Source organism: Pinus tabuliformis, chromosome 1_2 (genome assembly GCF_031772625.1).
Source record: "Pinus tabuliformis cultivar Carrire ecotype Pingquan chromosome 1_2, CPIR1, whole genome shotgun sequence".
NCBI classification, from domain to species: Eukaryota; Viridiplantae; Streptophyta; class Pinopsida; order Pinales; family Pinaceae; genus Pinus; species Pinus tabuliformis.
Window position 1 is genome coordinate 1154995966 of NC_142298.1, and position 72089 is coordinate 1155068054.

At 39.2% G+C, this 72089-nt stretch overlaps 1 protein-coding gene and 2 pseudogenes across 1 annotated transcript; all 3 read right to left on the reverse strand.

The window, feature by feature from the left end:
- Nucleotides 1-4211: 4211 nt before the first annotated feature.
- LOC149210325 (rhomboid-like protein 20 pseudogene) lies at nucleotides 4212-4849 on the reverse strand (annotated as a pseudogene).
- A 1515-nt stretch (nucleotides 4850-6364) lies between these two features.
- On the reverse strand, nucleotides 6365-8511 carry LOC149210326 (uncharacterized). Its single transcript, XM_089398933.1, has 2 exons — nucleotides 8273-8511; nucleotides 6365-8126 (listed from the first exon to the last, which is right to left on the reverse strand). Exons 1-2 carry the CDS (start codon nucleotides 8509-8511, stop codon nucleotides 6365-6367), a joined length of 2001 nt encoding a protein of 666 aa, XP_089255059.1.
- A 3942-nt stretch (nucleotides 8512-12453) lies between these two features.
- LOC149210327 (uncharacterized) lies at nucleotides 12454-36475 on the reverse strand (annotated as a pseudogene).
- Between the last annotated feature and the right edge of the window lie 35614 nt (nucleotides 36476-72089).

The following is a 72089-nucleotide window of genomic DNA, read 5'->3' on the forward strand; positions in this document are numbered from 1 at the left end:
TATATTGTATTAATCCAGAAAATCAAGATGAAATTACAATGCTTGTTCTCTCAAGAACAATCCCAACACTCAGTAAATTCAATTTCCAACTCATAAGCAAGCTCAAGGCCAAAGCTTAGCCTCTTCACAAGCTCTCCAAGTCTCTATTCCAATGTGTAATTCCTATGGAGGATAGCTTGTATTTAAAGGGAAATAAAGCCTCTAAAAACTGCACAATCCCTTAAGGATCATCTCTTGAATGCATGCACTATCAGTGAAACTCAGAAAAATCTAAACAAATAGTACAATGTCCCCACACTCTAGTCTCAACTAGGTCTTTCTCAGAATCGAAATGCATGAGTTTCTGATGAGTAAATATTTAGTTAACTAGAGTAGCACTAGCTGAGTGCACTAATGCATTAACTGAGTATTAACTCACTATTAGTTCCTCAAATAGTTTGGAACTAATTTAACTAGACTTAAATCAGTAAACTGAGTTAACTAATTACCACTCATACTTAACTCATCTTGGACCCCTATAATATAGGGAGAACATATACATGAATTCAGAAAGACTTCCAACACGAAATTCCTAAGTTAACTAAGTCAACTCACTGTAGTTAACTATTACAAGTTGCTATGAGAATAAAATTCAATTTTAATTCTTAGTTTAACTCAAGGACAAATTAAATTGGAATTTTTGGATTCTATTTTTATCATTTCTTGTTGCTATTTTCAACAATATATGTCATTCTCTGACAGGTTGTCAGGGATCATTCTTGTGGAAGAATGATTGATTTATGTAGGTGAATGACATGAAGAGGTTCTTGTTTTATGAGGAATCAAGTGGGCATAGTAGCCTGTTGGGTGAAACTATGTTCGTTTAATTCCGTTGTAGTACTTACCCAACTATTTAATTTGTCAATCCGAGGTCCGTAGACTTACGAGACACATGCACTATATATGCAGGACTGAAGTGGAACTAATCTAATCTAATCTAATCTAAATTACTGAAATCAAATTAATCTAAGAAGGCATTGAAACATTAACTATGAAAGCAGGAAGTTGCATAAAAGAAAAGCAATACAACATGTGAAGAAGTGAATGACAAACAACATATGTGAGCTCACAAAAATAAAACTATGTCAAATTATATTACAAGAACTAAATTACAAATCATGAAAGCATAACAATAAAAGAATATGAATCAAAGTTAATCTCCATTCTCTATTATTCATTATTCATCATTTCAATGAAGAGAGAGCACTCTCTTATATACATGAGGAAGATAACCTTTCCATAATTACATATCCAATATTCTCTCAAGCACTCTCAACTAGTTTCCCATTATTACAAGATATGATCGCACAAATCTCTCAAACATGATCCCATAAATCTCTCACATATCTTGGATAAGATATGCCAACCAAATCCTCCATGCTTTTCTCCTAATTATCTCCTTAGGAATTGGATAAGATATGTCTCCATGATTTTCTCCTTAGGATAAGATATGCCTCCATGATTTTCTCCTTAGGAATTGGATAAGATATGCCTCCATGATTTTCTCCTTAGAAAAAGGCTTGCATAATTATCTCCTTGATATGGTGGAGGAGATATTAATTCTTCACATATTTCCTACACATCACAAAACTCACATATTCTTGAGATATATAAAAATATGTACATTTTCTAATAATTAATCATAAATTCACTTATAATACAAAAATGAATAAAATGGAAAATAAGAAGGTGAAACCCAAATGTATGTATGAAAATGATATGATAAAAGGTTAATGGGATGATGAAATGTAAGGAATAGTGAAGAAAAAGGTGGATGAAAATATGACATTTCTGAGTCCCAACATCCTCCCCAACTGAACTTGTTGCATGTCCTCATGCAACCATGCATGGGTATCTTTTAAGAACATTTGGCATCTTGAACTTTGGCTTTACATGATGATATCTTTTAATAATGAATGTTTCCAGGATATGTGAGAGACATTAGTAACAATTTACATTTTCTTATGGTTGGTTCTTGTGTGACAACCATGAATATGGTTGGTTCTTGTGTGACAACCATGAATACAAAGAATGTTGGTTCTTGTGTTAACAACATTAATTTCATTTTCTGTTCTCGTTTCTTCAATATTGTAAACACTCACTGGAAATCATAATGTGCATAAGAAAGCCCTTTTGTAATATTAATGAAGCATGCCAACATTACGTATGAAGCAAAGTGCAACAAAGTATCATTGGAAAATAAATGTTGGTGAATGGTAAATGGAGTGATAGTGGTGAAGAAATGGAATCATGGTAGTGAATATGTAGTGAATATAGTTCTCCCCCCCCCTCAACTGAATGGGTTGCATGTCCGCATGCAACTTAACATGGCTCATGAAAGGAAATGTAGCATGGTGAGGGAATTTTCCAAAATATTCAAGTTAGCATATAAGGAATTGCATGATTAAAGATTAGAAAACAACATACCTCTACTTACCCAAGAATGATGAACTATGCAATAGGAATGTAGCTGCTGCTGCTGATGGATCAGGAAAATGTGACTGATGTAACCGGATCCTGGGGAATGAAGGAATCTGAACTGCTGATGCTGAATCATGGAAAAGATAAATGCTGAAAGTGGTACTGTGGTACTCTCACAGATCAGAATGCATACTGCTGTAACTGTTGAGGGAGTCGTGAAAAAGTCTATAGTCTTCACCTGCTACAAACCCGATGGTACAATTCTAAACATGCGAATGAATGTGTCGATGTCGAGCATGAATAGAAATCATTGGATTACCGGCCATTGATGTATGCCGTTAACCAATGCAAGGCAACTCACCATTGATGTCAATGAGTGCCAAGGTACCAGAGTACATCTTGTGAAGTGCGAATGGATGTGTCGAGGTCGAGCCACTTGCAAGATCTGAAGATCAAGGGACATTGATGTATTCCCATGATCGCCAGCGAGAGAACTTGCCATTAAGGCATGCAAGCCTCTAGGTACTCAAAATGAACTCTAGTCTATTTCCCAGATAAGGTGCTGATGTCGATGGGGCAAGACTTGTTGAAAGGTGGGCCTTAAGGAATCCCACATCAGTCAACGCGAGTTTGTACAAAAAGATTTGGTAGGACTATAAATGGAGAGAACTCACGGACAAGCAGTGTGGATCAGCATGGCTAGGAAATCAAGGCAATGTAATCATGGAAAGGAAATGAGTTTTATTCAAAAGGCAAACTAGAAGGCAAAACGAAACTGAAAAGGATAAATGGATGCATGAGATTCAGAAAAATAGGCGTGCATGAAGTCATGAAAGATAAGGAAATGGAAGATGGGCTGCAACACAAGGATGGTCTAAGCGTTTGGAAGGAAAAAGGGAAGTAATCATGACGCAAAAGGATTTTTATGTAGTGGAAAATGTCATGATATGTGCAGTGAAGAATTTGTTCCGTCAAGCGTCCAATGATGCATGTTTCATAGTGATTTCAAAAAATCACTTTGCATTAGATTGTCTTAAATTCTTAGCACCATTCTTGCATAAAAATTGTCACCTTTGTGTGCCATCTCCATCGATCATTCCTGTATGAAGTGACTCAAAAACAAATTAGCTCATTTTCAAGAATTTATAAAATGTCCATTCTTTAATTATTTTCCGAAATAACTCTAATTGTGGATGAAAAAGGTGTCGCATCATAATGTTGAGCTTTCTGCATAAGCTTCTCGTTGTCCTACACATAACACCAATCTCATTTCACTTGTTAGTATATGGATCCTAACTTTTCCCACAAATTCACAAAAATCCAACATACTTTTATTTCGCCCCAACTAGAAATATTGCATGTCCCCATGCAATGTATTCATTGATTGTGCAATACTGTTTCAAAATGTTTTTATTGGTTTGCAGGAAAATGGATTTAAAACATTTGAAAAGGCATTGTATTTGTTAGGGAACAAGTAGTGAGTGTATGAATGAATGCGGGCAATTATTTTTTATTTATTTATTTTTTCTTTTTATTTTGTGTTTTTTTATTTTATTATTATTATTATTATTATTATTATTTTGGTTACAGAAAACAATTTCATAAATTTGGAACAGAATAAACAATGAATGAAAGAAAACGAGATATCATTATCAAAACCCCAAAGGTGTACAAATCAGTGATGATAAAAATGAAACCAAGAAATATGGAACAACCGATCCATTGATACCAAGCACCATGCCGCTTTAGCATTAATGAGAATTTGTTGCTGCGCTAATATCATTATTTGTCTGGGCTAGTGCTTCAATTGCGAGATTTCTATCAAAGCTCATTATAACCAATGTGGAAACAACTTCTTTAGATGGATCTATAGTTACATGAAGAAGTGGAGTTGCAGCAGCAAACTCATCCTCAAATTCCGTGTCATATGAAGTAACAGCCTCCCTTGTAACATTCTCTCTTGAAGAGGTGTTAGATAGCCCCATTAACAAAGTCGACAAGGAAAGGCGAGAAACAGCAGAAGCTAATTGCTCAGGGAACTCAATTCTGCGAAGCCCAAAGACATGCAGTCGATAAGACAATCCAGCGATGATTTCACAAAGACCTGATATTTTCCATGATGAAATAAGTGGCTGAGGACCAGCAAGGTAGACAAATGATTTGTCAGAGAATTGGATCCCAAAAATACGAAACCATGTTGAAACTGGTATATCGAAATAGAAAGGTATAAATGAGGAAAATATCAAGCCATAGGGTCCAGGGGTCAGTCCAATCCAATCTCAATAGTATAGAGGCATCAGTCGTCTCTGTGGATTCTTTTTATTCTTCCGAATCTCGAGCCTTTCGTCAAATCATGTCTACACCGTCCACTGATGTGAAGATTGGGCATGGGAGAGGTGAATTCGACGAAAGAAACTCTTAGGGCAATCATCTTCTGATGTGGGAGTATTCCCCTGACACTGCTACCGATCCGGCAGACAGATGCCAGTTCTGCTGATCAAAGCTTCGTCTGATCGGAATCACTGGAGAGGTCGAGTGCTTACATACTATCAAAAGATTGGGTGGAACTTTTTCTTCTAGACTAGAAAAAGACTGAATGAAGCTTTATCTGGGAAGGTGTTATCTCAAAATCCGGCCCTGGAAGGCTGCAGACCAGGAAGACTTCAAGTAACTGTTTCAAACCTACTTTGGGCTGAGGCTTAGCCTCCTCAACCTGAGAGGGCTCTCTCTAGATGGGTTAATGATTTTGATTAAGATAAGATGGCTAACTCTTGTGATATATCTGTGATAAATATGGATGCTGGAAAAACATTAAACAAGTTTCCATTGGGCCTATGGAGTCAACAACACCTCAGTAAACAACGATACTGCCTTTACATAGAAGTCAGGGCACTTAGCATTTGAACATTCAGAACACAACTCATATGGAACCACAGCTCATAAATGCATACAGGAAATCAGAGCACAATCAGTGAATTCTGAGTGATTATACATCTATGCAACTGTAAAAGACATTAAGGAAAGGATAAAATCATACATTCTGAACATAGAAATCCTTCATGAATCCTGAGAAGTAAAGCAGCCCAATTATATTACTGAACTCTGTCTTTACATAAGCCAAAACAATGCTTTGTTAATCAAATTTCCAACCCCATTACATAAATGTTTCAGCTATATATAAAATCCTTATTCTAACTAATTCGAGCTTCCTCCTCCAGCATGAGGGGAATTCGATAACTACCTCTAATGACACCTATCAGCTATTTAACTAACTAATAAATATAATAAAGTGATGACTGGAGTTTTTAAAGAGTTCTAAATTAACTATGACTCTAACTCCACTTTCCATGCATAATGGCTTCTCCTTATTCTTTGACACCTGGTCCTCTTTCGATTTGGCTGAGCTGGATGTTTAATACTCCATATTGACCTTTAACGCTGATTCCTTCGACTGCTCAGAAGTATTAGGAGATTTCCCTTACTTCTCGGCTCCAGTTTTCCTCAAAATGCTCGAATGTACAAAAGCATGTTTCTAGCCTTTAATAACCCAAAATATGGAACACTGCCACGTTCTTGATGTGTTGTAGGCTGCATCGATGGACATGTGTGCAGGCAGGCAAAAGATTCTTGTATGCAAATCATTTGATACCTCTTGAACGGTGATAAAGGGGACACCACAGAACATTTGAAATTGGGTCGAAATATTCCACCTTTTTAAATCATCCACCTGTCTTGTTTTGATTGGCTATTGTTGTTCCAGCTGATGTCTTGTATACCCTTTTGGCGTTTCCCTTTCAAAATTCCCGCTCAACATACAAAACTGCCTGTCTGTGTTTAAAATCATCACCTACAGCAGTTTCGTAGCGCGCTACGAAACTGCTGTGTAATTTCAAAAACACAGTCTTTAAAAATCATCATCCTTAACTGGAGTCTGAACCATTGACCAAAAAGTAAAATTTGGTCTGATAAATCTGTCTGAGCATTTCAGTAAATATGGGTCAAATGGAAAGAACATGCCGAGTCTCTCAACACCCCCAAAGGCCTTGGATTCCTCTGTTTCAATTATGTTCTTTGAACTTGTGAAGCCTAAAACTTCAAATAGATGAACTGCTTTAACCTGCCTTAGAAATTCTTCTACGACTGCTGGCAAACAAATCTTTAAAGGATTCAACTTGTGCTCAATAATCTTTTTCAGTGGTAACTTCTCTAACAGTAATCTCTGTTTAGGATCATCTATAAGCGACTTCATTCGGAAGCAAAGTATATACATAACAACCTGACATGCTGAATAGAATACCCCATGCACTCCTGGATTCACAGGCTTCCTCTCCTTGTTATGATTATACAAGTATTGCAAGCACCAATCCACCAACCTTCCTAATGCTGCAGAAACAACAGATAAAAGTAGGTATTTAGCACGAGACAAATAACTAGATAGGTAAGCAGCTGCAGTCATCCTTGTATTCCGTGGGCGAGATTTATTGACAAAAATATCACACAGCATTGAAGCAAAGTTTGCACCGCATGTCTTTGGAGCCAGAGAGCATAGATAGAAGACAAGAAACTGAATAAACTTAGACTTGTGAGTATTCAAAATAGTTGATTGAAATGAGTGCATGAGTGTATCATAGATCTGTGGCAGGCAACCCTCATCAACACATAATTTCAGATGTTCTAAAGTCATTTCCATTAATACATCCATCTTATCTGCAACACCCCCCAGACTCTGCATAGAAGAAGGTTTTGGCAATTCAACATCTGCCTCGCAACCAGGCTTCCCAGGTTCTTCATTTTCTTCATCATCTTCCATTTCCATGTCAAATATGTACAACTTGCTTAAGTCTTCATGTAAAATGTGTTCCCATTTTATTTCAACATCAATTTCAATAAGCTTGTCCACCACTGCCATAAGTAATCTACTACCAATAATTTCCCCAACAGCACTGCTCTCCACTCTAAGCATGTTCTCAACATACAAGGCATTCCAGTCTTTATGAATAACTATGTGTGGCATCTTTCGAATAATTATTGGTTGCAACCTTAATGAAGCAGTCGGCACAAGCTCTGCAATTTGTTGTATTGCCAAATGCACTTGGTCCAGAATTTCGCTTTTTCTTGCTAGCTGTTCTGTTTTCTTCTGGAGGAGCAGATCCTGCAAAGGAATCAACACAACGATTTCGGGAGCTATTTGTTTGGAAACTGTCTGCGCGCTGATACTGTTGCCTTGCAGCATAATTATCATTGCCAAGTGCTGGCGGAAGAGGAGACCTGTCAGGCATCTTGCCTCTGCGGCGACCCAGTATATGAAGATCCAATGTGGCCTTGTACTGAGATGGTATTTCCATAAGTGATGCAAGGGAAAACTCAGTATCCTTCCTAGACTCCACTGCGGATACTTCCTTAGAAGGTCTTTCATGAGAAACAGAGTTTCTACAGTGACATAATCCTTTTCCATCTCTAGGAACTGAAGAAGGCGGTCAACAATGGCATTAACATCATACTGCTGTAATGCAATTTTTCCAACTGCTCGGACAGACTCTCTTGCAATGGCCACATCAACATTTGCAGCATATTCACTGAGCTCCGTCACAATATCATATGTATTACTCTCATTTGCCACGGCTGTAATCATCTCAAGCTTCAATTTCTTCACATATGAAGGGTCACTGTAGCGACAATAAAAATGCTTATAATCTGATGAAAACAGTATTGGAGCACGTGTCACCAACAGATGTAGATGGCTCAAGACTGCATATGACTGTTCTGGGCTTCCTGAAATGTATAAACCCGTGTATTGACACATATCGCCTACCAGACGCCGACTGTTTGACTACCGAGAGCAAAGGAAGCAGGTGCTATCGGTTGATTTGGTGGATTGGACACTGAAAGAGATGGAGGCATCACAGGTGTCGAGGCGCAGAGGATGAGGGGAGAATTAAAATGGATTCCTGGGTTTCGTTTCTTTTCTGTGTTCACCCGTGGCATCTCCTCTGTGGTGTCTGGGTTGTCACATGTTAAAATCAAAAGAGGAAAATCAAAACCACCCGTCATTCTTGGGTTCAAACAGATTGCTAATCGTTAAGGCGGAACCCTCCTTTTTTTTTTTAATTTACCTTTATACATACCCACAGGTTGTACAGCTAAGGGCAGAGACGAATACACCTGGGCCTCATATCATTCCTCCAGCTGTTCACAAGAAACTTCAACCCTTCTAATTGGTAATCATCAGGTGGTGGTAAATTAGAAAAATACCTCACAAACGACCCAAAGTGATTGACCTGATTTATTGTTTGATTTGCTCCTGTATCGTGTAGTTCTGGAGGGCGATCTGCTGTGAGCAACAATATTGGAATACAGTCCTGGCTTGCCTCTACCACAGCAGGAAGGAGATTTGAGAGAGCCGTTCCAGATGATGTTATGACTGCTGCCGGTTTATATGATCCCTTTCCATATCCCAATGCATGAAAGGCAAGAGAACGCTCATCGATACATGAGATACATGAGACATGACGATTTTGTGCAGCTGCCACAGCAAACGGAGATGATCTTGATCTTGGTGCTATGCAAAAGTATGTTACACCCAGTCGACAACACTCCTCTACTATGAGAAATGCCCATACAGCATTGATGTTGGGAAATATTTCCAAGTGCTTATATGGCTCGAGCAATGACTCATACTGTCTCGTCTTCAATTCAAGTTCCTGCCAAATATCATATAACTTGGAATTTTTCACTATCCCAGCTTCTGAGTAAACAAATATTTGTGAACCTTACTCCGCTCTTCTGCACCAATGCTGAGCCAATTGCGAGAGCAAAGTCAGCATCCTTGCCTCCAAACCAACCTACTGGTCCACCATACATTCCTCGGTCAAATGTCTCAGTTTGATTAATAAAACATCGTGCAGCTTCTTGTGAATGCCCACAAAGTCATAATATGCAGCTACAGCAGTTTCGTAGCGCGCTACGAAACTATTGTGTAATTCCAAAAACACAGTTTAATGCCAAAATTTAGCTGTATCTTCAGATCTTTAACTTGAAATCTCCTTCTCATCTGCCTTGAAACTTGTTTGCTCAAACTAAGAATTGGATCAAACGTCTATTGCATGAACACGACCAAGATCAGTATGAATATGTCCAGGATCAATTAACTCTTCCCTTACCTTTTTTCTTTGAAATTTTGTCAGTGATAACAGTAGCTCCACTTGGGATAGTGTGCCCTTGTGGTACACTAAGAACCTGCAGTTCCAATGCCTTATCCTCTTATGATGAACAAAATTTTATTTGACAAACATCTCCTTTAAGTTCCTATGGCCTTCACCTCAGGCTTAAGCTTGATGATCACTGTGAGAGAAAAAAGTCTATATCTACTAAAAAAAAAAAATTGCTCAGTCAACCTTGAGCTTATTTGCATTTTCCTACCTACCTACCCTATCAGCTGCAATCTCCACTTGTAGCTCAAGGAACATGAAACTTCCAATGAAGCCAGTCATCGATCTGATCTAACACTTGAATCCTTTGGCTGTGCTTGAAACAAAAATAAACCAGATACTGAAGTAACCAAGGCAGCATGAGGTGTAACTGTTCTTCAAGATGAAAATATAACTGGAAGTCTGAACAGTAAATCTTTTCCATGTATTCAGCTATAGGGTCAAAAAACACATGGTTAGTTTGATGATTCTCAAAACTTTCTGTATCTTTAGACAACTGATCCTTAGCCACACAAAATTCCTTTGATGTGCTATCCAACTGCCTTTCTAAATGCTTCCCATAGACAATGTAATTTCCCTCACTATTGTGATCATTCTTTGATGTAAGCTGCTGCAGGGAATCACAAACATGAACAACCTTTTCTTCTGCCTGAGGATTATAAAAAATTTCTTCCAGTATTTCTTCTTGGTGTTTGCAATCAATTTCATATTCTTTATGATCAAAAGACTGACAAATCTGTTGCATCTCTTCATTCATATCAAAGGATGAAACATGGTTTTCACAAATAAACCCCTGCTGATCTTCATGCTGCGTTTCAATAGATGTTATAATTTCTTCTTGGTGCTGAAATACATTGTTATGAAGAGCCTCCAAAATTTCTTCATCCATAAATTCATCATCATCATAACAATCCTCCAAGTACTGAATGAGATTTAAAGAATGTCTACAGCAATCTTTGAGCAGCAATAAGGAAGGATAACCTTCTTTATACATTTCACAGAATTCATCATGAAAACTAGCAAGCGAATATATTGAACCATTTTCCAGACTTTTATACCAAGACCATGCTTTTCCTTCTAAAGTGGTCATAAACATTTTCATGAGACAATCTTCAGGGAAATGAACCTTAAGACTGCGTACATGCATATGGAATTTAACCAAATGAAGAGTAGCATCATCTTTCTTTTCATCTTTGAATATTGGAAGATCCTCTAACCAATCAACCTTTGGCATAGGATTTGGAAAGCCAGGGATATGAGACCGATCCATAGGAGCATACCTGGCATTCATTCTTGCAATGGAACTCATCTTGAAACTTCATCAAGCTACTGATCTTCTGGCAGTGGAGTCACCTTTCAATTTCTTATTCGATGTGTGGAGTCGCCAAGGTATTTTTGCAGCCTCAAAAATATGTTTGAGCTCCTGCTACCTTCAGAAGTTCAGCTTCATGATTTCGGGAATGAGTAATCTTCAGGCTCCCGGCAGACGCACCAAAATGTTATCTCAAAATCAGGCCCTGGAAGGCTGCAGACCAGGAGGACTTCAAGTAACTGTTTCAAACCTACTTTGGGCTGAGGCTTAGCCTCCTCAACCTGAGAGGGCTCTCTCTAGATGGGTTAATGATTTTAGATTAAGATAAGATGGCTAACTCTTGTGATATATATGTGATAAATATGGATGTTGGAAAAACATTAAACAAGTTTCCATTGGGCCTATGGAGTCAACAACACCTCAGTAAACAACGATACTGCCTTTACATAGAAGTCAGGGCACTTAGCATTTGAACATTCAGAACACAACTCATATGGAACCACAGCTCATAAATGCATACAGGAAATCAGAGCACAATCAGTGAATTCTGAGTGATTATACATCTATGCAACTGTAAAAGACATTAAGGAAAGGATAAAATCATACATTCTGAACATAGAAATCCTTCATGAATCCTGAGAAGTAAAGCAGCCCAATTATATTACTGAACTCTGTCTTTACATAAGCCAAAACAATGCTTTGTTCATCAAATTTCCAACCCCATTACATAAATGTTTCAGCTATATATAGAATCCTTATTCTAACTAATTCGAGCTTCCTCCTCCAGCATGAGGGGAATTCGATAACTACCTCTAATGACACCTATCAGCTATTTAACTAACTAATAAATACAATAAAGTGCTGACTGGAGTTTTTAAAGAGTTCTAAATTAACTATGACTCTAACTCCACTTTCCATGCATAATGGCTTCTCCTTATTCTTTGACACCTGGTCCTCTTTCGATTTGGCTGAGCTGGATGTTTAATACTCCATATTGACCTTTAACGCTGATTCCTTCGACTGCTCAGAAGTATTAGGAGATTTCCCTTACTTCTTGGCTCCAGTTTTCCTCAAAATGCTCGAATGTACAAAAGCATGTTTCTAGCCTTTAATAACCCAAAATATGGAACACTGCCACGTTCTTGATGTGTTGTAGGCTGCATCGATGGACATGTGTGCAGGCAGGCAAAAGTTTCTTGTATGCAAATCATTTGATACCTCTTGAACGGTGATAAAGGGGACACCACAGAACTTTTGAAATTGGGTCGAAATATTCCACCTTTTTAAATCATCCACCTGTCTTGTTTTGATTGGCTATTGTTGTTCCAGCTGATGTCTTGTATACCCTTTTGGCGTTTCCCTTTCAAAATTCCCGCTCAACGTACAAAACTGCCTGTATGTGTTTAAAATCATCACCTACAGCAGTTTCGTAGCGCGCTACGAAACCGCTGTGTAATTTCAAAAACACAGTCTTTAAAAATCATCATCCTTAACTGGAGTCTGAACCATTGACCAAAAAGTAAAATTTGGTCTGATAAATCTGTCTGAGCATTTCAGTAAATATGGGTCAAATGGAAAGAACATGCCGAGTCTCTCAACACCCCCAAAGGCCTTGGATTCCTCTGTTTCAATTATGTTCTTTGAACTTGTGAAGCCTAAAACTTCAAATAGATGAACTGCTTTAACCTGCCTTAGAAATTCTTCTACGACTGCTGGCAAACAAATCTTTAAAGGATTCAACTTGTGCTCAATAATCTTTTTCAGTGGTAACTTCTCTAACAGTAATCTCTGTTTAGGATCATCTATAAGCGACTTCATTCAGAAGCAAAGTATATACATAACAGCCTGACATGCTGAATAGAATACCCCATGCACTCCTGGATTCACAGGCTTCCTCTCCTTGTTATGATTATACAAGTATTGCAAGCACCAATCCACCAACCTTCCTAATGCTGCAGAAACAACAGATAAAATTAGGTATTTAGCACGAGACAAATAACTAGATAGGTAAGCAGCTGCAGTCATCCTTGTATTCTGTGGGCGAGATTTATTGACAAAAATATCACACAGCATTGAAGCAAAGTTTGCACCGCATGTCTTTGGAGCCAGAGAGCATAGATAGAAGACAAGAAACTGAGTAAACTTAGACTTGTGAGTATTCAAAATAGTTGATTGAAATGAGTGCATGAGTGTATCATAGATCTGTGACAGGCGACCCTCATCAACACATAATTTCAGATGTTCTAAAGTCATTTCCATTAATACATCCATCTTATCTGCAACACCCCCCAGACTCTGCATAGAAGAAGGTTTTGGCAATTCAACATCTGCCTCGCTACCAGGCTTCCCAGGTTCTTCATTTTCTTCATCATCTTCCATTTCCATGTCAAATATGTACAACTTGCTTAAGTCTTCATGTAAAATGTGTTCCCATTTTATTTCAACATCAATTTCAATAAGCCTGTCCACCACTGCCATAAGTAATCTACTACCAATAATTTCCCCAACAGCACTGCTCTCCACTCTAAGCATGTTCTCAACATACAAGGCATTCCAGTCTTTATGAATAACTATGTGTGGCATCTTTCGAATAATTATTGGTTGCAACCTTAATGAAGCAGTCAGCACAAGCTCTGCAATTTGTTGTATTGCCAAATGCACTTGGTCCAGAATTTCGCTTTTTCTTGCTAGCTGTTCTGTTTTCTTCTGGAGGAGCAGATCCTGCAAAGGAATCAACACAACGATTTCGGGAGCTATTTGTTTGGAAACTATCTACGCGCTGATACTGTTGCCTTGCAGCATAATTATCATTGCCAAGTGCTGGCGGAAGAGGAGACCTGTCAGGCATCTTGCCTCTGCGGCGACCTAGTATATGAAGATCCAATGTGGCCTTGTACTGAGATGTTATTTCCATAAGTGATGCAAGGGCAAACTCAGTCTCCTTCCTAGACTCCACTGCAGATACTTCCTTAGAAGGTCTTTCATGAGAAACAGAGTTTCTGCAGTGACATAATCCTTTTCCATCTCTAGGAACTGAAGAAGGCGGTCAACAATGGCATTAACATCATACTGCTGTAATGCAATTTTTCCAACTGCTTGGACAGACTCTCTTGCAATGGCCACATCAACATTTGCAACATATTCACTGAGCTCCGTCACAATATCATATGTATTACTCTCATTTGCCATGGCTGTAATCATCTCAAGCTTCAATTTCTTTACATATGAAGGGTCACTGTAGCGATAATAAAAATGCTTATAATCTGATGAAAACAGTATTGGAGCACGTGTCACCAACAGATGTAGATGGCTCAAGACTGCATATGACTGTTCTGGGCTTCCTGAAATGTATAAACCCGTGTATTGACACATATCACCTACCAGACGCCGACTGTTTGACTACCGAGAGCAAAGGAAGCAGGTGCTATCGGTTGATTTGGTGGATTGGACACTGAAAGAGATGGAAGCATCACAGGTGTCGAGGCGCAGAGGATGAGGGGAGAATTAAGATGGATTCCTGGGTTTCGTTTCTTTTCTGTGTTCACCCGTGGCATCTCCTCTGTGGTGTCTGGATTGTCACATGTTAAAATCAAAAAGAGGAAAATCAAAACCACCCGTCATTCTTGGGTTCAAACAGATTGCTAATCGTTAAGGCGGAACCCTCCTTTTTTTTTTAATTTACCTTTATACATACCCACAGGCTGTACAGCTAAGGGCAGAGACGAATACACCTGGGCCTCATATCATTCCTCCAGCTGTTCACAAGAAACTTCAACCCTTCTAATTGGTAATCATCAGGTGGTGGTAAATTAGAAAAATACCTCACAAACGACCCAAAGTGATTGACCTGATTTATTGTTTGATTTGCTCCTGTATCGTGTAGTTCTGGAGGGCGATCTGCTGTGAGCAACAATATTGGAATACAGTCCTGGCTTGCCTCTACCACAGCAGGAAGGAGATTTGAGAGAGCCGTTCCAGATGATGTTATGACTGCTGCTGGTTTATATGATTCCCTTTCCATATCCCAATGCATGAAAGGCGAGAGAACGCTCATCGATACATGAGATACATGAGACATGACGATTTTGTGCAGCTGCCACAGCAAACGGAGATGATCTTGATCTTGGTGCTATGCAAAAGTATGTTACACCCAGTCGACAACACTCCTTTATTATGAGAAATGCCCATACGGCATTGATGTTGGGAAATATTTCCAAGTGCTTATATGGCTCGAGCAATGACTCATACTGTCTCGTCTTCAATTCAAGTTCCAGCCAAATATCATATAACTTGGAATTTTTCACTATCCCAGCTTCTGAGTAAACAAATATTTGTGAACCTTACTCCGCTCTTCTGCACCAATGCTGAGCCAATCACGAGAGCAAAGTCAGCATCCTTGCCTCCAAACCAACCTACTGGTCCACCATACATTCCTCGGTCAAATGTCTCAGTTTGATTAATAAAACATCGTGCAGCTTCTTGTGAATGCCCACAAAGTCATAATATGCAGCTACAGCAGTTTCGTAGCGCGCTATGAAACTGCTGTGTAATTCCAAAAACACAGTTTAATGCCAAAATTTAGCTGTATCTTCAGATCTTTAACTTGAAATCTCCTTCTCATCTGCCTTGAAACTTGTTTGCTCAAACTAAGAATTGGATCAAACGTCTATTGCATGAACACGACCAAGATCAGTATGAATATGTCCAGGATCAATTAACTCTTCCCTTACCTTTTTTCTTTGAAATTTTGTCAGTGATAACAGAAGGCATGATTGGGAGCTAGCTCGAAATCCGATAAATCTGGACTCCGAATAACCTATGAGTGAGCCGAACGATCACCATGAACACCGAGCCACTTGTCCTCCACCTGACTGACTAGCTTATTCCATATACCGATGGCTACGAAAACATGGACTAAGCTTTGCTTATGACCATGCTTGTTGACCATCCATGTGTTTGATCCCCTCGACCAGACCTTGCTCGAGGTCATCGAAGTACACAAGCTGAGCTTAGCCCTCTTCCTAATAGACTTCTTCTTTAGGGACGGACGGACCTAGTTCAACATGTTTAAAAAAAGACCCTATTCTATTGGCTTAAGATTCGTGAGAAAGAGCAGGATATGTTGGTTCAAGAGAAACGGGATCCGTTGGTTAGGCGTCCGCCGATTCATATGGGGATTGGGGTGCTTCTGTTCCATATTCCTTATTGTTTGATTCGGTTGGATTTCACCGATGGATAATCGGTATCTCTTTCTGCGTCTTCGGCTGGCTTCGAGAAATGTGGTTTCGGGACAAGCAGCTTCGGGAGAAAAGGAATCTCTTGGTTTGGATTTTATTTTTATTGTGGACACAATGATTTGCATATTGAAAGATGTTTTTGATCAAGCATATTGCAAAACATTTATTTATTCTTGAAATTAGTCTAAATCATCCCTATTTTCTGATCCTCGAGATCGTACAAAGACGCAGGAGGAGAGCATACTTATGAAAGCAAACGCTGAAACCTATTTTCTGATCCTCGAGATCGTACAAAGACGCAGGAGGAGAGCATACTTATTCTAGGTAAAAGCAAAACTGAAAATGAAAGCAAAAACTAAAACTGAAAGCCTACCTACTCTATACTAATTAGAATTTACAAATTAGTTACGTGTAGTTAAACTTCCAATGAAGCCATTCACGTAGCAGTGACAACAATAGATTCAGTAGCAAGTTTTCAAATGAAAAATGAAAATATTCGAAAGTGAATGAGTCTAGTGGCTGTATCTGTAAATCAACTAAATAAAAATAAAAAGACGAATCTAATCTAATACTTACCTGGAACCATTGTTCGATAAAGCTTTGATAAGCACAGTGTCTCTCACTCAGATCATGTTGTAACTCCTGTTCTTCTTCTTCTCCAATCTGCTGCTCTTCTTCCTCGATCTCCTGTTCGAATGATTGTTCGCCATCAGATACGTAAGATTCTTCAGACGTTGAGTCTTCATTTATTTCTTGGGGAGTAGTTGAACCTTTAATTCTTGTCAAGATCTCCTCTTCCAAGGAAGAAGAGATCCCGACTTCTGCTAGGATCTGAGTGAGTAGTTCCAAGCTGAAACTCATTGTTAAGTCATGTTGAAAAAACAAAGAAAATCAGAACACTAAAAATTGAATTAAAAACAAAAGGACCACAGAAATAATCTTGAATTCAATACTCAATTAAACCCTCTTACAAGGACTGCTCATTAATTGAGTAATCGAATGTTTCAATTATAACCATGAACCATGAATTCATCAAACATTCTTCACAGTTGCGAAAATCAAACACACCTGTAGAAATTGAAATTCACACTTGCATAAATGTAAACACACCCTACATGCCCTAATCCATAAGAGGTCGAGCCCATTACGGTATCTCGAATGCGATGCGTAGGCTGTTCCCCACGTCTTACTGCCTTAACACCTCGGAGTTAGGAACATGTCTAAACACACTTGCAGAAAATCAAACTAAACTTCAATCCATCGTGCCTCCCCGACAACGGTACCAAAATGTTGGGTGAAACTATGTTCGTTTAATTCCGTTGTAGTACTTACCCAACTATTTAATTTGTCAATCCGAGGTCCGTAGACTTACGAGACACATGCACTATATATGCAGGACTGAAGTGGAACTAATCTAATCTAATCTAATCTAAATCACTGAAATCAAATTAATCTAAGAAGGCATTGAAACATTAACTATGAAAGTAGGAAGTTGCATAAAAGAAAAGAAATACAACATGTGAAGAAGTGAATGACAAACAACATATGTGAGCTCACAAAAATAAAACTATGTCAAATTATATTACAAGAACTAAATTACAAATCATGAAAGCATAACAATAAAAGAATATGAATCAAAGTTAATCTCCATTCTCTATTATTCATTCTTCATCATTTCAATGAAGAGAGAGAACTCTCTTATATACATGAGGAAGATAACCTTTCCATAATTACATATCCAATATTCTCTCAAGCACTCTCAACTAGTTTCCCATTATTACAAGATATGATTGCACAAATCTCTCAAACATGATCCCATAAATCTCTCACATATCTTGGATAAGATATGCCAACCAAATCCTCCATGCTTTTCTCCTAATTATCTCCTTAGGAATTGGATAAGATATGTCTCCATGATTTTCTCCTTAGGATAAGATATGCCTCCATGATTTTCTCCTTAGGAATTGGATAAGATATGCCTCCATGATTTTCTCCTTAGAAAAAGGCTTGCATAATTATCTCCTTGATATGGTGGAGGAGATATTAATTCTTCACATATTTCCTACACATCACAAAACTCACATATTCTTGAGATATATAAAAATATGTACATTTTCTAATAATTAATCATAAATTCACTTATAATACAAAAATGAATAAAATGGAAAATAAGAAGGTGAAACCCAAATGTATGTATGAAAATGATATGATAAAAGGTTAATGGGATGATGAAATGTAAGGAATAGTGAAGAAAAAGGTGGATGAAAATATGACATTTCTGAGTCCCAACATAGCCCTAACAAATATATGAGGTTAGTATCATGTGGATATGAATTGATATTATGTGTTTATATTATGCCTATGTTTATGCTATGGCAGGTAATGTTGAGAGATACATCGACATAATGAAAACAGTGTGATCTATGACATGCTGGGACAAGCATGGATAATAGTAAGAGCCACAGACCTAGAATTTGGAGTGTGAATGCACACATTAAGGCGTGGGAAAGACACTATAATTTAGGTTGTTTGGTAAAGACGATGTGGTCTCTGAATGTGCAGTATTGTTGTTGTGTACATGTGGTGTGGCGTACATGTGGTGTTGTGTACATGTGGTGTTGTGTACATGTGGTGTTGTGTACATGTCGTACATGTTGTGTTGTGTACATGTGTTACTTTGTTATGTGTATTGTGTAGTCATTGTATCATGACATATGTATTAATTGTGTTGTACACCGGGTGTAGGTGTACGTGTTATGTTGTACACCAGGTGTAGGTGTATGTATTGTGTGGTACACCTTGTGTTTTACACCGAGTGTAGGTGTATGTATTGTGTGGTACACCATGTGTGGGTGTATGTGTTGTGATGTACACTGTGTGTATGTGTATGTGGTTGAAGAGAATAGAAGGCATTAGGTGCTTACCAGGTTTGGCAAACGATTCAGTGTGTGTATGGAAAGGATAAATAACAAAGGCAGAAGCAAATAATCATTGGAAGGATAAATATCAATATTTTATTTCAGTTTTTATTATGCATGTGATCTATGATTCTGATTTATGATGGTTGTGTTTGAGCTAACCAGATGCGATATGTTTATACATGATGATTTGATCAAAGAGCTAGTTTGACTTGCTGTGATAAGAAGTAAACAAAATTGCAAGCGTATCTTATTGATGAGCTACCAATGAGGTATGATTTCAATTAATTTCAATTCCTTTTGAATCTAATGGGAATTATGTGCTTGGTACATGAAAACATGGAGAATGCCTAGGTTTGGGTGGTTGGAACTAGCTACAAGAATAATAGTAGCAACAGTGAAAGGAATTGGAACATGCAACAATATGATGGTAAATCATTCAGGAGCAGGGCCATTGTGGGACACTAGTACCCGATAGTGTCCATTGATTTCCATGAGCATGCTATGACCAGTATGATGGTTTTGATGTAGGGATATGCCTTGTTTTTTGGACCGTCTAATGCGACGAAACCTTGCCAAGGGATGGATCACCGAGGGACTGTGTAGCAGAGAAGGGGATGCCAACGAAACTTGGAAGGTGTGTGACTACACGAAAGGGGGTGACCGGATTACCCGAGGGACTGTGTAGCAAAGAAGGGACGGTTGGGATTTTTTTTGTTTTATTTTTTATTTTTTTTATTTTTGGTCATTAACATTGCCATATGGAATCAGAAGCAAATTGGGAATGTGCCCTATAACAATGAGTTGGTAACTGTTCACTGAAAGAACAAGGAGTGCAAGGATTGTAGCGTTGGAAATTGGATGCGTATTTTGGTTTTGGGAGTGGATTCTGGAATTCCTTGAAAGGAGGTGAATCCTGGTACTACTTTTGAGGGTGGAGGTGTGAGCCTCTGGATTCCCTTGTCGAATAATGTGGGCACCGTATCCTTTTATTTATTGGTTAGATCAAATGTGCATATGTATATGTGTGCATTATTGTAAATATTATATTGAGCTATGGTTATAAAGCTCCATAGACAATATGATTATTTGTTGGTTGAAGTAAATGTGCATAAATATATATGTGGTTGTTAATGTAAATATTGTATGAGTTGTGTTATAAAGCTCTAATAATGGTATGATTTTCATGTTTTCAACAGTGGTCATTGTAAATGTTGCAACAAGCTAGGTTATAAAGCTCCATAGGCTGTGTGTTTTGTTTTCAGTGGTTTGTTGGTCAAAGGTGTCATAGAACACCGAGGACGGTATTCCTCCAAGGGGGAGGGGTTTGTAACAACCCCTGGTTGATTTTCCTGATTAAAAAAATATATAAGACCAAGGTCATGGGACACGTATTCCAAGATGAATGGTGGGAAGATATTATAGTGGGGATCACTTTTGGTTATTTATGGCTATGGAAATTGGCAAAGGCATTGGTAAAGGAAAAGAGGAAATAATTGGTATTTTTTTATGAAATAAAGAAAAATAGGAGAAAAGGAAGCTGAAGAGACAAATTTGCATGAGAGGGAAATTATAGGAAAATGAAGAAAATGGAGAGATAAATGATAAAAAGACACCAACAAATCAGTTGTTAGCCTTTTGTCAGTTTAGATTTATTCTTTCACACTCTTGCACACTTAGAGAAGTCTTGGAGCAATCTTGGAGGATGCTTGGAGCACTTTAGCATTCACTTGGATTGGAGAAAGAAGGAAAAGGAAAATAGGAAAGTGCAAGGGAAGAGTTGAATCAATAACTGCAACTTGATTTCTTTGTAGGTAACAGGTTGCATGTGTGATTTCCTTGTTGATTTATGGATGCATGGTATATGCATGTGATTTTATGGTTATGTGATGTCATTGGAATTTAGATTGCCTAGATTGACAGTGGTTTTAATATTGCCTTGCCATTATAGCCATGGTGTTGTGAACTTTTCCACGTTGTTTTTCTGATTGGTGCTCAGGTTCCTTATGGTCGTGGGTTGGAACAAATGCTCTAGAAGCCCTGGAACAGCTTGGGTTGAGTCACTAGTCCTGGAGCCTAGGTTGGGACAAATGCTCTGGAGCCCTTGGTGGGTTGAGTTACTAGACCTTGGAGTCGGGTTGGACAAATTCTCTGGAGCCCTAGAGGGATGTGGGTTGGTTTACTAGTTCCTAGAGCCCTTGACAACTTGGGTAGAGACCAATCTGGTTGGTGTTAGTGACGTCTGACCATAGAGGTGGAATCACTATGGTTGAGGGTTGAGGTGGTTTGGCCTTTGGAAGCCCTATTTTGGTGTAGTATTGGTTTATTCCATGAGATCCCAAACTCGTGCTTGCAATATGGCGTAGGGGTGATTGGATGAAAGAGAGATTTGGTTTAGCCCAATATATGGTCGGGGTGGTGGTACGTGGAAGTCCCTGACTTTGTTGGTGTTTTCATATATTAATAAGAGCTATCTTCCTACTGTGATTTATGAATACTTGTAGTCATTATGTTGGTGATGTTATGGTTGAGTTGCCATGGTTTCTATGTTGTTTATTTTTTGGGCTTATCCATGGATTTTCCTTGAAAAAAAATAATAATTTTATTTATTACATTGAATCCAAATGGGACTATGACACATGAACAATATAATTCTTTATCCTAGAAATACCTAGAAAACCTAAAAGCATGAAGAACTTGCTTTTGAGTCAAACTTGAGTATGAAAACCATACTCCAAACATATAATATAATTTTTCTTTCTTTTTTATAAAGAATATACAATGCTATGATTACAATTAGGTCATTATGAAGATCGAACCTAGTTACAATTTTCAACAAGTGGATAATTCCTTACAACCCTTAGCAGAATGGGGTTGTGGAAAGGAAGAACAAGTCCATTGTGGAAGCAGTGAACGTGGTGATTCATGATAAGGAACTATCCATGTTCTTATGGGCAAAGGCCTCCAACACAATTGTTTATGTTTAGAACACGAGTCCTCACTGAATATTGGAGGACAAGACTCCCAAGGAGGCATTCATAGGAGTGGAGCCATAGGTTAGTCATTTGAGGATGTTTGGTTGTCCAAAATATTTTCACGTGCGCAAGGAAAAGAGGAAGAAGCTCAAACCTTTTGGGAAGAAAGGTACTTTCATGGGAAACAATGAGACTTTGAAGACCTACAATATTTACATTCCAGGAAAATTTCAGATTGAGGTTAGTCTGGATGTTACTAGGCTTCAATAGGTCAAAAAAGCCCCACATGCAGATTGATAGGGAGGAGAAAGAGGCTTTTAAGGATGCATGTACAAGTCCCTCCATTCCAATTGATCATTCTTCAAACTACCAGGAGGATTCTGTAGAGCCAACGAAACAAGTGGATCTACCTAGATATGTTGTCATAACCAGGAAGATGCTAGCATGGTTGTGTACACATTGCAGGATGCAAAAGGGCATGTAGCTCCTTGTGGTTCCTTCAAGGAGAGCAGACAACCGCAAATGTGCTTGAGTTATATTGCATTGATGAGCCACATCATTGATTCCGAGCCTTCTAGTTATGAGGAGGCAACATGCCAACATGTTTGTAAGGATGCCATGATGGAGGAGTATCAGTCCATCATGTTCTGGCAGCCAAGTCATTTTGGCTTCTCGGAAGAAGATCTATGCAATTTATAATTTCCCTAGGTCATTCACCTCTAGTGATCCATATTTATGCTAGAACGAAATGAAATACAGAATTAAAAAAAAAAAACACAGAGCTAAAACAAAAACTAAACTTCAATTCATTAATAACAAAATACTCAAACTGTTTACATGCAAAATAGAAATAAACTAGGTCGGGTGATGGTAGCTTAACTCTAATAAGAGATGTGATAGTTACATGCCTTCTGAACTGTGTTACAATGAGGCTTGGAGGCCTTTTTATTGTTGAGAAACAACGGGAAAACACTAAACATCCAAAAACCTTACCCTAGGAGATGAAGCACCAAAAGTTTGTAGGCCCCATTGGGATTAGTTGGAACACCAACTTTTTGGGGTCGTAATTTGGCCATATGATCTCTATTTGGCATGCACAATACCTCGTTAAAAAGGTCTATCCAAAGGCAACAAATTTTCCAATCAGGCCCTTTCCCATGGAATTTGAGCTTGGCGCATTAAAAAAATAAAATTAAAAATTGTTTAGGGCCTCAAAACGACTCCAGAAGTTTAGGACCCAAAAAAAATACCAAAAATAGTAAATTGTGCTACAATTAAGGAAACTAAAAGAAACAATGTTGGGGGTGTAGGTGGAACAGGAAGGTGGCCACCAATATCCACTTGGATCATCTAGTTAAAGTCCTTTATGACCTAGCCAAGTCCTTCTAGCTTCTCAGGTGAATGTATCCTGTAATTGCCTTTATAATTACCTTAGGTCATTCACCTCTCTAGTCAAAGTCCTTTATGACCTAGCCAAGTCCTTATGGCTTCAAAGGTGAATGTATCCATCTACCTTGGACAAATTCCTTTAATACCCAACCAAATTCCTATATGGCTTCAAGAGATTGTCAAGCAAATCCTGCAAAAATCTCAGCACTCCCTTCCAACGAGGGGGAAATTTAGCATTATACTAAGCTTGTCTTTGAAGTATGTCCACAATCTGCTCACCTGTGGATATGTACTAGAGCTCTACTGCTCCTCTATTCAAAATTGAAGTGACTCGACATATCCTTCTGGTTGCTTCCTTCGTCATGTAAGCAAGTCCTTCTGCCATTACTAAGCAAGTACTTATGTTATTTTTTCTCCCTATGTAAGCAAGTCCTTGTGTTATTATTGCTCCCTTTATCATGTAAGCAAGTACTCGTGTTATTACTTCTCCCTTTGTTATGTAAGCAAGTCCTTCTATTGTTGTTGCTCCCTCAGAACTGGAAGCTCTTCCACTCATCTAGCACAATCTTAGATGTCCTAACAATCTATACAATATTCCCTCTCGAACATTAATCCCTCTTCTCGAGTTTATGCTCGAGCCCATGAATCTGACGAACTGTGGCAGAAGCAAAAATATTCTTGTAGCCATTCCCTCTTTCTAGGAGAACCCTCTTGTCACAAACCTTGCTTTGTTCTTCCTGATGTCGCCATATGCTTCCAAAATCATTGCTTTGAAAGCCTTTGCGATGTACTTACAACCCTCATTCAAGAGGCCATGGAAGAAACAATTATAACCAAGAAAAGAATATAAAGACAAGAGGCTCACCAAGGAAAAATAAAAATAATCAAGGGAGAAAGAATTGAAGTACTTATCTCTTGATTGAAGAAGAAATAACTAAGTGTTGTGAAAATTTTTCAACTCCCTCTTGATATTTTCCTCCTTAATGAAGTCCTTATCTAATCTCATCAAACTTAGATTCCTTTGTTTCTTCATCCCGTAGATTAGGCTTCACAAGCCATTCATCAAGCTATCTAGCCACACCAAAGGCTTCACAATAAGCTAGTATCAACACCAAGTCCTTCTTGTACAATTCCTTTAAGGCAAGTTATCCCTTGGTGGATGAATCAGAGAGGTGTACAAATCCAACAACTTCAAATCATTTTTTACACATCACATACTTGAACAAAAGTCATCATCCACACAATAGATTGTGTAAGGTCATTCATGTAGAAATTTTGAATAATTTAACACATATTCAACAGAGATTATCCTGATCATGTACTATTGCGGAATACATACACAATACATAAGCTCCTCTACGTTGATCATCAATATAACAACATCAATAACAATAAAACATCAAGAGCATTCACACATTAACACAATATGTAACCCGGGGAAAGCATCTCGCTAAAAACCCCACACTATCTGTATATTAATGATTGAGAACATGTAACATTACAAAGTACAATGCTTATCACAAGAAATCCAGTACCAGCTCCACCTGTTACACACAATACAGCTCAGATCTGATCTCCAAATCTATTCCACTGCTTGCCTGCCTCTCCAGCTCAATACCTGCTCAAGAACTGATGAGAATGGTTTACCAAACTCGTATTTCACTTGCAAAGAATCACTCACACTGTGTTGGACGTGAGCACAGGCTACAATTCTTGATATTGGCCAATTCATTGGCATACTCAATCCCTCTGATTGTGCAAATCATCATGCACAACTATAGTCACAACTGATAGCAATCTGATCCTCCAACACCTGTCCCTGCTGAACTAAACATGCATTGACATGCAACTGAGTTAACTGATGTATTCTATAGTTGCATTATGAGTTAATAACTTGTGAATTAATTAATAACTAATTCACCCAACTCATCTCTAGTCTATTTGCCAGTTAGACTAAATACAACCAGTTTAACAAAGCTAAACTGAACACAACTCCATCAACTGCACCTCCAGTCCACTAAACTCAACTCACTTGAGTTCTAACTGAAGTCCTGCATGCAAATATTAGTCATCCATAGGTAACCACGTATTTCCCTCTGGGATCTGCATGTACCACATCCGTAGCTCATCCTGAAGTGCTCCAAGAGAATAAGATCAAGTTTATAGTCCAAATTTATTATGAGACAATAATATTTGACTTTTCTATTTTTGACAGCCAGTCTAAAAATAGACTTTGATCACTCATACTGTGATCACTCACACTGTGGTCACCCACACTGTGATCACTCATACTGTGGTCACCCACACTGTGATCATCCCTGCTGGGATCAAAAATAGAACTTGCACCATAATTTGCCTGCGGGCCCACTTAGTGAAGGCGACTCTTTTCACTAAGCTCCATCATCTTGTTGCAATCTCAACACTCCCTCTCGACAAGATATGGATTATCAGCAACCCCTATCCTGCCTCGGTGGTACTCAAATTTGCTCCTAGTGAGAGCCTTCGTCAGAATATCAGCATCCTGATCCTCCATTGGAACGTATGAAAGCAACATGATCCTCCGCTGCACACAATCTCTGATATGATGGTACCTGATGTCAATATGCTTAGATCTATCATGAAATACAGGATTAGCCGAGAGTTTAATGCAACTCTGGTTATCACAGTAAATCGCAGTAGGATCCAAATGAGAACCGAACAAACCAGCCAGGATCTTCCTCATCCATATAGCCTCGCATGCAGCCAAACTTGCTGCCATATACTCGGCCTCCGCTGAACTGAGTGCCACGGATCTCTGCTTCCTGCTATACCAAGAAACTGCTGTCAATCCAATACTGAAGACCCCTCCTGATGTGCTCTTTCTGTCCGTTGGGCTCCCTGCCCAATCTGCATCCGTGAAGCCACATAGCTTCACCTCATCCTCCTGTTTGTACCATAAACCATATCCTGATGTGCCTCTCAAGTAGCGCAATACATGCTTGCCCGCCTTCCAGAAGAGCTTGGTAGGCTTAACCATAGCTTGTGAAAGCTGGTTAACTGCATAGCATATATCAGGTCGTGTATTGACCAAATACATCAGCGACCCCACCAACTGTCGATAAACAGTGGCATCCACTTCTTCTCCCGAAGTGGCATCCTCCTTCCTCCAACCTCCAGGAAGAGGAGTATCAACAGGCTTGCAGCCATGCATGTTGAACTTCTCCAGTATCTCCCGAGCATACTTGCCCTGAGAAACAAACAGTCCACCACTGCGCTGCCATATTTCCAATCCTAGGAAATAGTGAAGGAGGGCCAAATCCTTCATCTCAAACTCTGTAGCAAGATCCTTCTTGCATGACAGTATCAATAGCTCAACACCTGTTAGAATCAAATCATCAACATACAGTACAATGATAAGTAACTTACCCTCCACCACAATCTGGTATAGGTTAGGATCCACCTCGCTCTTGGAGAATCCAAGTCCTATGAAATAGCTGTCTATCCGTGTGTATCAAGCACGTGGTGCTTGCTTCAACCCATACAACGCTCTCTTAAGCCTGCACACATGCAACTCGCTGCTGAAGACCTCAAAGCCTTCGGGTTGCTCAATGTACACCTCCTCCTCAATGACTCCATTGAGGAACGCAGTCTTCACATCCATCTGATGAATGTGCCATCCCATCTGCGCTGAGAGAGCAAGAATCATCTGTATGGAAGAATACCTTGCGACAGGTGCAAAGGTCTCCTCATAATCAATCCCCTCTATCTGTGAAAAGCCTCGGGCAACAAATATTGCCTTGTACTTCTCCACACTCCTGTCAGCTGCCTACTTAACTTTGTAGATCCATCTCGAACCCACCACTGATTTCCCTTACGGCCTAGGAACAATCTCCCATGCACTGTTTCTGACAATAGAATCATACTCTTCCACCATGGCGTCTACCCATGCGGGATCCTCCACAGCTTCCTCGAAAGAGGATGGCTCAGTCACAACACACTTGCTCATAAGAGCCATGTATCCAGTGTACCGATCAGGTGACTGTCTCTGCCTGCGTTGGGCTGTAGGTGGTCCTACAACTTTCTCTGCATCTTGAGCCAGTCGCTCAGCTTCTGTCAAGCGCTTTCGCCCTCTGATGGTTGGCGCTGCATGAGTGGTCTCTTCCACTCCATGAACCTCGTCCTGTGGCTGATCCACGTCCTGAAGCTCATCCTTAGGAACTAATAGCTCCTCATCTGCATGCAAGTGTAGCTCCCTCTCAAGCGAACACTTCATGGCTTTCTCCTCCTGAAATTTTATATCCCGTCGCACGATAGTTTTACCACTGTCTGGCAAATACACACGATAGTTGTGGGGCGTATCAGTGTACCCCACAAATATCCCAACCTCTGCGGTCGGCTCCAACTTCTTCCTGGAATCCTTCGTCACATGCATGTAAACGTTAGCACCAAAAATCCTCAAATGAGAAATATCAGGCTTCTTACCAGAATAAGCCTCCTCGGGTGTACTCATGCCAAGTATCATATGAGGACAACGGTTCTGCACATAAACTGCTATATTGCATGCTTCCGCCCACACGTGAAGGGGTAGGCCCTGATCGTGCAACATTGCCCGTGCAGCACCCACAATCGTTCTGTTCTTCCGCTCAGCTACCCCGTTCTGCTGTGGGTTATGGGGAGCTATGAGCTCTCTTCGAATCCCTTTTGCCTTGCAGAAATCCTTGAACTCGTCCGAGATGTATTCACCACCATTATCGCTCCTAAGAGCCTTCACCTTCTTCCCCGACTCCTTCTCGACCAGTGCTTTGAATTCACAGAACTTTGAATATGTCTCGCTCTTCTTCTGCATGAAGAAGATCCAGCACTTACGAGAGAAATCATCAACAAAAATCACATAATACCTGTGTTTTGCTGTCGAAGCAACTGAGAAAGGTCCACACATGTCTGTGTGAATTCTCTCAAGGATCGTCGTGGCGCGACTATCCTTCTCGTGAAAGGTGGCTTTCACAAACTTCCCCAAAGTACACCCCTTGCACTGATCTGACTGCGCAAGTGTGCCTTTAGGAAGCCCTGTAGTGATCTGCTGCAGTATCTTCAAGGCTCCATGGTGAAGGTGACCCAATCTCCTATGCCACAACTCGCCATCATCCCGGCTCACCAATACTTCTGCCTTGCCCGCCATTGCTGCGCATCCATCTACATGCAACTGATAAAGGTTCCTCACTCGAACCCCTATCTTCCGGGTCTCACCAGTTGTCTTGCTGCGCAGGAAAGCCTTTCCCTCGCTGAAAACAACATCATACCCCTTGTCTTCTAACATCGCCACTGAGATAAGATTCTTCTTCAATCCTGGAACATGCATGACTTCCTTCAATACGAAGGGTTTACCAGACTCCCTCTCAAAGGAAATGGTACCAATACCGGTCGCACTGTATCTACCATCATCGCCCATCTCGATGTGCACTCCAAGATCTTTGTCCTCCAGATCAGAGAACAAATCTCTATCTCCTGTCATGTGAAAAGACGCACCACTGTCCAAGAACCACACTGATCCCATCACACTTGAAACCAAGCATGCGATCAATGAAAAATCAAGCTCAAACTGTGAGGCTAGAGCCTCTCCTGCTGAAGATCCAGTAGCCTGCTTGTTCTTCTTCTTCTGCGGACAATTAGTGGCATAGTGTCCGTGCTGGTGACAGTGAAAACACTTCACCTTGGACATATCCTGCTTCTTGCCTTTCGCACCAGACTGAGAATCTTTCTTGCTCTTCCCTTTCTTTGCTTTGGCAGCCAAAGCATAATTCTCTTCATCAGCTCCCTTTGACGAAGATCCGTCCCTGGTACTCCGCCTGATCTCCTCCTGCACAAGATCTGATCATAGTCTTTCCCATCTTGGCAATTTCTCCCGACCATTGACAGAGTCCTGATAGGAATGCCAACTCTTCAGAAGACCAAGGAGAGCCAAGCTCACCAAGTCCTCATCATCGACAGTAACCCCCACACTTCCCAGCTCATCTCGACACTGAGTGAACTTCGTGAAATACTTGGGAATACTGTCACCCTTCTCGCATTTGATGTTTCTGAGTTTATCTTTGAGCGCCAACTTCCTCTGGTCGCTCTTGCTTTGGAATAATTCTGTTAATGATTTCCACATCAAATATGGAGTAGCCTTTCCATGGAGGCTGGACACAATGTGATCCTTCACGCCCTCCAACAGAATCCTTTGACATTTTGCAGTCTTCTTTTGCCAAACTTCCGCCTCAACAGCATCAGTAGGCTTTGGGATATCCGTATCTATGAACTCCTTCAACCCATTATCATCCAATACTGCCTCCATCCTGTCCTTCCATGCAATATAGTTTGAGATGCCCTCAAGAGCATACTCCAATCGCAATCCGTTGAAAGACATTGCTGCGTTGTCACCAAGAAAACACTGCTACAAATTCGAATTCCACCAGCAACCAACTCAACCGCCTCGGATCTAAGATTCGTGAGAACACAATATTTCTCGTACAGAGATTGAATGTATGGGCATTCACCGGATATCTCACCTTCCAAAGGAAGGATGAATCCAGAGGCTACCTGGCCCGATTACAGACTCTGCCTGAAGAAATAGAATGTAAACACTTCCTGAATAGTAGATCTGATGATCAACAGCTCTGATACCATGTATAAATTTTGAATAATTTAACACATATTCAACAGAGATTATCCTAATCATGTACTATTGCGGAATACATACACAATACATAAGCTCCTCTACGTTGATCATCCATATAGCAGCATCAATAACAATAAAACATCAAGAGCATTCACACATTAACACAGTATGTAACCCGGGGAAAGCATCTCGCTAAAAACCCCACACTATCTGTATATTAATGATTGAGAACATGTAACATTACAAAGTACAATGCTTATCACAAGCAATCCAGTACCAGCTCCACCTGTTACACACAATACAGCTCAGATCTGATCTCCAAATCTATTCCACTACTTGCCTGCCTCTCCAGCTCAATACCTTCTCAAGAACTGATGAGAATGGTTTACCAAACTCATATTTCACCTGCAAAGAATCACTCACACTATGTTGGACGTAAGCACGAGCTACAATTCTTGATATTGGCCAATTCATTGGCATAATCAATCCCTCTGATTGTGCAAATCATCATGCACAACTATAGTCACAACTGATAGCAATCTGATCCTCTAACACCTGTCCCTGCTGAACTGAACATGCACTGACATGCAACTGAGTTAACTGATGTATTCTATAGTTGCATTATGAGTTAATAACTTGTGAATTAATTAATAACTAATTCACCCAATTCATCTCTAGTCTATTTGCCAGTTAGACTAAATACAACCAGTTTAACAAAGCTAAACTGAACACAACTCCATCAACTGCACCTCCAGTCCACTAAACTCAACTCACTTGAGTTCTAACTGAAGTCCTGCATGCAAATATTAGTCATCCCATAGGTAACCACGTATTTCCCTCTGGGATCTGCATGTACCACATCCGTAGCTCATCCTGAAGTGCTCCAAGAGAATAAGAACAAGTTTATAGTCCAAATATTATTATGAGACAACAATATTTGACTTTTCTATTTTTGACAACCAATCTAAAAATAGACTTTGATCACTCATACTGTGATCACTCACACTTTGGTCACCCACACTGTGATCACTCATACTGTGGTCACCCACACTGTGATCATCCCTGCTGGGATCAAAAATAGAACTTGCGCCATAATTTGCCTGCGGGCCCACTTAGTGAAGGCGTCTCTTTTCACTAAGCTCCATCATCTTGTTGCAATCTCAACAATTCCTCAAGGTCAAATGATGTTGCACCAATCTTTATATCATTCCCCAATTATTCTAGATTATTTTTAGTATATGATTAACCAAGATATTACGAAAAAGGCTCATAATAATTGGCTGAAATGCAATGGAGTTTAGTTGCATGGTTAAATTCCCCTTTTGTGTCTGTAGGTTTATATTCCCCAACAATAGTGTCTTTTCTTAGAAAAATAATATTTTTATTCAAAATAGATCATGGAATAACAGTTAGGATGCCCCTCAACAAACATAATCTACCAAAGTTTGTGAAATGTTGGACCTCTACATGTTAAAATATGGGGATGCGCCAGGAAGAAATTCCCTTGACAAATCCATTAAACCCAAACGGTAAAATTCAAAATTGATAAATTAATTATTATTATTTTGCACAATTTTTTACTTGCAAAAATAATTATGAAGGCAAACAATTATTTGAGCTTAAATTTTAATTTTCCCACCTAATTTTAAGGTCGACTTCAAATGGTTCATGTCATCTTTCTACAAAGGTCATGACTCTTCGTTAATGACAACGACTATATATTCCCCATTATGTTAATCTCCAAAGGGAAATTTCAAATGGAAATTTGTTCTGAGATTTTCGGATGGCACATGTCTTCTCTTGCATGTTTGAGGCTCGCGCATAATATGACATTATGGCTTCAGATCTCGCATCATGTAAATGGCACAAAACTCTCCTCAGATCTCTCGCACATGTCTCAGATATTTCATATATGTCTTAGGATTTTCAAAGTCTCACTATGATCAAATATGGTCTTACACTTGTTGGATATGGTCGCGCTCTTGTCACTGTGATTGGATATGCTCTCACTCTAGGTTTTCACTCTCGCTTAGCTACAAGACATGACTCTTTCTCTCTGTATAGTTTATAATCTCATTTTGTATGGTATGGCTATGATCACACATAGTATGTTTATGATATCTCATGGTCACACTGTAATAAGCACAATCTCACATCTCTGTAATGTTTATAACCTCACATTAGTATGTTAGCATTGTAACTCTTGATCTTGCATTATTGTGATCTTGATCTCGCATATAATGATTGTCTTGATCTCATATATATTATGGTTTCGCATATGTCACATTAGCTTCGAAATCTTAGTTCCTCTATGTTATATTCACATTTTCTCTTCATGAAATGTATGGTATCTATGTGGGCTTTCTTTGCATTACATATTGGCATCCTCTGTAATATAGTTGGCACAAATACTCTCTCTCTCTCTCTCTCCACACACACACACACACACACATAATCCCTATGTATGATTGTCTCAGTAGACACAATAAAATGATTGTCTTTGCATAGTTTGTATGGATTCTCATTCCACAGTGATACATTATTGTTCCTAGGCAATTTATTGTCATTACTCTATGATGAATTATAGTTCCTTTCTTCCTCCGAGATATGTATCTCACTCCAGTTGTATTGGCATCATTTCACGGGTTCTATCTCTCTACAGTTCACTGGTGTCGTTACATGGGTTTGATTTGATAGTCGCGATGTTAATACTATACTGTGATCTTGCCTATGCTATGATGAATTTGTTCTTGATATCCATTTTACAGTGATCTTGTACATTACCTATGTGATAAAGAACATGATAATATTCATGTGTTAGTGCCTCCATGTCAATCCTAATTTAGTAAGGGTTTTATTAATGATATATATATATATGATGCAGTGACCTCGACACCTTGATGTAAAGACAAAAATAAGGGTTCCTGCCTTGACGATGACCTTTTCTCACGAGCACCAATGCGTGTCAAATAAAAAACCATTGATGGTAGGACTGATGGATAGTGGGTGTTAGATATGGTGGTGTGATTGACAACAATATTCTTAGATTATTAAATGTCAGTTCACAAACATAGTTGTGAACTGACTTGGGTAGGCCCTATGTGGCTTGATGTTATGATGTTACTATCTATGGATGTAATTTGTATCTCAACTGAACAATTGATGAATATCTAATAGAAGAAGAAGAATTGAATTCTGGGTTTTCCCCCTTCCGAGGTTTTTCCCTGGCCCCGACCAATCCTGATGTCTCTATTATGTTAGCTTTTCTTCTATTGATATTTTTTTTGTTTCGCTATAATGTTAATGTTATTATTCTTTCTACATAATTGTTGATGATGTTATGATATAATGGGGTGATGCAATATGTAAATGTTGAAAATATTATAATGTAATTACCCAAAGCAAAAAACAATATAGCCCTAAGGAAAATTAACATGGTATCAGAGTTGGGCTGAATAAAATTCATTGACATTACCTATGTGAAGACACCGTTGATGGAAGCAAGTGAATATGGCGAAGACTTAAAAGAATGCTAAGGTTTGACGGAAACCCTAGGAAACTTGGTTATTAGGGTTTGGTGGATAACATGAGGTTAGGGTTTGGAAGGGCCTGGATATGATAAAGGCCTGAGTTATACAGTCTTGAAACCATAGCATGATCAGTGAGAAGTTGTTCTACCACCTATGACAGATTCAGTATAACCCTAGATGGGCTAGTCTCATTCTAGGAGATGATATGTTATCCATAGTTGGGCCTAGTTTCCGATGAAGTCGATTGAAAATATTGATGGTACCAAGATGAGGCATCTCCTCTTTTGTTGATATATGTTTGATGACCTGTGGTACCTCATGATAGGGATTCTTCTGATGCATTTCTTCTCAAGGAAATATTGACATGTGGATGATGGACAATAATGACTCTTGGAGGCTGGATCAAGAGGGAGTTGACTGCTTCCTTTAATCATTGTTAAAGATAAGTACCTTCTAAACTTATGTTTTTCTTTTATGACACTGATCTTGTTTAGATTTATAGTTTTGATTATTGCTTACCCCTCCTGCATTAATATTGAGTATTTGAATACTTCTAACTTCCTGATGAAGATGTGATAAGTAGATGCTTCTTGAGGATCATATAGATATTAAAAGGTGCATGAAAAGAGAGGTAGAGCAAGAAGAGAAAAGTTGGAGCAAGAACAAAAAAAGGAACATGATGCAAATTTATTCTAGGATCTAGTAAAAGGTATTTTGGGCATATGTAAGATGCCAAAGTTGCTAAGGTATTCGAATATTATGAGGTATGTAAAATATATAATAATTGTTACAATGTTATTGTTTGATTCAACTACAACATTGGGATGAAAAGTTAATCCTTGAGGTATGACAAAAATATTACCTTTAGAAAAGTCTTGATTAATATCATACTCTTAAAGTAATTCATTTTAGTCATATACATATGCGAGTATGTTCGATTCCTAGTACATATGATATACTGATGCACTTTATAGTTTAAATTTTATTGATATTTGAATATCCTGATTTTGTCTAAAGATAAAGCATAGGAAGAAACATTGAATTTGATAAATGATAACTTGAGACTATTATCAATGCTTGTAATGAGTATGGTAACCGTGATGGCAATATTATGGTTGTAATATTGATACTCATGATTTATTGACTATCTTATTGTTGATCTTAATAAGGCTTTGATAAGTTGTAACTGCTATGATGACTTAATGGATGCCCTGATTTGATAATGTAGTACTTTGATGGAAATGATTGTATAACATGATTGTATGACATTAACCCTTGATGAATTATTAATGACATATACATGTTTCTGACAATACACTTCATGTAACAAGGAACTCTTCTACTACACTATTGCACAAGACATGGATCTTGAAACTGCTTGGGGTAAACCAATCCTGTCATTAATACATAAAATTAGTTAACAAAGACATAATTTTAACAACATCAGATGTTCATCAGTCTAAGTCCAAAAGACTTGTTTCAATCTACAATAATTGGTCTCCTATTCATCCATTTCAAAAAAATTGAGGTAGCCCCAAGTTTGTGAATAGTAATAAGTGTTGAGATCTCATCAAGGGTCTCTCCCTCTGAATGGGAATCCTTCTTCAATCATCATCAATCAAGACTTCAACCTATTTATAATATTACTATCATGCATCATTGTTTCTTCAGGGCATATAAAACTGTCATATATTAGTTTAACTTCGTGATCTAATACATGACATTTTTGTATGCCCTGAAGAAACAATGATGCATGATAGTAATATGATAAAAATGTTGAATTATTGATTGATGATGATTGAATAAGGCTTCCCATTCAGAAGGAGAGACCCTTGATGAAATCTCAACACCTATTACTATTTGCAAACTTGGGCGACCTCAGAAATTTTAAAATGGATGAATAAGAGACCAATGATTGTAGATTGAAACAAGTCTTTTGGACTTAGACTAATGAACATCAGATGTTGTTAAAAGTATGTTTTTGTTAACTAATTTTATGTATTACTGACAGGACTGGTTTACCCCAAGCAGTTTCAAGATCCATGTCTTGTTCAAAAGTGTAGTAACAAGGAAGTGTATTGTCATAAACATGGCATGTTGGATTGCATTGATGGATTATTGTTGCTAGGTTTGATGGATCCTTATGGTGCAAGCATTCACCCTGAATCAGATAAAGTTTAGAAATATATATTTGGGACAGAGACATCTTCATGGATCGAGATAATGTTGTTGTATGAGACAAGCTTAGGCTTGTGGTTGTTTCCCCCTTATGTGAGAGGGAGAAAGGATAAATATATTTTTCTTTATGTAATGCGTTTTCTCTAACATAATATTTGAGTTGATATCCTGTATGAATATAAAATAGAGGAAGAATGACTAAGCTCTTCAGTGAGTTGTTTTGAGTAGGTATTGGACATGGGCACAATGATATTTTATATATAGGAGTAGTGAGGCTCATATATGTCTGATGGACGAGTAAGAAATTTGTTGATATTCAGAATGCAACTTGAACTGATGGATGTGACCCTCCTAGGAAATTTTCAGGACTAATCGAGGACACTAAGATATGCTCTTCCCCCTATTTGATATCTCATGGTGAGGAATTGAGCTAGAGATCTCCAAGGGTTGAGGTAACTTTGTATAATAGGATAGTCAGTGATCCTTACCTCTTGGTAAGTCGTATCCTGCCTATTGTCGAGAAATGAGACAGTCTATGATCCTTACCTTCCACTGTAAGTTGTATCCTGCCTATTGTCTCTCTTTGGTATTGACAAATTTTACCCCAGTTGGCATCCAGTTTCCCACCCATCTGGCAAATGCATGTTGGCTGCTTGAGTTAGGCACGATCCTTACCATTTATGGTAAGTGGTATTTCGCTCAAGCTAGAGATGCAAGTGTTCTACCACTTGATTCTTGAGAGTCGAGTTGGGAAGATCAACAAGTAAAATAGGATAGTCGCGGTCCTTACCTCTTAGGGTAATTAGAATCCCTCCTATTGTCTGTGGATTCTGGGTGGTAGCAGAGGCTTCCCGATGGTGATTCTTGGTATTGGATTTGGGGTGGTAGTCGGAGCTCCCTTGTAGCGATTCTTCTTCCTTATTCAACAGATGGAGATGGGTAGAGATGAGCTAAGACGAGATATGACTTGATGACAATGAAGATTATACTTCAAATGACCAAATTGATTATTGGATATAGGGTGGTAGCCAAATATCCCCTATGACGATTCTTCTTCTTCTAGCTGTACAACATTCTTCAGTTGAAGATCAAAGGAATAAATTTGAGTCAAGATGTGATGAGATGGATGTCTTATTGATATAGCTGGGAGATATGTCTTCGAGACTAGTAGGGTTTGAGGATTGGTCTCCCCTACCATTAGTAATAAATTCCTCTTCTTTTATGAGACAATATAAGATGGGTCTTATCAATGATACATTTGTCTATCTTCCTTGCCATTGAGATATAGATATGATAAGATATCCTAGATGAGGCTTTACGATGCTGATGAAAATTCCTCCTTAGCTGAGAGGGAGTGTTATAATATGGGGCAGTGTGAGGAAGAATTTCCCTTGAGAAATCCATTAAACACCAAGGGTAAAATTCAAAATTGATAAAGTAATTATTATTATTTTGAAAAATAATTATGAAGGCAATTAATTATTTGAGTTTAAATTTTAAGATTCCCACCTAATTTTAAGGTCGGTTTCAAATGGTTCATGTCGGCTACCTACAAAGGTCATGACCCTTCCTTAATGACAACAACTATATATTCTTCATTGTGTTAATCTCCAAAGGGAAATTTCAAATAGAATTTTTTTCTAATATTTTCGGATGGCACAGGTTTTCTCTCGCATGTCTAAGGCTCGCGTATACTCTCAAATTATGGCTTCAAGTCTCGCATCACTAAAATGGCACAAAAATCTCCTCAAATATCTCTCACATGTCTCATATCTTTTGCATATGTCTTAGGCCTCTCACTGTGATCAGATATGACCTTTCTCTTGTTGGATATGGTCACACTCTTGTCATTGTGATTGGATATGCTCTTGCTCTAGGTCTAGACTCTCACTTGGCTACATGACAAGGCTCTTTCTCTCTATATGGTATATGATCTTGTTTTGGTATGGTATGGCTATAATCACACATAGTATGTTTATGATCTCGCATGGCCACACTGTAATAAGCACAATCTCACATCTCTGCAATGTTTGTAACCTCGCATTAGTATCTCAACAATGTAACTCTTGATCTTGCATTACCGTGATCTCGATCTCACGTATAATGATGGTCTCATTCTCATATATAATATGGTCTCACATATCACATGTTGGATTTAGCATCTCAGTTCCTTTGCGTTATATTCAAAGTTTCTCTTCATCGGATATACGGTATCTTTGTGGGCTTTCTCTGCATTACATATTGGCATCCTCTACGATATAGTTGGCACCGATACTCTATCTTATAATTGGCAAAGATAATTGTTTAGCAGATTTTATTACAAGAGAAGCAGATTCAAAAGAAATCAATATGTTTAGTTGTTCATCGACTTCAACTTCATCAGCACCTCCCTCTGCTCTAGAGGGTTTTCAATGGGTTCTAATATGTAAATATTGGCATATGTCATTTTGTTTTCAATGTCTCATAGATAGGGTTAAGGAGAGTCCTTCATATGAATACATCCTTGAAAAATGGGTTAACAACAACCATAGTAATGTTATTTTTTTTTATGTATTTTGTAGAGTCGCCCATAATGTTTCAAGGGGCCATTAGATTTGCACCTTTTGCAGGACAAAGATATATTTGTTTGTATGAGCCATGGTTGAGCTATGCAAACTATTGTAATATCTTGTTGTACACCAAATATGCCAAGAGAGTTTGGTTGATGTTCGAATGTAGTTCTATGTGTAACCCCTATAATCACTGGTCGCCCTGGTTCAAAATACTGCTACATGACTGGTGCCCAAGAGAAGGAATATTCTGGACCATCAGAAGACATGAATTTATTGATTATCTTCGAGAAGATATCATAACATTAGCACAGTCTGAGGCATGGTTTTGCTTCCAGATAGAGCATTTGTTCAGCACACTTAAAGTACATACTACTCAGCCACCATAGAAACCCATCTACAAGGAAATATCTCAGTTCTTTGGATCGATTTGTAATCCTATAGATGAGAGGGTACCTAGTATGTATGGATCTCCTTTATTTCTGTGCTATAATATCATGCCACCTCATGTAGAAGCTCATTTGTCACCTAGCCTGCAACATCTATATTACTCAAGTGACAATGATAATTATGGATATCCAAGCGATTGACAGAATCTTTGTAAGGAAGCATGGTGGGTTGTATTTCATGTCTAGTCACCTGACAGTGAGTGTGACCGGTATCGTGGGATTCTGATAAAATCTCCACTGTGTAAATCTTAGAAGATATTTTTTAGGACAATTTAAATGACTAAGTGGAGGGGTCTGTCCTCCAAAGTAAAATCTTAGGTTAACTTTCTGGACAAATATCTAAAACTCGGAGCACTTCTCCGACTTTTGGTGGGACTTGACCCACATTTCAGAGAATCTACGGAAAAGTTTAGATTTGAGATCTATAGTTTGTACACTTTATGTAGACAGGTCAGATTTCGAGAAGAGATTGGATGCTCTCTTGAAATCCTATAAATAAAGAAAATGTATTGCCATTTAGGCATTCAAGTCGGGGTTTTGGAGCTCTCTCTTTCTAAAAGCTCTGTGTCATTCTGTCTTAGGTCGAGTTCGACAAGCCTGCGCATGTGCACTTTGATGCATATGTGAACCTAAAGTGGCGGGACTCTTAGGAAGTATTGAGTTTGAGACTTTGCTAAGGTCAATCCATGCCTTTAATTCAAGTCTGTAAATCTGGTATCAAAGCCAAGATTGCATTGTAATAGGCAGAGTCCGTAACGGGCTAGAAAGCCTTCGACCTATGAACAATGTTAGCTTCGACTTTACCGTTTTCATTCTGGTTGATAAATGCTCTTACAGTAAATCTCTGTATTTATAATGTATCTGTTGTGATATTTTATATCAGTCAATAAAAGTTGTGCCTTTTCATTCTGTGAGTTGTCTTTATTATTTGAGTAAGCATTATGAGCCATATTAACTATACATATAGCAAGCAACATGTGGTTAGTAGTGTGAAGACATTATACGAAATCCTGTTGCAACAAAGATTTTTGGTGGACTGTGTCTCTAGATAATTGAAGCCAAAGGAAGGCGTTGTAGTTTTGAGGGAGTCCCATTCCTCAGGTGCATAATATTTTACCTTCATGTATTTATTTTCCTTACATGCTTGCGCAACACTGAGTAGTGAATTGTAGTAAGAAATGGCCTCAATTAGTTTTGATTTCTATGCTGATATGAAAGCTTCAAAGAAAACCAATTGGATTGGAAGGATATTAAACAAATATGAGCCCTTGTATGATACCAGGGTAGTAATTCAGGAATTTACCCCTACTCCTAATTGGCAGCTTCCTCATATATCTCCTAATAAGATTTATGACCTTCCAATGTTTAAGTTTCGTGCAACCAATCTCATTCGATATGCCTCTGTAAATGTGCCTATCAATCTTACCCAACCTATGTATCAGATACCTCTCATAAAACTAGAAGATGTCCAATGGGGACTAGAACAAGGTTATAAGTATGTGCATCTTGGACTAATACAATTTGGCATTAACCCTCTTGTTAAACCTGGTTTGAATGTGTCTTTCTTAGCTTGTGTGATTGATTCACGCCATAATCAATTTATTGATGCCCTGCTAGGTGGTTTTGAGGCCCCTTTGCATAATGGTCCAGTTTGGTCATCCATCATCCCATGATACCAAGTTTCATTATCTGATCCCCATATTAATGAACTACTTCAAGATTACATCCATTTTTTTGGCTTTAATATGACTAGCAGTCTCATATTTCCCAGTTACATTCCACTGTTTTTTTACGATTTGTCTCGAAAAGTCTGCCAACACTCAATCCTCAGCTTACTTAGAGAGCCATAGTAGAAGGAGTAGTGGTTGGACCTAGTAATGTCACTCCTATCACAATAGGATTTTCTCAATTAAAAATACATGATGAGTGGACTGCAAAATACCATCCATTGTCTCAAAGGTATTTTTTGACTCCATAACCTAAAAGATTTTCTATTTCTGAGTCAAGTAGAGGACCAATCATTAGACTAAGGAATGAAACCAGATTACCCAAAAGCCCTATTAGAAGTCATTCTCTCAGAAGCCATGATACTTCAGACCTCAACAGGCATATGGAAGAATACAATTATGAATCATCCTCTTAATGCAAATTCTGTATTGCCTCTAGAAGTCCAAGTTTAGATAAAAAAATTCAAGTCTTTCACAGACCTTAGTCCACCTTGAAAGAGGAACATTTGGGCCTGTTAGTGTCGGTATCTTCATCCCTCCATCAGTGATCAAATTTCTCTTTTTTGCATGCATATTAGGTGTCTCATCCGATCAGCTGCATTCCATTAGGTCATGGATCAACTGATGGCAGTGATTCTTTGTCAATTTCCCTCATGCCATTCATCTGCTGGCCTATTTTCACATGTACAAGTCATTTGCTATCATTTTTATTTCATTCCATTTGCAAAAATCATTTTAGGGTTTTTAGGTCTCACTAGGTCTAGGGTTTGCCACCATGGTTTTCAAAAACTCAATAAGAGGTCAGCAGGCACATGAGGATGTCTAATAAGTTCATAAAATCACAAATTTCACTAATGATTTGCTTCATAAAGGGTTTTTACCTCAAAACTCTGTTTTGAGGTGAAAACAGGGTTTTTTCTATTTCATGTACAAATTTTATGTAATTTCAATGTTTTCATATGTAATAAGCTTCAGCTACAGCCCTTGGTCACCTTGCCAACTCCAGCCACTGCAAGAAACAAAAAACATCCAAGCATCAGTTCATCAAATGATAAAAAGAGTCAAGTGCAAAATGAAAAACAGGGTTTTTTAAAGCAAAGTGAAAAGAACTTTAGGAAAGTGGGTTTGTAAAGGAAAAAATTAAAGTCAAGATGGATATAAAGTTCTCCTTGTGTTTGGAAGATTTCATTTTGTGCAAAAGAGAGAGCAAGAGGGAGAAAATTGGGTTTGAAGAGAAAGAAGTGAAATTTGCAGCAAAACTTCAAGTTTTCACCGGCACTACGCACCTGGGCACTGGCGCGACGCACCTGCCTGGCGCTACGCACTGGGCACAGGTTTTGAACTGCAGTTTGGTCGTGTGCTATGCACAGAAAGTGCGCTACGCACCTGGGAGGCTGCGCTACGCATCTACCAGATGAACTTCGAACCACTTTTCATCGATTTCACAAGCCTCCAATTTTGAAAATAACCTCTCAATAAGTAAGTACATCCTCTCATCTGGTCTAGCAATGAATTGTTTCATCTATGGTGGTGATTTGAGTGTCTAAAAATGAAACCCTAGCTGCCTCCAAAATTGCCTTGCCAAGCTTGCATAGGGTTTTGTGTTTTTGTTGTTTTAACTCCCTTGTGATTATCTTCCTATATCCCATGCCCCTGCACTAAATTTCCCTAAATCCCTTCCTCTTTCCCTCTCCCATTGGCACTCACCTTACCCCCTATTACCAAACCCTAAGCCCTATACATAATTCCTATCCATTTTCTAAACCCTAATTCCCATTTCCTAAACCCTATACATTCCCTAAAACCCTACTTCCATCATCAAAACCCTCATTTACAGTTCTACTATCAGTCAATCCCTTTATTCCCAAAAAGAAAACAACAGTCACTCTATACTTTAAAAAAATCTCTTCATACTCATCATTCTTCACTCCAGATTTGCAAGTATGGAAACAAATTCAGCATATGAGAGGGATGATGAAACTATCAGTGATTCTTCCCAAGAGGCTCATGCACCAAGAAAACCACATAAAGGAGGAAAACATATCCGGGAGGAGCCCACCACTCTCACAAAGTTACTAGCTTGCCCTCTTGCAATAACATGTTTTAAACATCAGTCTTGTTACCAGTTTTGTGAAATGGTGGAGAGGGTGAAATATCACCATGAACTTGCTAGGTTATTTGTTCTTCATATTCACAATGGCCAGGTGAACCTAGCTGGTGTCTCTTTCACTTTGACACCTGAAACTATTGCAGCAACAACAGGCATCCCTAATGTGGGTGAACAGTGGAATAAGGGACAGCATGTGGGCAGAGAGCATTATGAGCCTTACATCAAGGCTAGTTATCAAAGGCAAATCAGTAGGGTCTTTCCTTTCAGATACTTACAAGATACTTATGCTCCACTCATGAAACTCATTATCAAGTATTTCACTTGTGAAGGGAGGTTTTCTCGTTTGTATACCTACCATGTTAGATTGCTGATGCATTTCAAAAGAGTGAGGATGATGAACCTCCCATATTTTATATGTAAAAATATTGAGAAGATGGCTACATATGTGCAAAGGAAACCTCTTCCTCAGTAGTTCAGTAGAATTTACCATTTTTCATTGATTAAAATTGTTGTTTTGCATCAGCTAAGCTTGCTGAATATTTCATGGGATACCTTCATTTCACATGAGGTTTTCAAAAGCCCTCAGGTGACCCCATCAGTGCTACAAGAGGAAGGAGGGCCTTCAAATCAGCCAGATGTTCATGAGACTGAAACAACAGGTGTGCCAGTGTTTGTCACTTATGAAAAAGGCACAAGGAGACTATTTGCAGCTGCCAAACGAGTATTATCTCCACCAGGGGTGGAAGGGGTCTCGTTTCCTTCACCAGACCACAGGCAAATGCTATCTTCACCTCGGGTGCAAGGGCCTTTTATTTTTTCTTTAGCAGTACAGGTACAGGATAAAGGAAGGCAACCTTTGCATGATGAAGGGCCTTCTGAAGGTCAAGAGAGAGATTTTGTTTTGATTCAGGAAGAGGACATTGATTTGGGCTCCCAAAGCTCAAGACTCAAGGAGGTCATCAAAGAGAAAGAAGCTGACATCCATGCCTTATCACTTGACCTTGAGAGGGCTAAGTGGATTATCAACTTCCTTGAGCAAGAAAATAAGCAGCTTACCGACAAACAAGAACTCCTAGAGCTACAGATCATCAAAGAAAACCGACAAAAGTCCAAGAAGGAAAAGGGCAAGTTGACATCCATTGAACAAAAAGACAATGACCGGGAATATTTGTTGGAGAAGGTAAATATTCACCTGGAGAAGCTGCTTGAGAAAGCTAACAAGGAGAAGAAAATGTTGTGCCACATGGCTTATCACTATTTGGCCCGAAACAAAATTTGTAAGACAAGGATAAGAAGCCTAAAAGCCAAGTTAAAGAGAGCTTTGAGGAGCAAAAAAGAGAAAGATAAGCTCAATATCTTAGCTGAAACATCATTGGCCCAACATAGCACCTAACAAAGATCACTTATGCCAAATTTCAAGAAATTTGGTGAAGTTTTTGACATTTTTGAATTTTTCAGGCAAAAAACAGGTTTTTCTGGCAGCGATGGCGCTACGCTTTTGATGGGGGCCTCCATTTGCAAAATGGCTTATATATTTGGAATTAGCACAAAAAAATATGATTGCTCAGAAATGGCTGAGAAATTTTGACAAGTTCTAGACCTCCAAAAGGGCTAAAAACACCCAAAAAATGCCCTCTCTGCCACTTTTTGGCCACACAGGAAGTAGTCTTGGGAGATTGCATTTTTGGAGGGGCAAATGGACTCCAAATCAAACAATTCAAGTTTTTCCAGAAAGTAGACTCACTAGGCTTTCCAACGAGCTATCCTGCACCTGATTTGGACTTTGGTAAGCCTTCCAAAAGTGGCTTGTAAAAAGTGCCACGCACAGAAAAAATGGGGCTACGCATAGGATGAAAATTTGCCAATTTTGCCTGTTTGCTCAAAATTTCGCCTAGTTTTCTACCAATTTGACATTTTCTCTCTCATGGTAAAATTCATGATGTAATATGATGTAAATTGATGTTCTATGATGTAAAAATGATGAAAATTTACTTAAGAAGGTAGATACATCAGTTGTAGGTGATTTTGAGCTATAATGAATTGGTTTCCTAAGTTTTAGAGGCAAGCTATTCCACTGCCTACTTTTGTGTTCCTAGTTTAGATATGGTTGAAACCACCCCTTTTCTCATGGATTCGACCCTTGATGGATAGCACAGGTGGTTTGAATGTCTATATCATGTGTTCTTTTAGTCATTTGTCAAGGTTGGACTCTTGTGGATGCTTTGAGCACAATTGTACATCACTTCTGCAGTTTGGCAAGGAAATAGATCAGGGTTTTGCAACATTTTGTGGGATTCTTGTGGCAAGATGAATTAGTATTGTTTTCTCCTTTGTGATTCAGTTTATCATATGTTTATGTGTGCCATTATCTCTCTTTTTCTCTGCATAACTAAATGGATCAAGTGTAAAGGTAGAATTCATTGATGTTTCAGTGCTCTGCCTTGGGGTTTATTTAGTTTTACATGTTTTCTATTGTTTGAAGAGGACTCATGACACTTTCATGCCATCTCCAACTCCTCACCAGTCTTTAGACTCACCATTACACTTAATTTAAAGTACTAAAACACTTGCCTACCTCGCCCCACAGAAACCTCTGCAAATCTGAGTTCATTCCCCAGACCCAAAATTGCCTTCCTCATCTGATCCAACAAACAACCATAAAAATCAATCAAACTCCTATGAGCATATACCTAGCCTAAAATTAGTATTTGCATCAGTCATCTCTTGCATTATTTGCCATATTTTCTTGAGATTGACAAGGAGAGAGCCCTCTCCCAATCTGGTAGGGCTAGCTACCAGGTTAAGCGTGGTTTGATGTTACCCTAGACCTACCTTTCTCAGCCTGAGGTAGATTTAGGCCATAATAGGGCCAACATACAAAATGTCAGGAATGTTTACAGATTGCCTTGCCGAGAGATATTAAGTTCATGAGATACACAATGCCTAGAGAAAAGGCAGGGGAAGATTTAGAAAAGATTATACTCCCAGAAAGTAGGCTTGCTCCTGGCAATTTTGTACAAAAACTCAAATATGGGAATGTTGTAGCTGATGTGGATTTCCTACATTATAGGAAAGTGATAGATGAGAATCCCCAGAGATTATAAGGTTTTAGAACTACAACAATTATCAGCTAACATATGTAGCACAAAATTTAGATGACCTATCGCAAGAAGTGCTAAAAGTATAGTCCCATGTGTCATGACTCCATTCTAGTTTAGATGATTTGAGTCAAAAAAATTCTGAGCATTTTGATATGTTAAAAGATGTAAATATGAAGTTAGAGAAAATTATGGAAGTAGTAGTAGATTTAAAGCTGAGTATGGAGAAAGAAAATCCCGAGTTAGAAGAAGCACTTACTATAGCAGAAGTTTATAGCCAGACATTCCAGCTAGAAGAAAAGAACCCTAAAAATAAAAATACTCCATTGTTGCTCAAACAGTTCTCTGTACATAATCCCAGAATTTTTCAATTTGAAAATGTTATTTCATTTGCTAGAGAAAAATTGGCTCTAGTCCAATCACAAATCCCAGTCTTTGATATGCCACCACAAAACAAATCAAAAATAAAAATGGTAAAAGAAGAGGGAGAAGGATCTAGTAAAAGACCCAGAAGTGTAGATAGCAATAGACCAAACCAACCTTTTGAATTTGCATGGGAAAAGTGGTGTAATGCTAAGTATGGTTCTCCTGGAAAAACTCCATATGATCCTTCAAACACTGATGAGTTCCCTACTCTTAATCGAGCTAAGATAGATCAATCTCCAATGAAAAATCTGAACTTCAAATCTAAAAATGAAATCGTCATGGAAATTCATACTTAGAGTGCATGGGAAAGTACTCAAAAGTCCATTCGCAAAAACAAAGTCTCATGGTCAGAATTAGCTTTAAGGATAACTTGGGGTTTCCAAGGTAACTTAGAATTATAGTGGTCTCAAGTGCATGAATCTGACAAGCTCAATATTATGAATAGTGATAAACGAGTCGCTGAACTTGTCAAGGTAGTTCTCCATGAGTTTTATGGAGAAATCAAGGTTGATGTCCATCATTATGCAGATATGTTCATGAGCCAAAGACTTTGTGATATAAAATAACTTCCTGAGTTCTTTGTAAAATGCAGGATCTTATTTATATGGCAAGAGACCCACATAATACAACTTATTTGAGAAAATATTTGTCTGCAATGCTTGACAGGATCCCAAACCTTGTCAGGGCCAGATTTCAAGTTGAAAATACAGATATTGAAAATCTTTCTCTTGCAGGACTCCATGAACAAATTGTATTTACTCTACAGAAAGAATGCCTCTGAAAGAAGACAACCAAATCAGTGAAGAAACAACTCGGCTTCAATGCAAGTGTTTGTGATATCTATGTAGAAACCTATCATTTTGGCTGCAAAAGAAAAAATAAGAATGCTAGCAAAGGACAATGTGGAAGTGATTGCCAATGTCGAAAATGCACGAAGAAAAGCCAACCTAGAAGGTTTTACCCTAGGAGACAAAGGTTTCAAAGACCGAGAAAAGGATATTTCAAGAAAAGGCAAGAAGGCGCCCAAAGAGCACAATCAGGAACTTGTTTCATTTGCAAGAAACCAGGCCATTGGGCAAGAAAATGTCCTTTGAAGGGTAAAACTCGTTTCCAAAATAAATTGTTTGACATTTTTTCTAATATTTATGATCCGACTGAATGGGAGCAAGTAGATCAGCCCCCACAAAATGAAGAATATTTTTCAGTCACAGATTCAGATGAGTCCAACCCTCCATCTCCACATCCTGAAGACTCATTCTGGTATGAATCCTCCTCAGATCTTGACTTCATTTCTGATGTCAGGATGTTTCATTTAGAAAATCCCGTAGGCCCCCACTTTGAAATTACATCTATACAATCTCATATTTCTTCTCTCACGCTAGGAGATTTCGCCATCCAAAACCGACTCACAGAACGTCTCTCAACCCTCCAACACCAACTTTCTAAAATCACACAACCAAGCGTGGTGAATCTTGGTGCCTACTATCCAAGTGACACACCTACCATATCTGCACATATTTCCTTTACACCCTCATCCAACATTCCACCAAAGAAGCAGTTTCCCCGCGGGTCTATTGTAAGAAAAGAATAAGTAAGCTTTCTTCATCAAAGGAAATCCTATGGGTTTAAGAAAGATACTCCCATCATTGAGAATCTCTTAGATGAAGAAGAAGAATTAGACCAGGTTAGTAAACTGCAAGGAGAAATATTGCATCTAGAAACCACCATTGGAGAAAAAAGAGGTTTGGTTAAAGAAATTCTAACCGGTATGAGAGTTGACCAAAAGGAATTGGCCGAAAAACAGAAACAACTTGCAGAACTGAAATATTCAATGATGATAGAAGAATTTGAAGATATGCTCAAAGAAGAAGAAGATAATACTGGGAGCAACAAGAATTACAATGCATACCAGAAGACCACCAGCCAAAACTAGGTACGTCTATTTTCCAGATGAAAGGATTTGAAGATAGGATTGTTATTAGAGTAGATGTCAAAGTAAGTGGTTATAAACAATATTCTATGGATGCACAAGAGTTATGTATTCCTGTGCAAAACATAGTGCCATTCCTTAATATTATTGGAAACCCACAAACTTGCAGTTTAGAGTTGTAAATAAGACGTTAATGACTATCAGAGCTATGGCTCCTGATTTCTCGATTATTCTTAATGGAATTCCTACTTCTTTAAATTTGTACAATTTTTATACAGGTAGTGATGTTTTGTTGGGACAAGATTTTGTAAGGAGACATCTTCCTCTTGTTGTAGAAGCAAGCGACATTTTCCTCAACATCCAAGGAATAACTGTAAAAATCCAGAGCAAGTTGAGCTATGTAAATAGAATTGTAGACCCTATCCCAGATATAATTGAATGTTCTCTTGACAAGCTAGAAAAGATCAACAAAGTAATTAGAAATGTTGAGATCCAAGGGCCAAAATATATCAGAGAAATAAAAGAGAAAGTTGAACCAGAATGTACATCAGATGCACCCAATGCTTTTTGGCAAAGAGAGAAGTATTTTTTGGATCTTCCCTACAAAGAAAATTACTCTGGAACACCTCAGAAATCATCAGCAAACCAAATGTCCCCACCAGAGCTTGAACTCTGTAAAAAGGAGATTGCTGAACTATTAGAAAGAAAGTTGATTGAACCAAGCAGAAGCCCTTGGGCTTGCCCAACATTCTATTTCAACAAGAATTCAAAGAAAAAGAGAGGTAAACCTCGGATGGTGATTAACTATAGAGAATTAAACGATGCTTTGTTGCCTATCAGGTATCCTCTGCCATCTAAAGAAGCTTTATTTCAGAAAATCAGTAATAATAATGTGTTTAGAAAATTTGACCTTAAGAGCGGATTCTAGCAGATAGGGATCAAACCATCTAACAGATACAAGACTGGTTTTGTGGTACCACACGGGCAGTTCCAATGGCGAGTAATGCCCTTTGGATTGAAGAATGCACCCTCTGAATTCCAGAAAAGAATGGAAGATATTTTTGGGGACTTGAAATTTGTTATTGTTTATATTGATGACTTATTAATATGTTCTTTTGACTTAAAAGAACATAGAAAGCACTTGGAGATAGTTCACCACAAGATTTTTAAGCATGGGTTAGTCCTCAACAAGCCTAAGCTTGAGTTTGCAAAAACTAGAATTGAATATCTAGGACTAATCCTATTCCAAGGCAAAGTTGAATTACAAGAACATGTGTTGAAAGCTTTAACATAATTTCCAGATGCCATTTATGATCATAGACAATTGCAGAGGTTCTTGGGAAGCCTCAATTACATTAGGCAGTTTTATGAAAATCAAGCCAAAGATGTCAAGGTCCTACAAAAGAGGCTCAAAGGAATAGAATGGACCCCATCTATGACGATTGCAGTTCAAATTATTAAACAAAAGGTCCAAAATCTGCCAAGTCTGGTTCTTCCAAGACATGAATTGCCCTATATTTTAGAAACAAATGCATCCAATGAAGTATGGGCAGGAGTTTTGATGCAAAAGCATGAAAAAAGGGAAGAAGTTTTCTCATATGCATCAGGATGTTTTAATGACACTGAACTCAGGTATCCATCTTCTCATAAAGAAATCCTTGCCGTAAAAAATGGAATCAAGAGATTCAGGTTGTTCCTAAAGCCAATAAGATTCATTGTAAGAACAGACCTCAAACATATGGCTGGGATGCTTAGAAACAAAAGATTGTGAGAACAAGGAAATATCGGTGCCAACTATAACACAAAGGATATATATATATCTATATATATATATATAATGAAATCAAGTATGGCATCCCTATGTATAATGGTCTTGGAAGGCACAATAAAATGATTGTCTCTACACAATTTGTATGAGTTCTCATTCCTCAACGATATATTATTTTTCCTCTGCGATTTATTGTGATTCCTCTATGATACATTATAGTTCCTTTGTTCCTCTATGATATGTATCTGGATCCAGTTGTATTAACATCATTTCATGGGTTCGATCTCTCTACAGTTCAGTGGTATCATTACATGGGTTTGATTTGATAACCGCGATGTTAATACTATACAATGATCTTTCCTATGCTATAGTGACTTTATTCTTGATATACATTTTACAATGATATTCTATAGTACCTATGTTAGACATCTTCTATGTGACAGAGAACATGATATGATTCATGTGTTAGTGCCTCCATGTCAATCCTAATTTAGTAAGGGTTTTATTAATGATATTTATATGATGCACTGAAATCAACACCTTGATGTAAAGAAAAAAAATAAGGGCTCCTTCCTTGATAGTGACCTTTCCTCATGAGCACCAATGTGTATCTAATAAAAAACCATTGATGGCAGGAATGATGGATAGTGGGTGTTAGATATGGTGGTGTGATTTGGCAGCAACATTCTCGGATTATTGAATGTCAGTTCACAAACGTAGTTGTGAACTAACTTGGGTAGGCCCTAGGTGGCCTGATGTTATAATGTAGCTCTCTATGGATGTACTTTGTATCTCAACTTAACAATTGATGAATATCTAATAGAAGAAGAAGAATTGAATTCGCCGTTTTCCCCTTATGGGTTTTTTCCCTGATCTTAGACCAAATCCTAGTGTCTCTATTGTGATAGCGTTTCTTGTGTTGACCTTTTCTGTTCCATTGCAATGTTAATGTTATTGTTATTTATACATAATTGTTGACGATGTTATGATATAATGGGGTTAATGCAATTATCCAAAGAAAAAAACAATATATCCCAAAGGAAAATTAACACTACATCCCTCTTGTATAGTTCATAACTTTAGCCTCCAACCATCCTTGCTAACAAGTTTCAACTATACCTTGCTCAAAAATAATAATAACAAATTTAGAGCTTGGTTGACAAAAAATAGTAGTGGAAAGTAAGAGCACAAGTTTTGGATCAACAATGCTTATCTGAGAAACACCACAAAAACTAACTCCAACAACTACAATGTAGTTGCTTACAAATACAAATGACTTTAAAATGTTTATAATTGTTTTCACAACTATTTCATAAATAGTTGGGCTGTCAAAATGAGGATCTAGGCACTCAGTAGAATCCTCACAAATATCTTGCAGAATTTTTTTGTGTGTGGAAATTGTTGAATCAAATAACAAAGAGAAGACATGGTCTGTTGACATTGTTTCATCACAACAAGCAATGGAAAACCACCCTCATCAGTTTTTTTTTTTTTAATCGCATATTGCAATCCAATGCATGTGTTAAGGGCTATTGTCATTGAGCAATGCTGTACAACTTCTTTGAGGAAACCGACTTTAGACATAATCAGAATAGATGTTTCTATAGGAGCCAAGGAAAACCTACAAAACTTGTTCCCCATCAATCCACACTCTTTACATAGACACTCAAAAAACAATCCTTCACCAAGCATTGGTGGGAAACTTTGAACCTAAAAAAATAAATAAGAGGAGGCTCTGATGCAATAGGAGGATTTTTTTTTGGAAGAGTATCTCAAGATACCGAGGAAAAGTTGAGAAAAATGCAGCTACAACTCTTTTAAGTGTTGTTACTTGAGAATGAATTGAACCAAGAGATGAAATTTGTCGTATTTCATCAATAGGAGGAGGAAGGTTATTCAAACCAACAATAGGAGGAGGAAGGTTATTCAAGATTTCCATATTTGATGATGGTAAAAATACTGAATCGTAAGTCCAACGATGTCGACATTATAGATCTCTCCATTTGGTTGACATATTTATATTATGCCACTGATATTATTGAGAAATTATACATAGAAGATTTCAATAGTAATGCAATGAAAATAATAAAATCATAAAGAGACAACCATGCACAATAGAGACAATAAATTTTCCCTAGAGACCCAAACTTGGAAGAAAACCTACCAACTCTTCCTCTAGGAGATATTATTATTTAGAAAGGTTTACAATAAATGTCTAGAAATTTGTGCCAAAAACCAAGTCCAAACTTTAGTCACTTCATCCTTTTTCTGCTCCCACTAGTGTCTTCTATAAAAGAGAGATGATGATAAGTGAGTGATCAAATGAAGTATCACATCATGTGTATATATACAAGTTGAATAGGTGCATTTACCCAAAAGGGCACACCCTTGATTAACTGCAAAACAACAAAGTTGATAGAGATCAATAAAGAAAAAGGCGTGATTTAAATGGAAAGAAGTTAGCTATTAAAATTGAAACGAATGAATGGTCCCAAAAGATTAAAGTTTAAAGAGGAACATACTTTATGCACTCAAAGAGACGTAAATCAGAAAAATGGGAAAATTTTGAGTCCTAAAAATTATACTTTAAAGTGAAAACCAAGGTCGATAGGCTTCTGTGAGTAGCCAAATGCAAGTATTTAACGAAAGTGCTAATAAATGTGGTAAAGTTACAGGTGAAAGAATAATGTTTAACGGTGCAGAAAATGTTACCTCAACAACGAAGACGACGCTCTGTAAGTGTTGTTGAGCTACCAAAATACATGAGATTCCCACTGTTAATGGCATACAACGCCTTGAAGGTTAGAAAAAACATGATTTATTTCCGTTTTCTATAACTTTAGAGGCTTAGGATTGAAGAAATTTCTTCTTTACATACATAAATAAAAATTATTAAACAAAAGCAAATTTTAAAAACGCACCTCGAGCCTTCAAGCTTCCAAACCCTAGTATTGTCGTTTATGAAACCGCTGGTGCAAATATCATTAAAGGTTAAAGGAGGACATTGATTTTACTTTAAAGAAAAAATTAAGGCCTGTAAATGCTCGTAAATTCACAGGAAAATGGTCAGGGTATTGACCAGCCCATAGCCGGTCATATAGCAAATTTTACAATTTCTGACATTTCCAAAGTGTTCCTATACTTTTGACCGCATATTCAATTCCCGCAAGCACAATTTTAGCAAGAGAACAAAAAAATAATAATACACACACACACTCGGTTGAACCATTGTTTCTATTTTGGTTTTGCAATGTCTGCCTAACAAAATGGCCTATTTTCGACAGTCTAGAGCTTGAAAAAAAAATAAAGCAGTGCTGCCCCTAAATTAAAAATAATTTATAGGTTGGACACTAATGGCGAGGGATCGTGACCTTTCAAATTAGAAAATGCCTATTCGTGACCTTTCAAATCAGAAAATGCCTATACTATTCAATTCCAAATTTTTTATTGTCTTTAGACGATTTAAATATATATATATTTTTGAAAATTACTTTGCACAAAGGCACACAGGGAAGGTAAGTATGTTGAGATAGATTTTAATGGTAAATTGTTAGGGTCCAACCCTAACCCCTTTATTTATGTAATAAGCCCAAGGGGCCTCGTCAGAGTCATAGTTAGTTAGTTGAGTCAATAAAGCTCATAAGCATTTATCCATATTAATAATGATTGTAAGTGGTTGACCCGCATTATAGAAAAGGGACCACAATTAGTTATAAACGTGCCATAATTAATAAATAAAGTGGTTAACATGTATTATGCAAGGGAACACTAGTAGTTAGGGTTTTGGATGTCATAAAGCTTTAAATAGTTTTAGATAGCAAAGGAAGAATCATTGAGTTTATTGTAATTGAGCTCTGCTTTGTTGGAGGTTGCCCCCTCGAAGAGGCAAGTGAACATTGTATTCTGCTTCTAAATGATCCAAAATGGATTTTGGATAGACTTCTAACTCTAAGTATACCTCACTGAGGAAAATGAAATTCCAAGGAATTTCCTGGAACTAGCCCCATTGTAGAGATCGTCTCATCTGAATCTACTGCAACTTGAATGGGCCAAAACTGACTTAGGATGTAGAAGTTATCATAAAATGAAGCTGCCATTTTCTTTGGAAAAAAAGAGGCAAAATCACTTTCAAATGGGTCCTAAAAACCCTCTAAATCTTCAAGTCTTCTAAAAATCCTCATAAAAGGTCAAAACCACCGCAAAGGAGAAGTTTCAAAAAATTTGGGTTACACTATCGGAACCCAAAAACATGAAGAAAACGATGAAATCGAGCCTATCGGATGTTTATGTCAACAGTGAATAGGGGCCGTCGGATCTGGCTGATCAACGGTCCAGATCCGATCTGCATATCGCATCGGCGGTGATAGGCAGAGGCATAACATGCGATGGGACCGAGCTGATGCGATATCGCGATTGCTGATATCGGCGGATCACAATCAGTATTGACATAGACCTTGCTATATTGGAAGGCCTTGGGCTTGTGCGATCTACGATTGCAACTTGTCGCATCACAACATCGCGTCGGCACATTTCAGAGGAGTGAAGATATATGGTATATATGCGATGCGATGGCCAGACCCGATGACAAATATGAACCGGATTATATATATTTTGAAATCTGCCGAAAGGCATTTTTCAATGTAATTTCGTATATTTTGTTATTGAACGAAATACAAAGGGGAAGCGCGATGTGATGAAACCAGACCCGAAAGGGTTCCGAAATGCCTCTGTATCATATTCCAAGTCCGACAAGTGGGATTTTCCCATATTCTTATGTATTTTCATATATTTCACTGTTAAACGAAATACAAAGGGGCAGGCCCTTGCGACGTACGATGGCGACTTACGGGCGGACCCGATAGAAATATAAGGCAGGATTTATGGACTTTTGAAGTCTAAAAGGTTGTACTTTATGTGGATTTTCCCGTGTTTTTACAGGGTTCTCTGTGTAAACACAGAGCGACTGTTTCTGAAGGATTCAAAGCGTTGGTGGATCCTTCCGTTGTGAAATATGTGTCATTCATCCCCGAGGGCGTTTAGCAATGATTGCTAACGCTCAAAGAAGGGATTCGAGCAGACCAAAATAGGAAGACAAAGAGCTCGAGAGGGAAATGAAACATGCAATGCTGATTTGGCTTAAAAGCCATGAATGTCAAAGACAGTGGGCTGGTTGAGTTGCTGCTGAGTAGTTGTCGATTGTTGGTGGGTTTTGTTGCTGAAGGAGAAGCTAGTGTAGGAAGCTAAGGCAAAATAGGCAGCGTATAAGCCAAAAGAGGCAGCGCAGAAGCAAAAGGCAGCCAAGGGAGTCACTTGGAGTTCAAGTGAAAAGCCCAGAGAGAGCCAAAACCAAGAGCCAAAGAGCCAGAGTCAGAGCCAAGAGCCAGAACCAAGAGCCAAGAGCCAGAGCCAAGAGCTAGAGCCAAGAGCCAGAGCTTCAAGAGCTAGGGGATAACATGGTGTCTAAACCCGCTGTTTCAGTCTAAAAACAACAGGAGTTAAGCCAAGAGCTTGTAAAAATGACTTATACCATAATCCCAGAGAGCCTAGTTGAGTTGACTAGAGCTCACGGAGATGTAGCCCAAGAGTTGTGGGTGAACTCCTAATTAATTTGCTATCTTATGTGTTTGTTTTTACTGCTACATTATTCACTGTTATATGCATTTATATATTGGTTTAAGCACATTCACATATCAACACAAACAATAGATTTTAAAACATATAGTTAGTTTAAAAACAAATGCCAGCATACACCCATGTTCTCAAGCATTTCTTAATTTCGCATTAGTTAATCAAATAGACTTGTGAAAATTTAAAGCTTTGGAAGTGGGAGAGGTTCTTGTAAGTTAGACAAGAAGCCTAAGAGCCCCATTTTCAGATCAGGTGGTATCAGAGCATCAGGGTTGATTAACCCCACCTTCAAGGAAGGTTATATCAGAATGCTTGATTGATAGAGCAAAGATTGCTTGTCTGAAAGGTGTTTGAACAACAAGAGGCTGATTGTATGCTTGTTTTGTAGACTGACTATTTTCTGAGTTTGTAGAGGTAAAGGGAAAGCTGTTGATAGCTCAGTCCAGGAAGGACAAGAAGGAAAGAGAGCAGAAGGCACTCTTCTTATCCCAAAGGACCTCAAGGCAATCTTTGGAGCACAAGAGGTTTGTTGCAAGAGGTTGCTTAAATAGGCTCATTATTTATTTTGTTGAAGTTTTTGTTGTTGTTGTTGTTCATTGGCATAATGAAAACTTCTATAAGTGGGTCCTCAAATTCTGCTCTCTTCACAAGATTCATTGATGAAGACATGAAGCAAGAATTGTCCACCATGATGGATATGGTGAGAGAAATGTATGAGGATGGAAGGAAGAGCAACATGCTTAGAAAGCAGCTGAATTCCCTAAAGGAAGAGAAGCATTTGCTTGCTGACAAATTGTAGGAAATGGAGAGGCAACTTCATATTGCAAATATGAACCTGAAGAGGATGCATGAGTTGGAAACACAACTCTTTGTTTCCCAAGAAGCCTTAGTAAATTATTAGCTTGAAGAAGAGGTGAGCCATTCCAGTTTGTCTTCAAATTCTTCTGAGAATGCTTATATTTGTTCTTTTGAAAAACATACTAAAGGCATAGGTTCCAAGCTAATGTCCAAGATGGGCTATGAAAGAAAGGGCTTGGGAAAGCATACACAATGTATTGTTGAACCAATAATGATAGAGGAAAGGCCTAAGTATTTGGGTCTTGGCTATGGACAAGCTCGTGGAGAAAGTTCCAAGGCTGCCATGAAGGCCATTGAAACAGCTCCAAGAAGGAGTTGCATTACAGAGTGTGAAGATTGTATTCAGGAAGAATCCAATAGCTTGAAACATCATTTGCAGGATGCAGGTGTTCAGAAGCACACACTTGAACCAGAGAGTTGGGAAGACTCCAACAACCTTGAAGAGTTTGATGGTGTTCCAAAGGGAGCCACTTCTTCATTTGCTTCACCTCCTCATGAAGGCAATAAAGGTGAAAGAGAAAGGTATAAATCTGGTTCTAAACACATTCCTTTTGATTTTGCAAAGCACGATAAATTTCCACATAAGTATGAGGAAAGAGTTGCATGTTCCTTTTGTGGTTTGGATAACCATAATGTTTCTAGATGTTGGAAGAGAATGGCCACATACAGGAAGCATAAGAAGGAAAAGAAGCAAGAAGCCAAAGGTCCATTGGACAAGGCAAATCATGCTCTCAAGAGGATGCACATGCAGTGCACTTACTGCCATACACAATGACATCTTTCTGCAAAATGTTGGACACTGAATCCAACAATGCTTCCACCAAAGCTGAAGAAAGTGGAAAGAGAAAATGGTAGAAATGGAAGTGAAGATTCCATGAATGATGTGTCTCAGAATGATTCACATGATGATGCTGATGTGCAGAATAAGGTAGTACCTTTGAAAGGGATTGGTAAGGAGCGGATTGAGTTCTTATCCGATTAAGATTGCATGTATATTGATGCATCTACATTATATTTCATTTCAGCTTCGAAAGCACAGTGTGCTTAAGTGAATGTTGAAGGATGAAATGCATGCATGAGCATGAGATGCATGAACACAGGGATGTTGATGATTTCCTTGTTTTTGAACATGTATGTGTAATTAACTTGCAGGGTTGATTGATTTGACATGCATATGATGCCATGTTGACTTGGGAGAAGTTAACTTGGTCTCCAAATGGAGATAATGATGAAGTGTTTTCATCTTTTGAAAAAGAGTCCTAATGGTCCTTTTTCTACATGCTTGACGTGAAGGGTCATTTGTTTTAAAAGGCATGTTTTGTGGGCTTGTTGTATAGTCCATCATTTGTATGAAGATGTAAGACATGGAGGTGTTCACAAGATGTGAAATCTATTCCTTTGTTGGAGCAGGAGTTTAGGCCATCCAATTGTTGTTGTCTGTATTTCTATTGTTGTTAACAGTTGTTGTTGACAGCTTTCCAAACAGGTGCAAATGAAAGCTTTGTGGAGTAGATGTACATCACATTTGTTTGAGCCACCTTGGATCAATGATCAAGGCAAAGAAGCTCAAACTACCTTCTATGACCATTTCAGTAGAAGTTCTAAAGAAAGGCAAGGAGGAAGACAACGCTTCCCAGAAGACCAGCCCTTCCAAGAAGGGAAGTGGTCGGAAACCTTGGTTCAGAGCCACTATGCAAAGGCAAGTGTAGGGGGGCTGAAAGAAGAGGGTGAGTCACTCTCATTTACTGTTCAGATCAGTATATCAGTCTTTTGGAGACCAAAAGTTCTTTTAGTGGGAAGGCGTGATCCAAAATGGAGTTTGGGTAGACTCCTAAGTCTAAGTGTACCTCACTGAGGAAAATGAAAGTCCAAGGAAGTTCCTGGAACTAGCCCCATTGTATAGATTGTCTCATTCTGAATCTACTGCAACTTGAATGGGCCAAAACTGACTTAGGATGCAGAAGTTATCATAAAATGAAGCTGCCGTTTCCTTTGGAAAAAGAAGAGGTAAAATCACTTTCAAATGGGTCCTAAAAACCCTCTAAATATTTAAGTCTTCTAAAAATTCTCATAAAAGGTCAAAACCACCGCAAACAGAAGTTTAAAAAAATTCGGGTTACATTATCGAAACCCAAAAACATGAAGAAAACCATGAAATTGAGCCTAACAGAGGTTTAAGTCAATAATGAACAGGGGCCGTTGGATCTGGCCAATCAATGGTCTAGATTCGATCAGCATATCGCATCAGCGGTGATAGGCGGAGGCATAACATGCGATGGGACTAGGCCGATACAATACCACGATTGCGATATCGGTGGATTGCAATCGGCATTGACAAAGACCCTGCTATATGGGAAGGCCTCACGCTTATGCGATCTGCGATTGCGACTTGTCGCATTGCAACACCGCGTCAGTGCATTTCAAAGGAGCGGAGATATATGGTATATATGTAATGCGATGGCCGGACCCGACGACAAATATGAACTAGATTATATATATTTTGAAATCCGCCGAAAGGCATTTTTCAATGTAATTTCATATATTTCGTTATTGAACGAAATACAAAGGGGAAGCGCGATGCGATGAAACCAGACCCGAAAGGGTTCTGAAATGCCTTTGTATAATATTCCAAGTCCAACAAGTGGGATTTTCCCATATTCTTATGTATTTTCGTATATTTTGTTGTTAAACGAAATACAAAGGGGCAGGCCCTTGCGACATAAGATGGCGACTTACGAGCGGACCCGATAGAAATATAAGGTAGGATTTAAGGACTTTTGAAGTCCGAAAGACTGTGCTTTATGCAGATTTTCCCGTGTTTTTACAGGGTTCTCTGTGTAAACACAGAGCGACTGTTTATGAAGGATTCAAAGTGCCAATGGCTCCTTCTGTTGTGAAATAGGTGGCATTCATCCCCGAGGGCGTTTAACAATGATTGCTAATGCTCAAAGAAGGGATTCGAGTGGACCAAAATAGGAAGACGAATAGCCCGAGAGGGAAATGAAACAGACAATGCCGATTTGGCTTAAAAGCCATGAATGTCAAAGACAGTGAGCTGGCTGAGTTGCTGCTGAGTAGTTGTCGATTGTTGTTGGGTTTTTTTGCTGAAGGAGAAGCTAGTGTGGGAAGCTAAGGCAAAAGAGGCAGCGCAGAAGCAAAAGGTAGCCAAGGGAGCCACTTGGAGTTCAAGTGAAAAGCCCAGAGAGAGCCAGAACCAAGAGCCAAAGAGTCAGAGTTAGAGCCAAGAGCCAAAGAGCCAGAGTCAGAGCCAAGAGCCAGAACCAAGAGCCAAGAGCCAGAGCCAAGAGCCAGAGCTTCAAGAGCCAAGGGATAACATGGTGTCTGAACCCATTATTTCGGTGTAAAAACATCAGGAGTTGAGCCAAGAGCTTGTAAAAAAGACTTATACCATAATCCTAGAGAGCCTAGTTGAGTTGACTAGAGCTCACGAAGATGTAGCCCAAGAGTTGTGGGTGAACTCCTAATTAATTCGCTGTCTTATGTGTTTGTTTTTACTACTGCATTATTCACAGTTATATGCATTTATATATTGGCTTAAGCACATTCACATATCAACAAAAACATCAGATTTTAAAACATACAATCAGTTTAAAAACAAATTCCAGCATACACCCATGTTCTCAAGCATTTCTTAATTCCGCATTGGTTAATCAAATAGACTTGGGAAAATTTAAAGCTTTGGAAGTGGGAGAAGTTCTTGTAAGTTAGACAAGAAGCCTAAGAGCCCCATTTTTAGATCACTAAATAATATAATATCTTTGCATCTTGTCTCAATTCATGTGATATTTTTGTGTTTCGGGAGATATTATTTCGTATTTACGACATTCTATCATTCTCGCAGGTTAAGTGCATAACAAGTGGTATCAGACCACTTTTCAGGGCCAGCTAGACCTCCAATTTTGGCATGTTTTTTTTTAGGCTAGATATGTGTTCCACATCTTTAAACCATAGAATCTATCATTAAGCACATAAAATTGCAGATTTGGGAGGCATGCACGCAGGAAATACAAGAGGTTGTCACACTTGTTGGACTCCCTTGTAACCTTTGTGGGTACCCCTTTGAGTAGTAGCACATTAGAAAAAACCGCGCAAAGACTGCACTTCCACGTACCCTTGGATATATCAGAAGCCTCCCCTAGGGTAACCTGAAACTCAACCTTAGACAAGTCGTTGACTGTCTTGCTGCTACAGTACGTTGAGAACATCACTCGGGGAGATTACTCGCACGTACAACAGGGTAGTTGGGTAGTATGACTAAGGGTACAATGATCCTCCTTAGTTGGCGCTCTAAAATATTGGGCTGAGTACTATTGTTGGACCCCTGCGTATATCGCGATCTATAGCACCTGACGCTCCTTTGTGGCCATAGTTCCCTCAACTGTCTGAAGATTGTGCCCCTACCTTTTCGTCCAAATCAGATTCAACAATTGGGGTTCAACCACCGTTGTACAGATCAGATCCAATAGCTGGGGTTTTGACGCGACTGTACCAATTAGATTCAATAGTTGGGGTTTTCACAATGCAAATCAGACTCTTTGTGTAGTGATAGTTTTGGTCGCCATAGTCTAGATTAGATTGTCGCAGAACATTTTGCAGAGCAAAAACTTTGGGGTTTCTACTCCTAAAGTCTACCCTTGATTTTCGTAGAATATTTGATAGTCTCAAGCATTTTGGATTTCTGATGAGCGCCAGTATTGCAGCAAGGATGTTGCAACTCCTGGGCTACCAGCTTTACTTATCAACCCGGGGTTCGTACAAACTTGGAGGTGACAGTGCTATATGAACAAGTAGTAGTGAAGGTCCTGCCTATTGTCACTGCTCATTTGGCGAGAGACCCCAGGGGTTCCGAGCCAGACTTCTATAAGGTCAGAAGAAGCTTGATTCTTTGATAGAAGAAGAGCAAATCTATTCTAAGAGAGCTACTCTACTACAGTAATGAAGTTTACAACATGTAATGCTAAATCACACCATATCCTAATTAACCAATTAAACAATTATGCTAAGCAGAATTTCCAAATAAACACTATCCTAATGCTGCTATCTAAGTTACAGAAGTAAAGAGCATCAAACCAAAGTAATGTGTAAGCAACTAAACTAAATCTATTTTCACTCTTTTTTGGTTTTTTTGGTAAAATCAAGCATGCAATTTAAGTGTTCTTGTAGACGTGACAGGCGGATGGAAGGTGGTTGAGGATGGCTAGAAGGCCTATGGAGTGGAAGCGTTTAAATGATACGCAGAACAAAGTTCAGGAAGGAGTCAAGCGGAAGAGTAATCAGAGATCGAAATCAGCGAAAGGAAGATGTAATGAAGCAGCAGTGTATAGGAACCGTTGGATTGGGCAGAAACAATATTAACGAAAGATGAGCGGTGGAGATCTTATCGCAGGAGATTACGTGAATGGATGGACGAATAGGATTAACAGAAGATGAGTGACGAAGATCTTATCACGAAGATTAACTGAATAGATGGATGGACCACATCAAGTCACGTGTCGGTAGAAGGGGGAAAAATGCGGAATGATGGAGCGGTCTTTGTAGGTGGTAAGCAGTTTCTCGCGTGCCCTCAAAGCTGTAAGTGGAATTCCTAAATTTTACGCGATTAGCCTAAGTGAGTGACACGTAGCACAAGAAAACCACTTTTATCGCGTGCTCCTGATCGGATATCGGTCGTGTAAGAATTCACGCGAGATTGCTCGATAGCTGTTGGATCATGTGGGATTGATCAACGTTGGAGATTGGCCAAGCTAGTTGGCGATCGGGTGACGCGATGGCCATTGGATCAAGCGAAACAGATCGACGGTGGAGAGGTGGAGCGCCTAAAGTCAAACGTTGAAATGAATATAGGTGATAAGTAGTATCTTGCACGCCCTAAGAGATATAGGCTGTATTTCTAAATTTCACGCGATTAACCTAAGTGAGTGACACGTAGCACGGGAAAACCACTTTTCTCGCGTGCTCTCGGTTGAGTATCGGTCGTACAATAATTCACGCGAGATTGCGCGATAGTTGTTGGATCATGCGGGATTGATCAACGGTGGACATCGACCAAGCTAGTTGGCAAGCGGGTGACGCGATAACTGTTTGATCAAGCAAAACATATCGACGGTGGAGATTTGGAGCGCCTAAAGTCAAACATTGAAATGAATATGCGACACGCTATTAAGACGTGATTTATTGGTTTCCGCATATATTATGCATGAAGAAAGTGTTGAAGGAAATGAGAATATGAGTGAGATCTTATTACAAAAAGATAACGATGAAATTAACAAAGTACTGAATCAAGACAACAAACTCCAAAGCTCATGCGAGAACTAGAAATCTGTGTTTTTGGGATTGCTGAAGGGTCTCTTCCTCAAGTCATGGTCCTAGAGGGAGGAGGTGAGGCTGAGACACTTGCTAACAACCTTATGGTGATCTTTTTCTCCTTGCTAACTTGTTAATTGAAAGAAGGCAAAAATGGAAGCAAACTAAAGACAACCAATCTACGCTACCCTGCTGTAATGGAAATGCAACTACTTAAGCAAATGAACGATTAAACCATGAATCTATGCACTACACTGCTGTAATGGAAATGCAACTACTTAAGCAAATGAACGATTAAACCATGAATCTACGCTAGCATACATGTACAATAAAGAGGAGCCTTAGCTGCTAGGGTTGGGCCCTAACCCAAGAGCTTCAGCCCTCTGAGTTAACTCAGTGCTGGCTCAAAACAAAACTCATTCTTATTATCAAAACAATGGATTACATAAAAAATTGTCACAAGTCTTGCAGCTCGAAAATAGAGTAAAGTTTTACAATCAAAAGTCCGAATCCTACTGAGGTCCTAGGCCTCTCTACTTATACAACTGAAGTCTCCAACGACTTCCTTAAAATTAGGGAGGCTCGGCTCCCAAACTCGAGATAAACTGGTGCTTTGACTTTCACTTGCTCGGCTGCCTTCTAGTCCTCATGATTTGGCTGTTTGCACTCCGAGCTGATGGAGGAATATTCGAATGGAGGGGTAGTAAATGAGGAGGATTTACCTCCTATAATTCCTCTCCCTTTTCCCATTCGAGTTTTGACCAAGGTCTTTGCCAAAATTCCTTGCTTTTATCCTTTAATCCTGCGTTAAATGCACATTAGACCACAAAGAAAAATATCCAACTCTAACTCATCTCACAAACAAAATATAATCAAAAGTATGTAATAAGTTGTGAGAATAGTTGGTTTGACTAGGCTAGGAGGTGCATTAAGGCCCATATAATTACCCAATGATGAGGCTCATCAATTTCGACCACCATAGTATTGATCAATTGGGAGTAAAACACTTTTCAGAGTAAAGAAAGAAAGAAAGTATGGGGCCATCATGAGATGCTTGCAAGAGACCTATCCCATAAGATTTAGGACGACAAGCTGATCACAGTAGTACCATTCACTTGTAAGCCCCGAAATTTTCATGTGGTCTCAAATCTTTCCTGACGCGACTTCAAGTGACCCACATCACTAGATTCTTGAGCTTGCCCTGTTTCCAACCATACTAGTCTTAAGTAAGCTCAAAATTTGACTAGGGCTAGTGAATGCATGGTATTAGGGCTCAAGTTATGGCTATGGAGAAAGTCAAAGCCCCCGAGAAAAAAATCAATGACTTCAAGGTGTCCTTTAATGATAGAATCACAACAATAGTATTGAAAGCCCTAAGTAAGTCTCACGAACCCATGGGGAAAGAACATAGTCTTGATGCACACATAGAAGGACAATCTAGCCATCACATTCATTTCCATGGAGGTCACCGATATTCGAGCCACTAGACACCCAAGATAGACATGTATAAATTTGATGGCTCTAACTCGACAATATAAGTGGAACAAATGGAACAATATTTCTACCTTAATAATATCTGGGATGATGACACTAAACTACATGTGGGATCTCTTTACTTAGATCAAGAGCACTGACACTGGTGGCATTGGCATCATAAATTCTATCCAGGTAGGCCAACTTGGACCATGTTCTCAAAAGCCATTTATGACCGCTTTGATCTGGAATCTCACTTTTTGTGTCGTCTCACTAAGCTCATGCAAATGGGCATAGTACAAGACTGCATTGTATCCTTTGAACAATTGGCCATTCAGAATGAAGGACTAGGAGATGCCTTTTACTTGGAATGTTTCATCGGTGGCCTAAAGGAAGCCATCCAAGCCCATGTCAGAATGCATCACCTAACTACTTGGTTGGAAGCATGTCACAAGGCCTTAGATGCATAAGTCACTTTAAATGCCCAATCCAATCATCCAAATTTCATTACATGGGCATGTCCCACCCTGGCTATGGGCGCCACCCAAACACTTTAGGTTCAAAATATGTCACTAACAGAAATGGCCTAAAGAAGGAAACAATGAATCTGCTACTACTGTGATGACAAAAACTCCTCGAGACATAAATGCAAGGAACCAAAATTCTTTCAAATTGACGCTACTGAAAACAGTTATGTTGATGAAACTTCATCCACTAAAGTGCTTGAAGAGGAAGAGGGTGAACCTCAAACAACCCCGGACAATGATCCTACAACTATGCTATATGAGCCTGTTATATCACTCCATGCCTTGGATGATATTTCTTCTCTCTAGACTCTCAAATTCAGAGGTTTTATTAAACATCGACTAATAGTGGTGTTGATTGATAGTGGAAACACACATAATTTTATCCATAGGAGAGTAATAGAAGTCATTCATTGTTTTGTCAGGGTGGTATCTGATTTCCAAGCCCTTATTGCTGATGGGGGGACCATGAAATGTGAAGGATGTTTTGAAAATATTAAGCTTCAGATGGAATGTTATCACCTCAAAACCCACATGTTTTCCATTGAAATGGGCGGTTGTGACATTGTCCTTGGTGTTGAATGTTTCCGCACACTAGGCCCTATCACGATGGACTTCCATGAGTTATATATGAGCTCTAAGCAGAATGACCACACTCATACACTTAGGGGACACTAGGCAGGTGCTCCTACTATCATCAACTCGCATCGAATAGAGAAGATTTTAAAAAAGGGCCATCATGAGATAATGACACAATTTAATGCCATCCATGCCATTAAAGCCACTCTTTCTAACATTCATTCTGATATGAAATAAGTATTAGATCGCCACCAATGGGTCTTTGACAAACCTAAGGAGCTCCCACCCTCTAGGGGTGAACATGATCATATCATCCCTTTTCTCCCAGGTACCTAGCCGCCAAATGTCCGCCCCTATCGATATCCTTTTGCACAAAAGAATGAAATTGAAAAAATCATCAAGGAACTCCTCGAAGCTGATGTTATTTGTCCCAACACTAGCCCTTATTCATCTCTAGTGGTCATGGTTTTAAATAAAGACGGTGAATGACACATGTGTCCAGACTTTAGGGCCCTTAAAAAGCTCACTATCAAGGACAAATTTCCTATCCCAGTAGTCGATGATATGCTTGATGAGTTGTATGGTGCCAATTTTTTTACCAAGACGAACGTCTGCTTGGGCTATGACCAAATACAAATGAAGGAAGTTAACATTCCCAAGACAACCTTCCGAACTCATGGAGGCCATTATGAATTCCTGGTCATGCCATTTTGTCTCTATAATGCCCCATCCACTTTTCAGAGCTTCATGAACCACCTTCTGAAACCACATCTCAGAAAATTGGTCCGGTAATTTTTAATGACATTCTCATCTACAAGATAACATGGGATAGACACCTTCAACATGTTGACCAAGTATTGCAACTGCTCCAAGATCATAAATTATTTTTCAAATTATCCAAGTGTTCCTTTGGCATGGAATAAGTAGAGTATTTGGGACACATTGTGGGCCGTGAAGGAGTGAGGGTTGATCCGAAAAAGATTCAGGCAATGCAAGATTGGTCCCAACCAAAAAAATTGAAGAGTTTGAGGGGATTCTTGGGTCTCACGGGCTACTATTGCAAAATTTTCAGCAATTATGCATGCATTTCCCGACCCCTCACTAATCTTCTCAAGAAAAAATCATTTCTATGGACTGACGCAACTCAACATGCCTTATTTTCTCTCAAACATGCCATGCGCTCCACTCCAGTATTGGCCCTACTAGACTTCTCAAAACCTTTTGTGATTGAGTGTGATACTTCAGGTATATGCATTGGCGCAGAATTAATGTAGGAAGGTATACCATTGGCTTTCACCAGTTAACAACTCAGTGGCAAGCATCTGGGTCAATCTACATATGAGAAATAAATGATGGCCATCTTACATGCAGTAGACACTTGGCAACCATACTTATTGGGGCGTCATTTCCAAATCCACACTAACCATCATAGCCTAAAATATTTCCTAGAGCAGCGTCTATTGTCGCCACAACAAAATAAATGGCTCACAAAAATGTTGGGATATGATTATGAGATAATTTACAAGAAGGGACATGACAATGTAGTGGTTGATGCCTTATCGTGCCAATTTGAGGAAGATGACACCTTTTTATCCCTCTCTCTACCCATACCAGATTGGATTGAAGCAACCCATCATGAATGGTTCTCCCACCCCTCTTTGTCCTAGCTCATTAATAGATTATGAGCAGATCCTAATTCCTCAGAGGACTACTCTTGGAAGGATGAGGTTTTTCACTATAAGGATCAGGTAGTGCTATCCCTAACCTCCACCATCAAAACACACATCTTGGAAGAGTTGCACTCCTCTCCAGTTGCAGGACATTCAGACTTTCAGAAGACTTATGCACAAGCACGCCGCTCTTTCTTTTGGATCGACATGAAGCACAACATTTTTACTTTTGTAGTTGAATGTGAAGTATGCCAACACAACAAAGGGGAAACAATCAAGCTACCGAGAACCTTACAACCCTTTCCACTCCATGCTTCCACATGGATAGGTGTTTATATGGATTTCATTACAGGTTTCCCAAATTCAGGCAACAAATTAGTCATCATAGTGGTCATGGACAAACTTTCCAAATATGCTTATTTTTGCGCTCTACCGCATGTTATGCTCTTAACCTGCAAAATAATACCTAGATACAGAATATGCGAAGAAGAGATACCCAGAACATAGAATATGCAAAGAAAAGATACCCAGAACACAGAATAGCAATGATTTTATTATTCAAAGAGCAATGTTCACATGCCTCTTCGAGGGGGCAACCTCCAATAGAGCAGAGATCGATTACAAAATAAGACACGATGCTCCTCGCAGGGAGTCTCTATCCTTTATATATGACTCATACATGCAATACCACGGGCGAATACCGTGGGTTTTATTAATACCATCTATCTAATACTACGGCCCATTTGCAACTAACTGTGGTCTCGTCATTAATTGCGGGTTAACCACTTACAAATATTAATATGGGCTTTATTGACTCTTGACTATGACGTGATCCCATGACATAAATAAGGGGGTTAGGGTGGGACCCTAACATGCCCTCCCCCTTAAGACTAGCCTTGTCCTCAAGGCTGAAGCTGCGGAAACTGCTGAAGAATAGTGGCTGGTTCCCAAGTTGCATCTTCCGGAGAGGTGTCTTTCCATTTGACGAGGACTTCCTTAATCATGCGGCCGCGCAGGTGCTTGTCTCGTGTGTCTAGAACCTGTTCGGGTTGAAGCCAGATTGACCCTTCTTCGTCCAATTCAGGTAGACTGGTTTGAACTCGGCAATTGTTCCCAATCACTTTCTTGAGGCACGATACATGGAAAACTGGATGGATTTTTGCCGTAGGTGGCAAAGCCAACTTGTAAGACACTTCTCCAATGCGCTGAAGTACTTGGTATGGTCAGTAGAATTTTGGAGAGAGCTTTTGACAACCCTTGTCTTTGAGTGATGTTTTCTTATATGGTTGCAGCCTCAAAAAGACCTGATCCCATTCTTGAAATTGGCGCTCTGAGCAATGTTGGTCGGCCTATTGCTTCATGCGGTTCTGAGCTTGATGAAGATTCTCGCGAAGATGGGCGAGCATGGTTGCGCGTTGTTGTAGGAGTTGATCCACTGCTTGTACTTTGGAGCACCCCTTGAGATAAGAAGTAGGGGAAGGCGGAGGTTGACCATAGACTGCTTCATAGGGAGTCATTTTGGTGGTGGCATGATAGTTGGTGTTATACCACCATTCAGCCAGAGGTAACCACTGTGCCTAAAGGTTGTTGCTTTTCTGAAGTGAAACACCTAAGGTAAGTTTCTAGACATTTGTTGACGGCTTTGGTTTGACCATCTGTTTGCGGATGATATGAAGTACTGAGTTTGAGTTGAGTGCCTTGTATTCTGAAGAGTTCCTGCCAAAAATTGCTGGTGAAGATCGGGTCGCGGTCGGACACTATAGAAGTGGGCATGCCATGTAATTTGAAGATCTGATCCATGAAAGATTGAGCAACCAAAGTTGGTGTAAACGGGTGGGGTAGGGCGCAGAAATGAGCATACTTCGACAGTCGGTCCACAACCACCATGATGACTGACTTGTTCCCTGACTTTGGAAGACCTATTATGAAATCCATAGAAACCTCCGTCCAAATTGATGCCGGAATGGGCAATGGTTGTAATGTGCCTGGTGTGTTGACAGTTTCCCCTTTGTGGCGTTGACATCAGATTCTGCTACGAAAGTAAGGATGTCCTTTTTCATGCCTGTCCAAAAGAATGATCTTCTGGTGCGAGCATACGTCTTCTGAAAGCCCGAATGTCCTGCAATGGGAGATGAGTGCAATTCTGCCAAAATGCGACTTTTGAGGGTGGATGTTGGTGATATTACGACTCTGTCCTTGTAGCGAAGAATATCATTCTGCCACGAGTAGCCCTTGCTGGAATTAGGATCTACCTGCAATTGAGAAATGAGTTGGGAGAGCCCTGGGTGTGAAAACCATTCCCTGCGAGCCTCTTCAATCCAGTCTGGAATGGGAAGGGAAATTGCGAGTAGAGTACTTTCCTCCTCAAATTGGCGCGATAATGCATCTGCTACACTGTTGTCTTTCCCTTTCTTGTAAATGATCTCATAATCATATCCGAGCATTTTGGCTAACCATTTATTTTGTTGTGGGGAGGATAGGCGTTGCTCCAAAAAATATTTAAGACTGTGATGATCTGTACGGATTTGGAAACGTTGCCCCAATAAGTAAGGTCGCCAGGTCTCGACTGCATGTAAGATGGCCATCATTTCCTTCTCGTAGGTAGATTGGCCCAGATTCCTCCCACTGAGTTGTTGGCTTGTGAAGGCCAATGGTCGCCCTTCCTGCATTAAGACTGCCCCAATACCTGTACCCGAAGCATCACATTCAATGACAAAGGATTTGGTGAAGTCAGGTAGTGCTAAGACTGGAGTGGAACACATGGCGTTTTTGAGAGCGGTAAATGCCTGTTGTGATTCCTCAAGTGGTGGATCTTCCTCGGTGGAGCTGTAGTCAGTGGCATCTATTTGAAAAAACTTGGGCTCCTTGCATTTATGACCTGGGGAATATTTTTCATCACAGTAGTAACATAGTCCTTGCTTTCTTCTTTCGGCCATTTCCGCAGGTGACACATTTTGGATCTTAAGTGTCTGAGTCGTGTTGTGAGCTTGTGGGGAACGACCTTTAGCGGGGAAATTGGGGCGGCTGTATTGGGCTGCTATTGCACGTTCCACCTTACAAGCTACCTGGCAAGCCTCCGTCCACGTGTGAGGGTGGTGGAGTAGAACTTGAGCTTTGATGGCTTCTTTAAGACCGCTAATAAAACATTCCGTGTAGAACTCATCTGTGAGACCCTTAGTGCGGAAGGCTAAGGCTTCAAAAGCGGTAATATATTCATCCACTGTACCCGTCTGTCGGAGCTTAGTGAGACGCCCCAAAAAAGAGTCTTCCTGTTCAAAGTGATCTCGAAGAGCTTTGGCAAATTGGGCCCAATTCTGAAAAGGTCCATTGCAACGTTGATGCCATTCCCCCCATTGCCATCGTTCATTGTCCAAATACATGGTTCCCACCATAAGCTTAGTCCCATCATCTAGGATACGATTCAATTTGAAATACTGCTCCATTTGTGCTAGCCATGCGGACGTGTGAGAACCGTCAAATTTATGCATATCCAACTTGGGAGGTCGCTGACTGGGTGGTGGATGGGTGTGCCAGACATGAGGAGATTGGCTAGATTCACCCTCATGGTATTCATGGCCATTAGACTCCTCCACTTGGGCTGGCTCCTTGCCCTTCTCGAGTACTTTCTGTACCTGGATACTTAGTCCGCCAATCAGACGGTTGAGGTTGTTCAGATCTTCTTCAATTTTGTCTAGCCTTTCATTGGCCATCACTTGAGCTCTAGTTTCTACCATACACCAACTTGATGAACAATTGGGACCGCCAATTTTTTTTTTTTTTTTTTTAATAAATTGAATGGTACCACCTTGCTCAGCTCGTCGTCCTGATGCTGATGGGCTAGATCACTAATAAGCGCCTCGGAAGATCTCAAACTTTTTTTATTTTTTTTTAATTTTGGAAAACTCCTAACGGAGTTTTACTCCTTCTTGATCAATACTGCAGTCGCCAAATCCTCAAAATGTCAATGCTGCCAAACGTCCTGCGAAAAGTATACCCCGGTACAGGAACCCTTCACAACAACTCCGATCTGGTGGATCTGAGAGATCTGAATGGTGGAACAACTGCTGCTGCAGCACGTCTTTGCACACGCGGATCTGATGCGTGATCCCCGATAGAAAAAGGAACTATGGTCTAGAGGAGTGTCAGGTGCTACAGATCGCAATATACATAAGGGTCTGACAGTAGTACTCGGCCCAATGTTTCAGGGCTCTAACTAAGGAGGATCGACCGTACCCTTAGCCGTACAACCCGACTACCCTATCGTACGGGCGAGTAATCTCTCCGAGTGCTGTTCTCGGTGTACTGTAGCCACAAGACGGCCGAAGGTTTATCTATGGCGAGGTTTCAAGGGAGCCTAGGGGGCTTCCTATATACCCAGAGGGTACGTGGAAAACAGTTCGTGCGCGGTTCTGTCTAATGCGCTACTACTCGAAGGGGTACCCACAGGGGTTACAAGGGAGTCCAACAGACGTGACCACCTCTTGTATTTCCTGCGTGCATGCCTCCCCAAATCCGCAGGTTTATGCGCTCAACGACAGATCCCGTGGTTTAAAGACGCCGGAACACGTCTCTAGCCAAAAAAATTTTTGCTAAAAATTGGAGATCCCACCGAGCCCTGGAAAGTGCTCTGATACCACTTGTTATGCTCTTAACCTGCAAAATAATACCCAGATACAGAATATGCGAAGAAGAGATACCCAGAACACAGAATATGCGAAGAAAAGATACCTAGAACATAGAATAGCAATGATTTTATTATTCAAAGAGCAATGTTCACATGCCTCTTCTAGGGGGCAACCTCCAATAGAGCAGAGCTCGATTACAAAATAAGACACGATGCTCTTCGCAGGGAGTCTCTATCCTTTATATATGACTCATACATGCAATACCACGGGCCAATACCGTGGGTTTTATTAATACCATCTATCTAATACTACGACCCATTTGCAACTAACTGTGGTCCCGTCATTAATTGCGGGTTAACCACTTACAAATATTAATATGGGCTTTATTGACTCTTGACTATGACGTGATCCCATGACATAAATAAGGGGGTTAGGGTGGGACCCTAACACCGCACCTATTTACCCCAACATTGGTGGCTCAAGTTTTGGTGGATCAAATCTTCAAAC

Coding starts and splice junctions, on each gene's coding strand:
- LOC149210326 (XM_089398933.1), bottom strand. CDS start 8,511: ATGACGGGTGGTTTTGATTTTCCTCTTTTGATTTTAACATGTGACAAC. Junction 8,127..8,272: donor AGTCAAACAGTCGGCGTCTG/GTAGGCGATATG, acceptor TTGTCGCTACAG/TGACCCTTCATATGTGAAGA.